Source organism: Heptranchias perlo, unplaced genomic scaffold, assembly GCF_035084215.1.
Source record: "Heptranchias perlo isolate sHepPer1 unplaced genomic scaffold, sHepPer1.hap1 HAP1_SCAFFOLD_44, whole genome shotgun sequence".
In the NCBI taxonomy this organism is placed as follows: Eukaryota; Metazoa; Chordata; class Chondrichthyes; order Hexanchiformes; family Hexanchidae; genus Heptranchias; species Heptranchias perlo.
The window spans coordinates 9,262,883-9,324,389 of record NW_027139453.1 but is presented as its reverse complement, the minus strand read 5'-3'; the positions used below and the strand labels follow the sequence as shown (position 1 = coordinate 9,324,389).

Here is a 61,507-nt window from a genome sequence, read left to right as displayed (position 1 = left end):
GATCAAAAGTCCTGGGACCACTGTTGTTCACAAATTGGCGGTGCTGGGACCACTGTTGCTCACAAATTGGCGGTGCTGGGACCACTGTTGTTCAAAATTTATCGGTGCTGGGACCGTTGTTGTTCACAATATATCGGCGCTCAGACCACTGTTGTTCACAATTTACTTTAATGATTTGGATGCAGGAATCGGAAGTACCATTTCAAAATTTACGGACGACACCTAATTGGGAGCTGTAGTTAATACAAAGGAAAATGCGAAAAATACAGGAACACATCAGTAAACTTGCAGAATCTTCGTATAAATGGCAAATTAATTTCAATATTTAATGTGTGCTACCTTGCCTTGTTTGCCCTCCCAAAATATATTACTTCACACCTCTCCAGATTTAATTGCATTTGCCACTTTTCTATCCACCTGACCTGTCCATTGATATCTTCCTGCAGTCCACAGCTTTCATCCTCACTATCAACCGTACGACCAATTCTTGTATCATCTGCACACTTCTTAATCATGCCCCCTACATTTAAATCTAAATCAATGATCTGTACTACGAAAATCAGCGACCTGGTACAGAGCCCTCTGGAACCCCACTCCGAACAGCCTTCCAGTCACAAAAACACCCGTCGACTATTACGCTTTGCTTCCTGTCACTCAATCAATTTTGGATCAGCTTGCGAATTTCCCTTGGATCCAATGGGTTTTTACATTTTTGACCAATCTGCCATGTGGGACTTTGTCAAAAGCCTCGCTAAAATCCATGTTGACTACTTCAAAGGCGCGACCTTCCTCGACCTTCCTTGTTACCTCCTCTGAAAAAATCAATTCAAACGACCTTCCCTTAACAAATCCATGCTGACTGTCCTTGATTAATCCGTGCCTTTCCAAAGGGCGATTAATACTTTCCCTCAGAATTGTGCTCAATAATTTACCCACCAACGAGGTTAGTCTGACTAGCCTATATTTACTCCATCTATCCCATTTTCCCTTTTAAACAACGGTACGACGTTGGCAGACCTCAAGTCCTCCGGCTTCACACCTGTCGCCAGGGAGGACTGGAAAATGATGGTCAAAGCCTCCGTTATTTCCTTCCTTGCGTCTGTTAACAGCCTGGCATATGTTTCATCCGGGCCTGGAGATTCAGGTGGAGTGATTTGGGGACTTCCATTTCCTCTTTGCAAAGATTTGCACCGCTGGTCAAGATCACAAGTCTAGGTCCAATTTAAGACTACTTCCAGGTTCAAACCTCAAATCGTGAATTATACCCCTACCCCAACGAGCCCAGAAACAAGAATCCTTAAATTAGCATGTTACAGTCACATTCTATGAGAGGTCTGTCTGTAAAATCAAAGGGCGTTTTTGACCAGTCATTCTGATATCCGTTTCCTCCTGAAACCTGAACAAAGACAAATTCCACAGTGTTATTTTGTCGCTTAATTCCACAAATTAGGTGAAAATAGTAAGTTACACAAGGTACTGCTGGGAGTTAAACCTACGATTTTTTGTTCACTATGTGGATGCTTCAACCAACTAATTCACAGCGCCAATTGATGGAACTCCTGCCCCACCTCCTCTCACTAATATCAATCAGGGACACGTTACAGTCTGTTAGCGGTTCAGAGCGTTTTATCTTTGTCTATTTCGCTTGTCCGTTTACCCGTGCATCCCGATGCTGACTGCATTTCTCGCTGTGTTTCTCCTTGTGTATCCATCAGTGTGTTGATACACGGTTGATTATGTCTGCTTGTGTTTGTTACATTAAATAAATTAGGGTTTCAGACAATTTTCCCTTTGACAATGGAGAACTATTGAGCGGAACTTCACAGCGAAGTGTTGTTTATTGTGGTGCTGAAAATAAACAATCGTGAGCGGTCCAAAAAGGGAAAAGGAGAAAAACCTGTGAGGGAAAATAAGGACAACAATCAAGCTTTTTACACATATATTAAGAGAAAGAAGGGTGACTAAGTGTAATGTGGGCCCCTTAAAGACAGAAGGGGATGATAATGTAATTGAAAATTAGGAAATGGTAGAGTGGCTAAATATTTACTTTGCTTCGGTCTTCACAGAAATGGATGAAGCTAACAGACCAGAGACACGAGGAAAACTGAAAATAAATCATGGTGATTCAGTGTAATTAGAATAATGGCAATGGAGAAAATAATTAGATCAAAGATGGACAAACCTCCAGGACCTGATCGTTACGATCCCAGGAACTAAGAGGAATAGGTGAGGAAATTGTGCATGCTTTAGTCATCATCGTTCAAAACTATCTTGATTCAGGAATTGTTCCTTTGATTGAAACATTGTCAATCTCATTCCATTAGTTAGGATGGGTGGGAGAGATAAATTTGGAAATTAAAGACCCATGAGTCTGAAGTCTGATGTGGGGAAGTTACCAGTATCCGTTGTTAGGGAAATAATGACTGAACACTTGGATAAATATGAAGTCGTCAGCGAGAGCCAGCATGGATTTGTAAAGGGTAAGTCAAGTCTAACAAAACTAGTTGAACTTTTTGAAGGTGTAACTAACGTGGTAGATAATGGAGTTTCTTTGGGTGTTAGATAATATTGACTTCCAGATGTATTCGATAAGGTACCACATAAGAAGCTGTGAACAACAATGAGAGTGCGTAGAATTTAAGGCAACCTAATGAAATGGGTAGGGAGTTGGTTAGAAGGTGGGAGACAGAGATCCAGGATAATAAGGTATGTACTCAAATTGGCCGGATGTGATCAGTGCTGGGGCATCAGCTTTTGACCATATGTGTAAATGACGTAGATGAAGGAATAGGAAGCCGCATCGCCACTCGTGTCGCTAACATCAACTTAGATAGCACAGTGAAAACTGTCGATGGGCGTTTAAGGTTGTGGTGCAATCGGTCAGCCTGCGGTAATTATATGGGTTTTAGAAATGCCCAGGTTATGAATTCGAGTCGCGCCAACGAGAGACATACCTTTCAGTCCCAACATTTTGACCGGAGTTCAAGGTACAACTGGTATGTTCCGTAACGCATCTGCTTTTTAGTGTCCACATGTGGGCACTTGGGTTCCTCTGGCCCACCTTCTTGGAATAGCGGGTGCGAGTTTACATGTTTATAAGGGAAGAGGGGGCTATTAGCGACAGCTGATATGGCAAAGGGGCCTATACGAGGTCCTTAAATCCAAAGAACCAAACACATAATCCTTTTCGTTCAGTAGATATTCGTCGGTTGGAAGTTTCGTGTGGGGAAAATTTGAAATGGAAATGTGCTGTCTGGTTTCACTGTGTAACGGGTGAAATTATTCAGCTTCCAGATGTTAATACGCTGAAAGGTCGAGAGGCCTTTTCCAGCTCCCGTGTGGGTAAAGTATTATTTTAATTGCTGCTAACGAATGACAAGACATTTGGCACAAACAAAAAGAATTGTAAATTCACGAGTTCGCTGTCCACGTTTCTTACATCATGTTCAACAGAAACAAGGAATCCCCTCAACACGTTACTGAAAATTTTTCAAAAGGGATCTTCATCATGGTTCGACGTCAACGAGGGATAATTCCGAGCACAGGAATCTGCATAATGGAAACGCTTTTAATCGCGACTCCAGGTAGCTCAATCGGGAGAACATCGGAATTTTAAAACCGATAATGATCTGAAGGTTCAAAGTCTGTTTTAGGTAAATTTTGAAACTGCTGGCAAGTTCTGTCCTTGCAGCGGAGCAACAACTGCGGGACAGACGATGCCTGCGATGTGCTGTCAAAGCTTCGGTGGTATCCTGTTTCCCAGGGATGGACTGAAATGCGCTTTCTTCGGCGGCATTCGCTTCTTTCCGCCAGCAACGTGTGATTGGAGAGAGCGGGGCCCGACAGGCGGCCTGAATGTTATTGCTGTCGTGGCCTCACTCAATCCGGGAGCTGGGGAACATCGAAATCGAAAAACTAATGGATGTAGTGCTGTTCAGAACTGTAGGTATTAACCGGGGCAGCGCTGCAGGATTCTTTAATGAACTCTCACAAATCAACTGAGAACAGTCGCAATGTGCAGCTTTGAGCGGGGCTTTCTGCACCGTTAGGGCAGGAAACGGGAGTGAGGAAGAGACATGTTGGTATCTCTGTAATGCTTGAGATTGTGTAGAACTGTGCAGAGATTCTATGAGGTGTTGTATTTTATTCATAATTAACTACAGAGTGAATTCTTGCTAGATTTATATTTATTAAATGTTAGTGGATAACGTTTTCAAAATGTTTCCTCTCGGTTTCGAACCAGGGTCATTTGGTGTGTTAGGCGAACGTGGTAATTAATACACGACGAATTGTCAACTGTGTAAATGCACATCGGCTTAACTCAGGAGATAGGCGCTGTCTACAAATGCTCTCAGTGCGAGAGCCGGGTCAGATTCCCGTTCAGGGAATTAACTTTTACAAAATAGTTTATTGTATTAATTTCGCAAAACTCATTACACTCTGTAAAATGATGAATACTCGTTCTAATCGCCATTAATCAACCGGCAATATTCTGTTTCAGACTGAAGGAAATCCAAACATTTTTTTATTCATTCATGGGATGTCGGCGTCGGTGGAAAAGCCAGCACTTATTGCCCAATCCTAACTGCCCTTGAGAAAATGGTGGTTATCCGCCATCTTGAACCTGCTGCAGTCCGTGTGGTGAAGGTTCTCCCACGGTGCTGCAATGTAGGGAGTTCCAGGATTTTGACCTAGCGACGATGAAGGAACGGCGATATATTTCCAAGTAACGATGGTGTGTGACTTGGAGGGGGGCGTGCAGTTTGCGGTGTTCATATGTGCCTTCTGCCCTTGTCCTTCCAGGTGGTAGAGTTCGCGGGTTTGGGAGGTGCATCTTGTGGATGGTACACACTGCAGCCACGGTGCGCTGGTGGTGGAGGGAGTGAATGTTTAAGGTGGTGGATGATGTGCCAATCAAGTGGGCTGCTTTTTCCTGTGTCGAGCCCCTTGAGTTTTGTTGGAGCTGCACTCATCCAGGCTAGTGGAAAGTATTCCATCACACTCCTGAATTGTAGATGTTAGAAAGGTTTTGGGGAATCACGAGTCTCCAGTGCAATCACATCTTTCCTGTAATGTGATGACCACAACTGCACGCAGTGCTCAAGTTGTGGCCTAACTAATGTTATATACAGTTCTAGCATAACCTCACTGCTATTACAGTCTATGCCTCGGCTAATTAATGAAAGTGTCCTTTATGCCTTTTAACCACCTTATCAACCTGTCCATTTATCGTCAGGGATCTGTGGACATGCACTCCAAGTCCCTGTGTTCATCTACACCTCTCACTATCCTCCCAAGCAAGGTAGTTTCAGAGCAACTAATTCTGAAACGTCTTACTTGATAATACAGGTCGGACAGCCAAAACCATTTGGTAAAGGGAGACTAATATTGGTGACTGGAAATAATTAGTGTACAAGTTGATATTGCTGTACACCAGAATAGAAAACGAGATGGGATGGACAGAAGCGGTCTGAAAGATGGTTGATCGGCTATGGGAGGCAGCGGACATTTATACTGACTGCACAACGGTAGCGACAGTGGTTTGTTGTTCTCGGGGAATGATCATCACTTCGGGGATTTTATTGATTAATGATACGAACGGTCCCGGGTTCGAATCCACGACGACCCTGACAACCACGAGGCTTTTTGTGAAAAGTCACCAATTGGCTTCTGATACCTTTTCAGTCTTGCTGTTGGTCGAATTGAATGACATCTAGAGCATTTTTAAGATCCAGAGGAGAGAGTGCGGAACTTTCCAAGGCGAAGCACATGTGAAGTAAATAAATGTCTCAAGCTGATGAGGAGATTGAATCTCGATGTGAATTTTCCATCAGGCGGCTTCATTGATATTAGATGACAGGATAGAAAGCTACATATCCAAGGTAGCCGATAACACCAAGATGGGCAGCACTGTAAGCAGTGCAGATGGAAGAACAATATTACAGAGAGACACGAATAGAATAAATGAATCGGTAAAACTGTAACAAATAGATTTCAATTTCGTCCAGTGTGAGTTCATCCACTTTGGACCTGAAGAGGATATTTCAGAATACTTTCTAAATGAAGAAATGCTCGAAACTGTAGAGGTCAAATGGACTTAGGGGTCCAGCTACATAGTCAATAGAATGTCATGGACAGGTGCTGAAAATAATCAAAAAGGTTAATGTAATGCTGGCCTTTATATTGAGAGGAATAGAATACTAGAGAATAGACATTATGCTACAGCTGATGAAAGCTCTGGTTAGACCACACCTGTGTTCAGTTCCAGGTACCGCACCTGAGGGAGGATATATTGGCTGTGGAGGGAGTGCAGTGTAGATTTACTAAAATGATACCTGGACTCCAAGGGTTAAATTCGGACGAGAGATTACAGAAACTAGGGTTGTTTACCCTGGAATTTGGTAGGTTAAGGTCTGATTTTATCGAAGTTTTCAAGATATTAAGGGGAATTGTTGGGTAGATAGAGATAAACTATTTCTGCTCGTTGGGTGCCTGGGACGAGGGGACGTCGCATTCACATTGGAGTCAGCAATTTCAGGAGTGAAGTTGGGAAACACTTCCTCAAGCAAAGGGAGGTAGATGTTTGGAACTCTCTTTCGCAAACAGCAGTTGATGCGAGCTTAATTGTTGATTTTAAACCTGAGATTGATAGGTTTTTGTGAACCAAAGGAATTAAGGTATATGATGCTCAGGCGGTTATATGGAGGTCGGTCACAGATCAGCCATAATCTCATTGAAATGCGGAAGTCTCAAGGGGATAAATGGCCGACTCCAATTCCCAAGTTGCTCATTGGTGCAGAATGCAAAACGATCCTGCATTGGCCGGGAATCGAACCCGAGTCTCTCGCGTGGGAGGCGAGAATTCGACCACTGAACCACCAATGCTGTCACATTTGCTGTTGCAAATGTCCACTTACGTCTCATCGCTCTCACAGTGAATGAAAGCAGCAATTTGAGTAAAGTTTACTTCTGGTCGAGTCCATATTGTGGCGATACAGGGAAAGACGACAATGTCGTTTCAGCGCAGTTCATTCTGCAAAGTGTTACTTGATATTACAAGTCGTACATTCCACACGAATTTGATAAAGAAAGACTAATATTGTTGATATGAAATAATTGGTGTAGAGCCTGATATTGCTCTACATCGTACATGGTACAAGAAAGCGAGATTGGATGGACATAGCGTTCCGAAAGGATGGCGGATCGGGTATATGGGAGTGGAATTTTACTCTGGCTGAACGTCTCCGTTGCCTTTGGGTCTGATTCTCGTTCAGGGAGTTTCACTGGTTCAAACCGGATGAGCCCCGTTGTGTCCCCATTTTTAATCAAAAATCACCAATTGGTTTCTCACATCTTTTCAGCGGTGCAGAAGGCAGGTTTGACTTAACTCCAGCAGAGTATGTTTGAGCACCAGAGGACAGAATGCAGAGGGATTGTCCACGTAACACACGTAGACGAAATGAAGATAATCTTTCAAGAAGTTTTACAGATTGAAGCCGGCACGTGAATTTATCCCAATTCAGGCGATCTCATGTGTGCAGAATGAAAAGGTAAAGGATGCTGCATTGGCCTCGAAACAAAGCCCTGGTTTCCCACCGGCAGACGAGGGTTCCACCACTGAACCGCTAATGCACACACAGCTGCAGGTTTCACGTGTAGCGTTGGATATGTGTCTTGAATATGCAGTCTGCAAAGCTCCTGTGCAGCCTGCTTTTACAGCCGCGCGGTACCTGTGGGTTAACGAGCGAATGAGGCAAGGCATGGACTTTGAAATTCACTGGGAGTTCGAAATCAACTCACACTCATAGTGCGAAATGCTGAAATAAATGAGAACTGTAATTACCAGGAAGTGCTTCTCTCAGAGATAAAGAGATAATCCAGCCAAATGTTTACCTATAAGTTTTCACGATATGTGATTTATTTAAGCTGCACCTTAAATTCAGCTTAATCAGCGAATGTGGGGATTTATACTATTATTTTCTTTGCGTGTTTCTCTCTATCTCTGTCTGCATTTCTTCTCCCTCTGTGTTTTCCCCTGATGGACTTATCAGGCTTCCTTGAACGGCCAGGTCTGGATGGGACATGGCTGTCGGGTCTTCAGTCAAATGTTGTATTTCGACGGGATGATCTTTGCGATTTCCCGTCTCCGTTTTCGGAAAATATAAACCCAGATGGGATTTTCCCTCCTCGGACCCGTCACCTGCGGGTAATGGGAATGAACCTGATCTATCACTCGGTCTTAATATCTGTATTCGCATTGCTTAAGAATAAGATAACGGGGTTATAGCTATTTTCAGGTCACATTTTAGAAATGAATACACAACAGATTTATTCGAAAACCAGAAGCACGTGGGGTTAAAGGGCCGGTTATAATACGGGCACGTAATTGGCGAAGGGATAGGAGGCAGAGAGTGGTGGTGAACGGATGTTTTTCTGACTGGAGGGAAACACGCAGTGGGATCCCCCAGGGGTCGGTACTAGGACTATTGCTTTTCTTGTTCTATATAAATGACTTGGATGTGGGAATTGGGAGTACAGTTTCGAAGTTTGAGGATATTACAAAACTTGAAAAAGTAGTAAACAGTGAGGAAGATAGTAGCAGACTTCAGGAGGACATGGTCAGAATGGTGAAATGGGCAGTCACTTGACAGATTTAATACAGATCAGTGTGAAGTGATGCACTTTTGGAAGAAGAACACGGAGAGGCAGTATAATCTAAATGGAACAATTTATATGCGTGGGGGGGGGGCGGTAGTGCAAGAGCAGTGGAACCTGGGGGTGCATATCCACAAAACACGGCAAGTTGATAAGGCGGTTTAGAAACATAAGGGATACTTTGCTTTGTAAATAGGGGCATTGAATACAAAAAAAGGAAGTCATACTTATCCTTGCAAATCAATGGTTAGGCCTCATCTGGAGTACATGTGGGGTTCTGGGCACCACACTTTAGGATGAAAAGGCATTGAAGGGGATTCAGAGCAGGTTGACCTGGATGATACCAGGGAAGAGGGACTTCAGTGATGTGGAGAGATTGGAGAAGCTGGGATTATTCTCCTTACAGCAGAGAAGGTTAAGGGGAGAACTAATAGAGATATTCAAAATAATGACTGGCTTTGAAAGTACAAGTAGGGAGAAACTGTTTCCTCTGGCAAGTGGGTCGGTAACCAGAGGTCATAGATTTAAAATAATTGGGAAAAGAACTGGACCAGAATTGAGGAGAATTTTTTCACACTGAGGGTTGGATAAGATCCGGAACGCAATTCCTGGAAGGGTGGTGGAAGCAGATTCCATAGAATCATTAAAAAGGCAATTCGACATGTACCTGAAGAGGACTAATTGGCAGGGAAAAATCTGAGTGTGGGTCTAATTGGACAGGTCCTCGAAAGATCCAGCACAGGTACCACGGCGGAATGGACTCCTTCTGTGCTGTAAGCTTCTATGATTCTATGATTACCTTCTGAATCATTACAATTGATGCGATTCAGTGTTGAGGAACCAAGAAAATTATAACCATGATATTCGGCTTCTCCATTCCCTTCTGAATATCGCAGATTATTATGTCCAGGCGGGGGTGGGACTGAATGGGGGATAGAGTGCGGAGATTGGAATGGAAGCCCAGCGGAATGAACTTGGTCTCATCAGTTTTTGTTATTTGTCCTATCAGTTGCCCGAAGCAGGCGGTGAACCTTCATCTCGAGAGAGGATCGTCATTACAGTTCAGAACGAATAAGGTATCAAGAAAATCGGGTGAAACGCACACGCAATGGTCCGGGACTTACAGCACATCCCTTTTAAATAGACACAGACACGAAATGATCCGGGATATAAATCACAATTATCTTCGATTAGTTTCTCTTTCGTTGACCATAAGATAAACTCTTCTTATCAGGACACAGCTGTCCGTTTGATATGTCGCGATATCACAATCTCAACTCCTTCGTGGAAGGAAATGTTGCCGATTGCAGCAAACAACGCAAAAAGCTCCGTCTGCCGTTTCGAGAAGCATGGGACTGACAGCCACACCTTCTGGATGGAGTGAATGAGAGAAACAAGACTTCAACACAAAAATCGACGACGATCGCATTCAAACCTCCGCGTGTAGAGCACAATAGATTAACAATCCATTGACTTAACCTCTGGGCCACCGCGTCACATGAGCAAAAATTGGAAAGCACTTTTATTGAAAATGAAAATACTGGCTATGTTGCCAATCTGAAATAATAACAGTGGATGATGGAAATCGTCAGAAGGTCAGACAGAATCTTTAGATACAGTAAGAGAGTTAATGTTTCAGGTCGATGATCTTTCGTCTGAGCTGAGTCAGAATAAAAGCGCTTTTCTTTTCTTTTTTTGAATGCAAAGCACTGGACTCTGAGGACAAGAAAGTCTGACCATACAATATGACCTGCCCATGCACCCAAATCGAGAATGTTGAAAATATCCAGCCAAATATTCGGTGGAAGAACAGATTTTGTCAATGCATGCAGCGTGCTGGAAGGACCAAAGACTGATGGTGAGCGTGGGGAATTGCCAGGATACCAAGCATTAGGATTCACTCGATATTTTGGCAGAGAGTCCGTTGATGAATTTCAGATGGAACAGCAACATGTTGAAATCCAGTCGGTGTGTGAAAGGCAGCGAGTGCTGATGAAAGGGGCTGGGAGTTCAGCAGTGTGGGACCGTGTGTGGAACCACAGCAGTTAAATCCGATTCCCAATTAGTGAACCCATCCAAAAGGACTGTTTGTTTGGTTGAGGGTTTTTTTTATTCGTTCCTGGGATGTGACCGTCGCTGGCGAGGCCAGCATTTTTTGCCTATCCCTAATTGCCCTTGAGAAGGTGGTGGTGAGCCGCCTTCTTGAACCGCTGCAGTCCGTGTGGTGAAGGTTCTCCCACAGTGCTGTTCGGTAGTGAGTTCCAGGACTTTGACCCAGCTACGATGAAGGAACGGCCATATATTTCCAAGTCGGGATGGTGTGTGACTTGGAGGGAAATGTGCAGGTGCTATTGTTCCCTTGTGCCTTCTGTCCTTGTCCTGCCAGCTGGTAGAGATCGTGGTTTTGGGAGGTGCTGTCGAAGAAGCCTTGGCGAGTTGCTGCATTGCATCCTATGGATGGTACACACTGCAGCCATAGTGCGCCGGTGGTGGAGGGAGTGAATGGTTACGGTGTTGGATGGTGTGCAAATCAAGCGGGCTGCTTTGTTCTGGATGGTGTCGAGCTTCTTGAGTGTTTTCTGAGCTGCACACATCCAGGCAAGTGGAGAGTATTCCATCACACTCCTCACTATTGCCTTGTAGATGGTGCAAAGACTCTGGGGAGTCAGGGGGTGAGTCACTCGCCGCAGAATATCCGGCGTCTAACCTGCTCTTGTAGCCACAGTATTTATGTGGCTGGTCCAGTTAAGTTTCTGGTCAATTTAACCCCAAGGATGTTGATGGTTGGGGATTCGGCGATGGTAATGCCGTTGAATGTCAAGGGAACATGGTTAGACTCTCTCTTTTTGGAGACAGTCATTGCCTGGCACTTGCCTGGCGCGAATATTCCTTGCCACTTATCAGCCCAAGCCTGGATGTTGTCCAGGTCTTGCTGCATGCGGGCACGGACTGCTTCTTCATCTGAGGGGTTGCAAATAGAACTGAACACCGTGCAATCATTAGCGAACATCCCCATTTATGGCCTTATGATGGTAGGAAGGTCATTGATGAAGCAGCTGAAGATGATTGGGTCCAGGACACTGCCCTGTACTGCACATTACTTTTTAAAATATCACAGCTAAGCAGAGCACTTGAGCAGTCGCAGCTGTGACTTTGACTTTTCTCCCTCTCCTCTGGATCTCCCCGGCAACTGCCACGAACCACAATCTTCTTTCACACTTCTCCACGAGAAAGTTCCGTGCCTCAGTTTTCAACTGAAATAAAGTCCATCTCTTAAGTCACGGACAGCCCAGAGAGAGTTTCTGAGTCTCAGGTCCCACTTTGCCTAAATCCTCCTTGAAGTATCATGAAAAAATGTCCTTCAGTTAATAATAATATAATTAAACGTTCTTATCTTTTGGGGTTTTGTTCAGATTCCACGGCTTTTAAAGATCATTGCGGATATTTGTCGAAACGCCTATTGATTGGTGGCTTCTCTTTGAGAAAGATCCCGAAGCGATTATTGAGAGACTGAAAATCAAGCTGTTTGACAAAAGCACTGATACTTCGGTACTGATATAAGCAATATGGGCTCTGGGAGTGCTGAGGTTATGAGTTCGAATTTCACCTTCAACAATCAAACATTTCAATCCGGACATTTTGACCGGAGTTCAAAGTACAACTGGTATGTTCCATGACATATCTACTTCTTAGTGTTCCCATGTGGGCAGTAGGGTGCCTCTGGCCTTCCGTCTTGCTTGAGCAGATGCGAGTTTCGTTGTTTTCGAGGGAGAGGGGGATCTCAGCGTCAGCTGTCACGGCAAAGGGACCGGGATGATATCTGTAACTCGAAGGAACCAAACATACGATTATTCTTTTTGTTAAGCGGATATTCATCGTTTGCAATTTTCGTGTGGGGAAAATTTGGAATGGAAATATGCTGCCTGGTGTCACTGTGTAACGGGTGAAATTATTCAGCTTCCAGATGTTCATACGGTGAAAGGTCGAGAGGCCTTTTCCAGCTCCCGTGTGGGACAAGTTTAGCTTTTGGGTCACTGGGTAACGTGTTATTTTAATTCGTGCCAACGAATGACAAGACATTTGGCAAAAACAAGAAGAATTTTGAACTCACGAGTTCGTTGTCCATGTTTCTTAGATCATGTTCAATAAAATCAAGGATACCCCTCAACACGTGACGGATAATTTTACAACAGGGACCCTCACCCCCGTTCGACGTCTTCGAGGGATAATTCAGTGTCCTCTTTTGAATATTTAAGATGGTAACTTAACGACGAGCGAGCCTGTGCAGCTCATTCGTTAAAGCATCAAACTTTTAAAGCGGGTAGTGATATCAGAGGCCAGTGTTCAAGCTATCAATTTTGAAACAGCTGGTAAGTTCTGCCTTTGTTGCGGAGCAACAGCTCCGGGACAGACGATGCCTGTGATGTGTTGTCAAAGCTTCGGTGGTGTCTTGATTCCCAGGGATGGGCAGTAATGCGTTGTCTATAGCGGGAATTGCAGCTTCCCTCCAGCAACGTGTGATTGGAGAGAGCGGGGCCGAAAGAGGGACTAAATGTTGTTTCTGTCGTGGCCTCAAACAATCCGGGAGCTGGGGAACATCGAACATCGAAAAACTGAAGTTTGTTGCCGCGGCCGCAATGCTGTCTATAACTGTGGTTATTAACCGAAGCTGCACTGCAGGATCCTTTAATGTTCTCTCACAAATCAACGGAAATTATTGGCAATGTGCAGCTTTGAGACTGGCTTTCTGCACCATTAGTGCAGGCAAAGTGAGTGAGCATGAAACACTGTCTGTATATGTGTAGTGTTTGAGTTTGTATTGAACTATACAGAGAATGGAAAATATATCGGTTCTGTGAGGTGTGGTATTTTATTCACATTTAATCACAGACTGAATTTTTGCTTTTTTTCAAACTTATTGATTTTTAGTGGGTAACGTTTTCAAAATGCTGCTGTCTGGTTTCCAACCGGGGACTTTTTGGGTATGAGGCGAATGTGATAACCACGACACGACAGGAACTCTGCAGCACAAGTTCCAATAGGATACACTCAGAAGATAGCTGCCGACTGCAAAAACTCTCAGTGTGGGAGACGGGTCCGTTTCCCGTTTATGTAATTAACTTCTACAAAATAGTTTACTGTATTAATTTCGCAATACTCATTAAACTCTGAAAAAAGACGAATAGTTGTTCAAATCGCCATTAATCAACTAATAATTTCTGTTTCAGGCTGACGGAAATCCTAACTTTTTTTTTATTCATTCACCAGGCAGAATATAGAAAGTTCAGAGGGGAACTGAAAGGGGAAATAAGAGGGGCAAAGAGAGGGTATGAGAAAAGACTGGCGGCCAACATAAAAGGCAAACCAAAAGTCTTCCACAGGCATGTAAACATTAAACGGGTAGTCAGAACACGACTCTGATTCGGGACGAAAAAGGAGATCGACTCATGGAGGCAGAGCGGGTGGCCCAAAAATGTTTCTGCATGATTTTGAAACGGTGACTTTTCGCGTGTGAAGCAAACGTGATAACCACGACACGACCGAAACTCAGCTGCCCACGTTGTTGTAGGAAACCCTCAGAAGATAGCTGCCGTCTGCAAATGCTCTCCGTGTGCGAGACGGTTTCCTTTCCCGTTCAGGGAATTAACTTCAACAAAATAGTTTACTGCATTATTTTCGCAATACTCATTAAACTCTGAAAAAAGACGAATAATTGTTCAAAGCGCCATTAATCAACTAATAACTTTCTATTTCAAGCTGACGGAAAGCCTAACTTTTTAAAAATTCAATCAACAGGCAGAATTTGAGAAAGTTCAGAGGGGAACTGAAAGTGGAAATAAGAGGGGCAAAGAGAGGGTATGAGAATAGACTGGAGGCTAACATATAAGGCAATCCAAAAGTCTTCCACAGGCACGGAATCATCAAACGGGTCGTAAGAACCCGACTCTGATTCGGGACCAATAAGGAGATCATTCATGGAGGGAGAGGGGCTGGTCACTAATGTTGCTGCATGGCTTTAAATCGCGGACATTTCGAATGTGAAGCGAACGTGACAACCACTACACGACAGAAACTCTGCTGCACATGCTGTTATAGGAAACCCTCAGAAGATAGCTGCCGTCTGCAAATGCTCTCCGTGTGCGAGACGGTTTCCTTTCCCGTTCAGGGAATTAACTTCAACAAAATAGTTTACTGTATTAATTTCGCAATAGTCATTAAACTCTGAAAAAAGACGAATAGTTGTTCAGATCGCCTTGAATCAAATAATAACTTTCTGTTACAGGCTGACGGAAATCCTAACTTTTTTTTTTATTCAATCACCAGGCAGAACACAGAAAGTTCAGAGGGGAACTGAAAGTGGAAATGATAGGGGCAAAGAGAGGGTATGAGAATAGCCTGGCGGCCATTATATAAGGCAATCCAAAAGATTTCCACAGGCATGTAAACATTAAACGGGCAGTAAGAACCAAACTGCAAAGGAGATCGATTCATGGAGGCAGAGGGGGTGGCCCAAAAATATTTCTGCCCGATTTCGAGACGGAAACCTTTCGCGTGTGAAGTGAACGTGATAACCACCACAGAAACTCTGCTGCTCATGTCGTTAATCGAACCCCTCAGAAGGTAGCTGCCGTCTGCCAATGCTCTCAGTGTGGGAGACGTGTCCCTTTCATGGAGGCAGCCCAAAAATCTTTCTGTTCGGTTTTGAACCGGGGACTTTTCGTTTGGTCGGAGAACGTGATAACCACGACACTACAGAAACACTGCTACTCTCGTGGTAAAAGGAAACCCTCAGAAGATAGCTGCCGTCTGCAAATGCTCTCAGTGTGGGAGACAGGTCCCTTTCCCTTTCAGGGAATTAACTTCTACAAAATAGTTTGCTGTATTCATTTCGCAATACTCATGAACCTCAGAAAAATGACGAACAGTTGTTCAAATCTCCATCAATCAACACATAACTATCTGTTTCAGGCTGACGGAAATCCTAACTTTTATTTAGTCATTCACCAGGCCGCATATAGAAAGTTCAGAGCGGAACTGAAAGGGGAAATAAGAGGGGCAAAGAGAGGGTATGAGAAAAGACTGGCGGCCAACTTAAAAGGCAATCCAAAAGTCTTCCCCAGGGATGTAAACATTATACGGGCAGCAAGAACCCGACTCTGATTCCGAAGCAAAAAGGAGATCGATTCATGGAGGCAGAGGGGGTGGCCCAAAAAAGTTTCTGCCCGGTTTCGAAACGGGGACCTTTCGCGTGTGAGGCGAACGTGATAACCACAACACGACAGAAACTCTGCTGATCCCGTTTTATTGGAAATCCTCAGAAGATAGCTGCCGTCTACAAATGCTCTCAGTGTGGGAGACGGGTCACTTTCCCTTTCAGGGAATTAACTTCGACAAAATAGTTTGCTGTATTCATTTCGCAATACTCATGAACCTCTGAAAAATGACGAATAATTGTTCAAAGCGCCATTAATCAACTCATAAATATATGTTTCAATCTGATGGAAATCCTAACTTTTTTATCATTGACTCACCATGCAGAACACAGAAAGTTCAGAGGGGAACCGAAAATGGAAGTAAGAGAGGGAAAGAGAGGGTATGAGAATAGACTGGCGGCCATCATATAAGGCAATCCAAAAGTCTTCCACCGGTATGAAAACATTAAACGGGTTGGAAGAACCCGACACTGATTCGGGACCACAAAGGACATCGATTCATGGAGACAGAGGGGGTGGCCCAAAAATGTTTCTCCCCGGTTTTGAACCGGGGACTTTTCGCGTGTTAAGCGAACGTGATAACCATTACACTACAGAAACTGTGCTGCTTGCAGTTTTATAGGAAACCCTCAGAAGATAGCTGCCGTCTACAACTGCTCTCAGTGTGGAAAACTGGTCCCTTTCCCGTTCAGGGAATTAACTTCCACAAAATAGTTTGCTGGATTAATTTCGCAATACTCATGAACCTCTGAAAAAAGACGAATAATTGTTCAAAGCGCCATGAATCAACTAATAACTTTCGGTTTCAAGCTGATGGAAATCCGAACTTTTTTGTTATTGAATCACCAGGCAGAATACAGAAAGTTCAGAGGGGAACTGAAAATGGAAATACGAGGGGCAAAGAGAGGGTATGAGAATAGACTGGCGGCCATCATATCAGGCAATCCAAAAGACTTCCACCGGTCTGTGAACATGAAACGGGTGGGAAGAACCCGACTCTGATTCGCGGCCACAAAGGAGATCGATTCATGGAGGCAGAGGGAGTGGCCCAAAAATGTTTCTGCCCGGTTTCGAACCGGGGACCTTTCGCGTGTTAAGCGAACGTGATAACCACTACACTACAGAAACTCCGCTGCTTACTGCTTTATAGGAAACCTTCAGAAGATAGCTGCCGTCTAGAAATGCTCTCAGTGTGGGAAACAGGACCCTTTCCCGTTCAGGGAATTAACTTCGACAAAATAGTTTGCTGTATTCATTTCGCAATACTCATGAACCTCTGAAAAAAGACGAATAATTGTTCAAAGCGCCATGAATCAACGAACAACTTTCTGTTTCAAGCTGATGGAAATCCTAACTTTTTTGTTATTGAATCACCAGGCAGAATACAGAAAGTTCAGAGGGGAATTGAAAATGGAAATAAGAGGGGCAAAGAGAGGGTATGAGAATAGACTGGCGGCCATCATATCAGGCAATCCAAAAGTCTTCCACCGGTCTGTGAACATGAAACGGGTGGGAAGAACCCGACCCTGATTCGGGACCACAAAGGAGATCGATTCATGGTGGCAGAGGGGGTGGCCCAAAAATGTTTCTGCCCGGTTTCGAACCGGAGACCTCTCGCGTGTTAAGCGAACGTGATAAACACTACACTACAGAAACTCTGCTGCTTGCTGTTTTTTAGGAAACCATCAGAAGATAGCTGCCGTCTACAACTGCTCTCAGTGTGGGGAACAGGTCCCTTTCCCGTTCAGGGAATTAACCTCCACAAAATAGTTTGCTGTATTCATTTCGCAATACTCATGAACCTCTGAAAAAAGACGAATGATTGTTCAAAGCGCCATGAATCAACGAATAACTTTCTGTTTCCAGCTAATGGAAATCCTAACTTTTTTGTTATTGAATCACCAGGCAGAATACAGAGAGTTCAGAGGGGAACTGAAAATGGAAATAAGAGGGACAAAGAGAGCGTATGAGAATAGACTGGCGGCCATCATATAAGTCAATCCAAAAGTCTTCCACCGGGATGTAAACATGAAACGGGTTGGAAGAACCCGACTCTGATTCGCGGCCACAAAGGAGATCGATTCATGGAGGCAGAGGGTGTGGCCCAAAAATGTTGATGGTCGGGTTCGCAGCGGGGACCTTTCGCGTGTTAAACAAACGTGATAACAACAACACTACAGAAACTCTGCTGTTGGTCATTTTATAGGAAACCCTCAGAAGATAGCTGCCGTCTGCAAATGCTCTCAGTGTGGGAGAAAGGGCCCTTTCCCTTTCAGGGAAATAACTTCTCCAAAATAGTTTGCTGTATTCATTTCGCAATACTCATCAACCTCTGAAAAAAGACGAATAATTGTTCAAAGCGCCATGAATCAACTAATAACTTTCTTTTTCAAGCTGATGGAAATCCTAACTTTTTTTTTGTTGAATCACCAGGCAGAATACAGAAAGTTCAGAGGGGAACTGAAAATGGAAATAAGAGGGGCAAAGAGAGGGTATGAGAATAGACTGGCGGCCATCATATAAGGCAATCCAAAAGTCTTCCACCGGTCTGTGAACATGAAACGGGTGGTGAGAAACCGACTCTGATTCGCGGCCACAAAGGAGATCGATTCATGGAGGCAGAGTGAGTGGCCCAAAAATGTTTCCGCCCGGTTTCGAACCGGGGACCTTTCGCGTGTTAAGCGAACGTGATAACGACTACACTACCGAAACTCCGCTGCTTACTGATTTATAGGAAACCTTCAGAAGATAGCTGCCGTCTAGAAATGCTCTCAGTGTGGGAAACAGGACCCTTTCCCGTTCAGGGAATTAACTTCGACAAAATAGTTTGCTGTATTCATTTCGCAATACTCATGAACATCTGAAAAAAGACGAATAATTGTTCAAAGCGCCATGAATCAACGAATAACTTTCTGTTTCCAGCTGATGGAAATCCTAACTTTTTTGTTATTGAATCACCAGGCAGAATACAGAGAGTTCAGAGGGGAACTGAAAATGGAAATAAGAGGGGCAATGAGAGCGTATGAGAATAGACTGGCGGCAATCATATAAGTCAATCCAAAAGTCTTCCACCGGGATGTAAACATGAAACGGGTTGGAAGAACCCGACTCTGATTCGCGGCCACAAAGGAGATCGATTCATGGAGGCAGAGGGTGTGGCCCAAAAATGTTGATGGTCGGGTTCGCAGCGGGGACCTTTCGCGTGTTAAACAAACGTGATAACAACAACACTACAGAAACTCTGCTGTTGGTCATTTTATAGGAAACCCTCAGAAGATAGCTGCCGTCTGCAAATGCTCTCAGTGTGGGAGAAAGGGCCCTTTCCCTTTCAGGGAATTAACTTCTACAAAATAGTTTGCTGTATTCATTTCGCAATACTCATGAACCTCTGAAAAAAGACGAATAATTGTTCAAAGCGCCATGAATCAACTAATAACTTTCTTTTTCAAGCTGATGGAAATCCTAACTTTTTTTTTGTTGAATCACCAGGCAGATTACAGAACGTTCAGAGGGGAACTGAAAATGGAAATAAGAGGGGCAAAGAGAGGGTATGAGAATAGACTGGCGGCCATCATATAAGGCAATCCAAAAGTCTTCCACCGGTCTGTGAACATGAAACGGGTGGTGAGAAACCGACTCTGATTCGCGGCCACAAAGGAGATCGATTCATGGAGGCAGAGGGAGTGGCCCAAAAATGTTTCTGCCCGGTTTCGAACCGGGGACCTTTCGCGTGTTAAGCGAACGTGATAACCACTACACTACAGAAACTCCGCTGCTTACTGATTTATAGGAAACCTTCAGAAGATAGCTGCCGTCTAGAAATGCTCTCAGTGTGGGAAACAGGACCCTTTCCCGTTCAGGGAATTAACTTCGACAAAATAGTTTGCTGTATTCATTTCGCAATACTCATGAACATCTGAAAAAAGACGAATAATTGTTCAAAGCGCCATGAATCAACGAACAACTTTCTGTTTCAAGCTGATGGAAATCCTAACTTTTTTGTTATTGAATCACCAGGCAGAATACAGAAAGTTCAGAGGGGAATTGAAAATGGAAATAAGAGGGGCAAAGAGAGGGTATGAGAATAGACTGGCGGCCATCATATCAGGCAATCCAAAAGTCTTCCACCGGTCTGTGAACATGAAACGGGTGGGAAGAACCCGACCCTGATTCGGGACCACAAAGGAGATCGATTCATGGTGGCAGAGGGGGTGGCCCAAAAATGTTTCTGCCCGGTTTCGAACCGGAGACCTCTCGCGTGTTAAGCGAACGTGATAAACACTACACTACAGAAACTCTGCTGCTTGCTGTTTTTTAGGAAACCCTCAGAAGATAGCTGCCGTCTACAACTGCTCTCAGTGTAGGGAACAGGTCCCTTTCCCGTTCAGGGAATTAACTTCCACAAAATAGTTTGCTGTATTCATTTCGCAATACTCATGAACCTCTGAAAAAAGACGAATGATTGTTCAAAGCGCCATGAATCAACGAATAACTTTCTGTTTCCAGCTGATGGAAATCCTAACTTTTTTGTTATTGAATCACCAGGCAGAATACAGAGAGTTCAGAGGGGAACTGAAAATGGAAATAAGAGGGGCAAAGAGAGCGTATGAGAATAGACTGGCGGCCATCATATAAGTCAATCCAAAAGTCTTCCACCGGGATGTAAACATGAAACGGGTTGGAAGAACCCGACTCTGATTCGCGGCCACAAAGGAGATCGATTCATGGAGGCAGAGGGTGTGGCCCAAAAATGTTGATGGTCGGGTTCGCAGCGGGGACCTTTCGCGTGTTAAACAAACGTGATAACAACAACACTACAGAAACTCTGCTGTTGGTCATTTTATAGGAAACCCTCAGAAGATAGCTGCCGTCTGCAAATGCTCTCAGTGTGGGAGAAAGGGCCCTTTCCCTTTCAGGGAATTAACTTCTCCAAAATAGTTTGCTGTATTCATTTCGCAATACTCATGAACCTCTGAAAAAAGACGAATAATTGTTCAAAGCGCCATGAATCAACTAATAACTTTCTTTTTCAAGCTGATGGAAATCCTAACTTTTTTTTTGTTGAATCACCGGGCAGAATACAGAAAGTTCAGAGGGGAACTGAAAATGGAAATAAGAGGGGCAAAGAGAGGGTATGAGAATAGACTGGCGGCCATCATATAAGGCAATCCAAAAGTCTTCCACCGGTCTGTGAACATGAAACGTGTGGTGAGAAACCGACTCTGATTCGCGGCCACAAAGGAGATCGATTCATGGAGGCAGAGGGAGTGGCCCAAAAATGTTTGTGCCCGGTTGCGAACCGGGGACCTTTCGCGTGTTTAGCGAACGTGATAACCACTACACTAAAGAAACTCCGCTGCTTACTGATTTATAGGAAACCTTCAGAAGATAGCTGCCGTCTAGAAATGCTCTCAGTGTGGGAAACAGGACCCTTTCCCGTTCAGGGAATTAACTTCGACAAAATAGTTTGCTGTATTCATTTCGCAATACTCATGAACATCTGAAAAAAGACGAATAATTGTTCAAAGCGCCATGAATCAACGAAAAACTTTCTGTTTCAAGCTGATGGAAATCCTAACTTTTTTGTTATTGAATCACCAGGCAGAATACAGAAAGTTCAGAGGGGAATTGAAAATGGAAATAAGAGGGGCAAAGTGAGGGTATGAGAATTGACTGGCGGCCATCATACAAGGCAATCGAAAAGTCTTCTACCGGTCTGTGAACATGAAACGGGTGGTGAGAAACCGACTCTGATTCGCGGCCACAAAGGAGATCGATTCATGGAGGCAGAGGGGGTGGCCAAAAAATGTTGCTGGTTGTGTTCGCAGCGGGGACCTTCCGCGCGTTAAACGAACGTGATAACCACAACACTACAGAAACTCTGTTGTTGGTTGTTTTATAGGAAACCCTCAGAAGAAAGCTGCCGTCTGCAAATGCTCTCAGTGTGGGAGACATGACCCTTTCCCTTTCAGGTAATTAACTTCTCCAAAATAGTTTGCTGTATTCATTTCGCAATACTCATGAACCTCTGAAAAAAGACGAATAATTGTTCAAAGCGCTATGAATCAACTAATAACTTTCTGTTTCAAGCTGATGAAAATCCTAACTTTTTTTTTGTTGAATCACCAGGCAGAATACAGAAAGTTCAGAGGGGAACTGAAAATGGAAATAAGAGGGGCAAAGAGAGGGTATGAGAATAGACAGGCGGCCATCATATAAGGCAATCCAAAAGTCTTCCACCGGTATGTAAAACATTAAACGAGTTGTGAGAACCCGAACCTGAATCGGGGCCACAAAGGAGATCGATTCATGGAGACAGAGGGGGTGGCCCAAAAATGTTTCTGCCCGGTTTCGAACCGGGGACCTTTCGCGTGTTAAGCGAACGTGATAACCACTACACTACAGAAATTCTGCTGCTTGCAGTTTTATAGGAAACCCTCAGAAGATAGCTGACGTCTACAACTGCTCTCAGTGTGGGAAACAGGGCCCTTTCCCTTTCAGGGAATTAACTTCTCCAAAATAGTTTGCTGTATTCATTTCGCAATACTCATGAACCTCTGAAAAAAGACAAATAATTGTTCAAAGCGCCATGAATCAACTAATAACTTTCTGTTTCAAGCTGATGAAAATCCTAACTTTTTTTTTATTGAATCACCAGGCAGAACACAGAAAGTTCAGAGGGGAACTGAAAATGGAAATAAGAGGGGCAATGAGAGGGTATGAGAATAGACTGGTGGCCATCATATAAGGCAATCCAAAGGTCTTGCACAGGCATGAAAACATTTAACGGGTTGGAAGAACCCGAGCCTGATTCGGGACCACAAAGGAGATCGATTCATGGAGACAGAGGGGGTGGCGCAAAAAAGTTTCTGCCCGGTTTCGAACCGGGGACCTTTCGCGTGTTAAGCGAACGTGATAACCACTACACTACAGAAACTCCGCTGCTAACCGATTTATAGGAAACCCTCAGAAGATAGCTGCCGTCTGCAAATGCTCTCAGTGTGGGAGACAGGACCCTTTCCCTTTCAGGTAATTAACTTCTCCAAAATAGTTTGCTGTATTCATTTCGCAATACTCATGAACCTCTGAAAAAAGACGAATAATTGTTCAAAGCGCTATGAATCAACTAATAACTTTCTGTTTCAAGCTGATGAAAATCCGAACTTTTTTTTTGTTGAATCACCAGGCAGAATACAGAAAGTTCAGAGGGGAACTGAAAATGGAAATAAGAGGGGCAAAGAGAGGGTATGAGAATAGACTGGCGGCCATCATATAAGGCAATCCAAAAGTCTTCCACCGGTGTGTAAAACATTAAACGAGTTGTGAGAACCCGAACCTGAATCGGGGCCACAAAGGAGATCGATTCATGGAGACAGAGGGGGTGGCCCAAAAATGTTTCTGCCCGGTTTCGAACCGGGGACCTTTCGCGTGTTAAGCGAACGTGATAACCACTACACTACTAGAAATTCTGCTGCTTGCAGTTTTATAGGAAACCCTCAGAAGATAGCTGACGTCTACAACTGCTCTCAGTGTGGGAAACAGGGCCCTTTCCCTTTCAGGGAATTAACTTCTCCAAAATAGTTTGCTGTATTCATTTCGCAATACTCATGAACCTCTGAAAAAAGACAAATAATTGTTCAAAGCGCCATGAATCAACTAATAACTTTCTGTTTCAAGCTGATGAAAATCCTAACTTTTTTTTTATTGAATCACCAGGCAGAACACAGAAAGTTCAGAGGGGAACTGAAAATGGAAATAAGAGGGGCAATGAGAGGGTATGAGAATAGACTGGTGGCCATCATATAAGGCAATCCAAAGGTCTTGCACAGGCATGAAAACATTAAACGGGTTGGAAGAACCCGAGCCTGATTCGGGACCACAAAGGAGATCGATTCATGGAGACAGAGGGGGTGGCGCAAAAAAGTTTCTGCCCGATTTCGAACCGGGGACCTTTCGCGTGTTAAGCGAACGTGATAACCACTACACTACAGAAACTCCGCTGCTAACCGATTTATAGGAAACCCTCAGAAGATAGCTGCCGTCTGCAAATGCTCTCAGTGTGGGAGACAGGACCCTTTCCCTTTCAGGTAATTAACTTCTCCAAAATAGTTTGCTGTATTCATTTCGCAATACTCATGAACCTCTGAAAAAAGACGAATAATTGTTCAAAGCGCTATGAATCAACTAATAACTTTCTGTTTCAAGCTGATGAAAATCCGAACTTTTTTTTTGTTGAATCACCAGGCAGAATACAGAAAGTTCAGAGGGGAACTGAAAATGGAAATAAGAGGGGCAAAGAGAGGGTATGAGAATAGACTGGCGGCCATCATATAAGGCAATCCAAAAGTCTTCCACCGGTATGTAAAACATTAAACGAGTTGTGAGAACCCGAACCTGAATCGGGGCCACAAAGGAGATCGATTCATGGAGACAGAGGGGGTGGCCCAAAAATGTTTCTGCCCGGTTTCGAACCGTGGACCTTTCGCGTGTTAAGCGAACGTGATAACCACTACACTACAGAAATTCTGCTGCTTGCAGTTTTATAGGAAACCCTCAGAAGATAGCTGACGTCTACAACTGCTCTCAGTGTGGGAAACAGGGCCCTTTCCCTTTCAGGTAATTAACTTCTCCAAAATAGTTTGCTGTATTCATTTCGCAATACTCATGAACCTCTGAAAAAAGACGAATAATTGTTCAAAGCGCTATGAATCAACTAATAACTTTCTGTTTCAAGCTGATGAAAATCCTAACTTTTTTTTTGTTGAATCACCAGGCAGAATACAGAAAGTTCAGAGGGGAACTGAAAATGGAAATAAGAGGGGCAAAGAGAGGGTATGAGAATAGACTGGCGGCCATCATATAAGGCAATCCAAAAGTCTTCCACCGGTTTGTAAAACATTAAACGAGTTGTGAGAACCCGAACCTGAATCGGGGCCACAAAGGAGATCGATTCATGGAGACAGAGGGGGTGGCCCAAAAATGTTTCTGCCCGGTTTCGAACCGTGGACCTTTCGCGTGTTAAGCGAACGTGATAACCACTACACTACAGAAATTCTGCTGCTTGCAGTTTTATAGGAAACCCTCAGAAGATAGCTGACGTCTACAACTGCTCTCAGTGTGGGAAACAGGGCCCTTTCCCTTTCAGGGAATTAACTTCTACAAAATAGTTTGCTGTATTCATTTCGCAATACTCATGAACCTCTGAAAAAAGACAAATAATTGTTCAAAGCGCCATGAATCAACTAATAACTTTCTGTTTCCAGCTGATGGAAATCCTAACTTTTTTGTTATTGAATCACCAGGCAGAACACAGAAAGTTCAGAGGGGAACTGAAAATGGAAATAAGAGGGGCAATGAGAGGGTATGAGAATAGACTGGTGGCCATCATATAAGGCAATCCAAAGGTCTTGCACAGGCATGAAAACATTAAACGGGTTGTAAGAACCCGACCCTGATTCGGGACCACAAAGGAGATCGATTCATGGAGACAGAGGGGGTGGCCCAAAAATGTTTCAGCCCGGTTTCGAACCGGGGACCTTTCGCGTGTTAAGCGAACGTGATAACCACTACACTACAGAAATTCTGCTGCTTGCAGTTTTATAGGAAACCCTCAGAAGATAGCTGACGTCTACAACTGCTCTCAGTGTGGGAAACAGGGCCCTTTCCCTTTCAGGGAATTAACTTCGACAAAATAGTTTGCTGTATTCATTTCGCAATACTCATGAACATCTGAAAAAAGACGAATAATTGTTCAAAGCGCCATGAATCAACGAACAACTTTCTGTTTCAAGCTGATGGAAATCCTAACTTTTTTGTTATTGAATCACCAGGCAGAATACAGAAAGTTCAGAGGGGAATTGAAAATGGAAATAAGAGGGGCAAAGAGAGGGTATGAGAATAGACTGGCGGCCATCATATCAGGCAATCCAAAAGTCTTCCACCGGTCTGTGAACATGAAACGGGTGGGAAGAACCCGACCCTGATTCGGGACCACAAAGGAGATCGATTCATGGTGGCAGAGGGGGTGGCCCAAAAATGTTTCTGCCCGGTTTCGAACCGGAGACCTCTCGCGTGTTAAGCGAACGTGATAAACACTACACTACAGAAACTCTGCTGCTTGCTGTTTTTTAGGAAACCCTCAGAAGATAGCTGCCGTCTACAACTGCTCTCAGTGTAGGGAACAGGTCCCTTTCCCGTTCAGGGAATTAACTTCCACAAAATAGTTTGCTGTATTCATTTCGCAATACTCATGAACCTCTGAAAAAAGACGAATGATTGTTCAAAGCGCCATGAATCAACGAATAACTTTCTGTTTCCAGCTGATGGAAATCCTAACTTTTTTGTTATTGAATCACCAGGCAGAATACAGAGAGTTCAGAGGGGAACTGAAAATGGAAATAAGAGGGGCAAAGAGAGCGTATGAGAATAGACTGGCGGCCATCATATAAGTCAATCCAAAAGTCTTCCACCGGGATGTAAACATGAAACGGGTTGGAAGAACCCGACTCTGATTCGCGGCCACAAAGGAGATCGATTCATGGAGGCAGAGGGTGTGGCCCAAAAATGTTGATGGTCGGGTTCGCAGCGGGGACCTTTCGCGTGTTAAACAAACGTGATAACAACAACACTACAGAAACTCTGCTGTTGGTCATTTTATAGGAAACCCTCAGAAGATAGCTGCCGTCTGCAAATGCTCTCAGTGTGGGAGAAAGGGCCCTTTCCCTTTCAGGGAATTAACTTCTCCAAAATAGTTTGCTGTATTCATTTCGCAATACTCATGAACCTCTGAAAAAAGACGAATAATTGTTCAAAGCGCCATGAATCAACTAATAACTTTCTTTTTCAAGCTGATGGAAATCCTAACTTTTTTTTTGTTGAATCACCAGGCAGAATACAGAAAGTTCAGAGGGGAACTGAAAATGGAAATACGAGGGGCAAAGAGAGGGTATGAGAATAGACTGGCGGCCATCATATAAGGCAATCCAAAAGTCTTCCACCGGTCTGTGAACATGAAACGTGTGGTGAGAAACCGACTCTGATTCGCGGCCACAAAGGAGATCGATTCATGGAGGCAGAGGGAGTGGCCCAAAAATGTTTGTGCCCGGTTGCGAACCGGGGACCTTTCGCGTGTTTAGCGAACGTGATAACCACTACACTACAGGAACTCCGCTGCTTACTGATTTATAGGAAACCTTCAGAAGATAGCTGCCGTCTAGAAATGCTCTCAGTGTGGGAAACAGGACCCTTTCCCGTTCAGGGAATTAAGTTCGACAAAATAGTTTGCTGTATTCATTTCGCAATACTCATGAACATCTGAAAAAAGACGAATAATTGTTCAAAGCGCCATGAATCAACGAACAACTTTCTGTTTCAAGCTGATGGAAATCCTAACTTTTTTGTTATTGAATCACCAGGCAGAATACAGAAAGTTCAGAGGGGAATTGAAAATGGAAATAAGAGGGGCAAAGTGAGGGTATGAGAATTGACTGGCGGCCATCATACAAGGCAATCGAAAAGTCTTCTACCGGTCTGTGAACATGAAACGGGTGGTGAGAAACCGACTCTGATTCGCGGCCACAAAGGAGATCGATTCATGGAGGCAGAGGGGGTGGCCAAAAAATGTTGCTGGTTGTGTTCGCAGCGGGGACCTTCCGCGCGTTAAACGAACGTGATAACCACAACACTACAGAAACTCTGTTGTTGGTTGTTTTATAGGAAACCCTCAGAAGAAAGCTGCCGTCTGCAAATGCTCTCAGTGTGGGAGACATGACCCTTTCCCTTTCAGGTAATTAACTTCTCCAAAATAGTTTGCTGTATTCATTTCGCAATACTCATGAACCTCTGAAAAAAGACGAATAATTGTTCAAAGCGCTATGAATCAACTAATAACTTTCTGTTTCAAGCTGATGAAAATCCTAACTTTTTTTTTGTTGAATCACCAGGCAGAATACAGAAAGTTCAGAGGGGAACTGAAAATGGAAATAAGAGGGGCAAAGAGAGGGAATGAGAATAGACTGGCGGCCATCATATAAGGCAATCCAAAAGTCTTCCACCGGTATGTAAAACATTAAACGAGTTGTGAGAACCCGAACCTGAATCGGGGCCACAAAGGAGATCGATTCATGGAGACAGAGGGGGTGGCCCAAAAATGTTTCTGCCCGGTTTCGAACCGGGGACCTTTCGCGTGTTAAGCGAACGTGATAACCACTACACTACAGAAATTCTGCTGCTTGCAGTTTTATAGGAAACCCTCAGAAGATAGCTGACGTCTACAACTGCTCTCAGTGTGGGAAACAGGGCCCTTTCCCTTTCAGGGAATTAACTTCTCCAAAATAGTTTGCTGTATTCATTTCGCAATACTCATGAACCTCTGAAAAAAGACAAATAATTGTTCAAAGCGCCATGAATCAACTAATAACTTTCTGTTTCAAGCTGATGGAAATCCTAACTTTTTTGTTATTGAATCACCAGGCAGAACACAGAAAGTTCAGAGGGGAACTGAAAATGGAAATAAGAGGGGCAATGAGAGGGTATGAGAATAGACTGTTGGCCATCATATAAGGCAATCCAAAGGTCTTGTACAGGCATGAAAACATTAAACGGGTTGTCAGTCCCCGAGCCTGATTCGGGACCACAAAGGAGATCGATTCATGGAGACAGAGGGGGTGGCCCAAAAATGTTTCAGCCCGGTTTCGAACCGGGGACCTTTCGCGTGTTAAGCGAACGTGATAACCACTACACTACAGAAACTCTGCTGCTTGCAGTTTTATAGGAAACCCTCAGAAGATAGCTGCCGTCTACAACTGCTCTCAGTGTGGGAAACAGGGTCCTTTCCCTTTCAGGGAATTAACTTCTACAAAATAGTTTGCTGTATTCATTTCGCAATACTCATGAACCTCTGAAAAAAGACAAATAATTGTTCAAAGCGCCATGAATCAACTAATAACTTTCTGTTTCAAGCTGATGGAAATCCTAACTTTTTTGTTATTGAATCACCAGGCAGAACACAGAAAGTTCAGAGGGGAACTGAAAATGGAAATAAGAGGGGCAATGAGAGGGTATGAGAATAGACTGGTGGCCATCATATAAGGCAATCCAAAGGTCTTGCACAGGCATGAAAACATTAAACGGGTTGGAAGAACCCGAGCCTGATTCGGGACCACAAAGGAGATCGATTCATGGAGACAGAGGGGGTGGCGCAAAAAAGTTTCTGCCCTGTTTCGAACCGGGGACCTTTCGCGTGTTAAGCGAACGTGATAACCACTACACTACAGAAACTCCGCTGCTAACCCATTTATAGGAAACCCTCAGAAGATAGCTGCCGTCTGCAAATGCTCTCAGTGTGGGAGACAGGACCCTTTCCCTTTCAGGTAATTAACTTCTCCAAAATAGTTTGCTGTATTCATTTCGCAATACTCATGAACCTCTGAAAAAAGACGAATAATTGTTCAAAGCGCTATGAATCAACTAATAACTTTCTGTTTCAAGCTGATGAAAATCCTAACTTTTTTTTTGTTGAATCACCAGGCAGAATACAGAAAGTTCAGAGGGGAACTGAAAATGGAAATAAGAGGGGCAAAGAGAGGGTATGAGAATAGACTGGCGGCCATCATATAAGGCAATCCAAAAGTCTTCCACCGGTATGTAAAACATTAAACGGGTTGTAAGAACCCGAGCCTGATTCGGGACCACAAAGGAGATCGATTCATGGAGACAGAGGGGGTGGCCCAAAAATGTTTCAGCCCGGTTTCGAACCGGGGACCTTTCGCGTGTTAAGCGAACGTGATAACCACTACACTACAGAAATTCTGCTGCTTGCAGTTTTATAGGAAACCCTCAGAAGATAGCTGCCGTCTACAACTGCTCTCAGTGTGGGAAACAGGGCCCTTTCCCTTTCAGGGAATTAACTTCTACAAAATAGTTTGCTGTATTCATTTCGCAATACTCATGAACCTCTGAAAAAAGACAAATAATTGTTCAAAGCGCCATGAATCAACTAATAACTTTCTGTTTCAAGCTGATGGAAATCCTAACTTTTTTGTTATTGAATCACCAGGCAGAACACAGAAAGTTCAGAGGGGAACTGAAAATGGAAATAAGAGGGGCAATGAGAGGGTATGAGAATAGACTGGTGGCCATCATATAAGGCAATCCAAAGGTCTTGCACAGGCATGAAAACATTAAACGGGTTGTAAGAACCCGAGCCTGATTCGGGACCACAAAGGAGATCGATTCATGAAGACAGAGGGGGTGGCCCAAAAAAGTTTCTGCCCGGTTTCGAACCGGGGACCTTTCGCGTGTTAAGCGAACGTGATAACCACTACACTACAGAAACTCCGCTGCTAACCGATTTATAGGAAACCCTCAGAAGATAGCTGCCGTCTACAAATGCTCTCAGTGTGGGAAACAGGAACCTTTCCCGTTCAGGGAATTAACTTTACAAAATAGTTTGCTGTATTCATTTTGCAATTCTCATGAACCTCTGAAAAAAGACGAATAATTGTTAAAAGCGCCATGAACCAACTAATAACTTTCTGTTACAAGCTGATGGGAAACCTAACTTTTTTTTAACTGAATCACCAGGCAGAATACAGAAAGTTCAGAGTGGAACTGAAAATGGAAATAAGAGGGGCAAAGAGAGGGTATGATAATGGACTGGCGGCCATCATATCAGGCAATCCAAAAGTCTTCCACCGGTCTGTGAATATTAAACGAGTTGCAAGAACCCGAACCTGATTCGGGAACACAAAGGAGATCGATTCATGGAGACAGAGTGTGTGGCCCAAAAATGTTTCTGCCCGGTTTCGAACCGGGGACCTTTCGCGTGTTAAGCGAACGTGACAACCACTACACTACAGAAACTATGCTGCTTGCAGTTTTATAGGAAACCCTCAGATGATAGCTGCCGTCTACAACTGCTCTCAGTGTGTGAAACAGGTCCCTTTCCCGTTCAGGGAATTAACTTCTACAAAATAGTTTGCTGTATTCATTTCGCAATACTCATGAACCTCTGAAAAAAGACGAATAATTGTTCAAAGCGCCATGAATCAACTAATAACTTTCTGTTTCAAGCTGATGGAAATCCTAACTTCTTTGTTATTGAATCACCAGGCAGAATACAGAAAGTTCAGAGGGGAACTGAAAATGGAAATAAGAGGGGCAAAGAGAGGGTATGAGAATAGACTGGCGACCATCATATCAGGCAATCCAAAAGTCTTCCACCGGTCTGTTAACAGGAAACGGGTGGTGAGAACCCGAACCTGATTCGGGAACACAAAGGAGATCGATTCATGGAGACAGAGGGGGTGGCCCAAAAATGTTGCTGGCTGGGTTCGCAGCGGGGACCTTTCGCATATTAGGCGAACGTGATAACCACTACACTACAGAAACTCTGCTGTTTGCCGTTTTATTGGAAACCCTCAGAAGGTAGCTGCCGTCTGCAAATGCTCTCAGTGTGTGAGACAGGGCCCTTTCCCTTTCAGGGAATTAACTTCTCCAAAATAGTTTGCTGTATTCATTTCGCAATACTCATGAACCTCTGAAAAATGACGAATAGTTGTTCAAATCGCCATTAATCAAGTCATAAATATCTGTTTCAATCTGATGGAAATCCTAACTTTTTTTTAATTGAATCACCAGGCAGAACACAGAATGTTCAGAGGGGAACTGAAAATGGAAATAAGAGGGGCAAAGAGATGGTATGAGAATAGACTGGCGGCCATTATATAAGGCAATCCAAAAGTCTTCAACAGGCATTAAAACATTAAACGGGTTGCAAGAACCCGACCCTGATTCGGGACCACAAAGGAGATTGATTCATGTCGACAGACCAAAAATGTTTCTGTTCGATTTTGAAATGGGGACTTTTCGCTTGGTCGGAGAACGTGATAACCACTGCACGACAGAAACTCTGCTGTTTCTATCGTTATAGAAATCCCTCAGAGGATAGCTGCCGTCTGCAAATGCTCTCAGTGTGGGAGACGGGTCACTTTCCCGTTCAGGGAATTAATTTCTACAAAATAGTTTACTGTATTAATTTCGCAATACTCATTAAACTCTGAAAAAAGACGAATAGTTGTTCAAATCGCCATGAATCAACGAATAATTATCTGTTTCAGGCTGACGTAAATCCTAACTTTTTTTTTTCATTCACCAGGCAGAATATAGAAAGTTCAGAGGGGAACTGAAGGGGAAATAAGAGGGGCAAAGAGAGGGTCTGAGAATAGACTGGCGGCCAACATAAAAGGCAATCCAAAAGTCTTCCACAGCCATGTTAACATTAAACGGGTCGGAAGAACCCGACTCTGATTCGGGACCACAAAGGAGATCGATTCATGGAGGGACAGGGGTCCGCCAAAAATGTTCAACCTGTTTTCGAAACGGTGATCTTTCGCGTGTTCAGTCAACGTGATAACCACTACACGACAGATGCTCTGCCGCGCATGCTATTATAGGAAACCCTCAGAAGTTTGCTGCCGTCTGCAAATGCTCTCAGCGTGGGAGACGGGTTCGTTTCCCGTTCAGGGAATTAACTTCCCCAAAATAGTTTACTGTATTAATTTCGCATTATTCATTGAACTCTGAAAAATGACGAATAGTTGTTCCAATCGCCATGAATCAACTCCTAACTATCTGTTTCAGGCTGACTGAAATCCTAACTTCTTTTTGTTCATTCACCATGCAGAATATCGAAAGTTCAGAGGGGAACTGAAAGTGGAAATAAGAGGGGCAAAGTGAGGGTATGAGAATTGACTGGCGGCCAACATAAAAGGCAATCCAAAAGTCTTCCCAGGCATGTAAACATTAAATGGGTGGGAAGAACCCTACCCTGATTCGGGACCACAAAGGAGATCGATTCATGGAGGCAGAGGGGGTGGCCCAAAAATGTTTCTGCCCGGTTTTGAACCGGGGACTTTTCGCGTGTTAGGCGAATGTGATAACCACTACACTACACAACACAAACTCTGCTGCTGGTGGGTTTATTGGAAACCCTCAGAAGATAGCTGCCGTCTGCAAATGCTCTCAGTGTGGGAGACGGGTCACTTTCCCGTTCAGGGAATTAATTTCGACAAAATAGTTTACTGTATTAATTTTGCAATACTCATTAAACTCTGAAAAATGAAGAATAGTTGTTCAAATCGCCATTAATCAACTTATAACTATCTGTTTCAGGCTGACGGAAATCCGAACTTTTTTTTGTTCATTCACCAGGCAGAATATATAAAGTTCAGAGGGGAACTGAAAGTGGAAATAAGAGGGGCAAAGAGAGGGTATGAGTATTGACTGGCGGCCAACATAAAAGGCAATCCAAAAGTCTTCCACAGGCATGTAAACATTAAATGGGTGGGAAGAACCCGACTCTGATTCGGGACCACAAAGGAGATCGATTCATGGAGGCAGACCAAAAATGTTTCTGCCTTGTTTTGAACCGAGGACATTTTGCTTGTTAGAAGAACGTGATGACCACGACACGACAGAAACCCTGCTGCTTCCGGTGTTATCGGATACCCTCAGAAGATAGCTGCCGTCTGCAAATGCTCTCAGTGTCGGAGACGGGTCCCTTTCCCGTTCAGGGAATTAACTTCTCCAAAATCGTTTACTGTATTAATTTCGCATTACTCATTAAACTCTGAAAAATGACGAATTGTTGTTCAAATCGCCATTAATCAACTCATAACTATCTGTTTCAGGCTGACGGAAATCATAACTTTTTCTTTATTCATTCACCAGGCAGAATATAGAAAGTTCAGAGCCGAACTGAAAGTGGAAATAAGAGGGGCAAAGAGAATACTTTGCGTATCTCTTTACCAAGGGTGAAGATGTTGCCAGAATCTCATTTCGGAAGATGTAGTTGAGATACTGAATGGGTTAAACATTGATAAAGAGCGGGTACTTGAAAGGCGAGATGCACTTTAAGTGGATAAGTCACCCGATCAGGATGGGATGCATCCTGGGTTGCTGAGGGAAGTAAGAGGGGAAATTGTGGAGGTACTGGCCATAATTATCCAAACATCCAAAGATACGGGGGTGGTGCAGAGGGCTGGAGAATTGCAAATGTTACACCCTTCTTCAAAAAATAGTGCAAGGGTGAACCCAGCAAAAAGAGGCCATTCAGGTAATCTCAGTGGTGGGGAAACGTTTGGAAACTATAATCCGGGACAGAATTAACAGTCACTTGGTCGAGTGTGGATTGATTAGGCCAATCGTGTTTAACTGACCTGGTGGTGTATTTTGATGAGTTAACATAGCGGGTAGATGAAAGCAATGCAGTTGATGCAGTGGATATGGACTTTCAAAAGGCGTTTGATAAAGTGCCGCACTGTTGGCCCATGGATTAAAGGGGGCAGTCGAAACATGGATACAGAATTAGCTAAGGGACAGGAAACAGACAGGAGTGGAGAGCGGTTGTTTTGTGGAATGGAGGGAGATGTACAGTGGTGTTCCCCAGGGTCAATGCTGGGACCACTGCTTTTCTTGATATTTATTAATGATTCGGACTTGGGAGCACAGGGCACAACTTCAAAATTTGCAGATGACACAAAATTTGGAAGGGTAGCAAACAGTGAGGAGGAGAGTAATATTCTGCAAGAGGTTATAGACAGGCTGGTGGCATGGCGGACAAGTGGCAGATTAAATTTTACGCATAAAAATGCGTACTGATACATTTCGGAAGGAAGAACGAGTAGAGGCCATATAAACTAGAGGGCACAACTCTAAAAGGGGTACAGGAACAGATAGATTTGGGGGTTTATCTGCACAACCCATTGAAGGTGGCAGACCAGGTTGAGAAATACATTAAAAAAGCATACGGATCCTGGGCTTTATAAATAGAGGCATAGGGTCCAAAAGTATGGAAGACATTATGAAACTTAATAAAACACTGGTTCGGCCACAACCGGAGTATTGTGTCCAGTTCTGGGCACCGCACTTCAGTAAAGATGTGAACGCCTTTGAGAGGGTGTGGGAGAGATTTACTAAAATTATTAAAGGGATGACCTACTTTAGTTACGTAGATAGACTGGAGAAGCTGTGATTGTTCTCCTTGGAACAGAGACGGTTGCGAGGAGAATTAATAGAGGTATTCAAGGTCGTGATGGGTCTGGACAGAATGAATGGGGAGAAACTTTTCCCATTGGCTGAAGTTTCATGAACCAGAGGATATCGATTTCACGTGATTGTCAAAAGAGCCAATGGTGACATGAGGAAAAACCTTTGTAAACAGCGAATGGTTCGAAACTGGAATGCACTGGCCGAGGGGGTGGTGGAGGCAGATTCAATCTTGGCCTTCAAAAGGGAACTGGATAATTACGAAAAAGGAAAAGAATTGCCGGGCTACGGCGATAGTTTGGGGACGTGGGACCAGCTGGATTGCTGTTGCATTGAGCCGAAAGGTCTCCTTCCGTGATGCAACCTTTCTCCGAAATCTATGATTTCATGGGGTGTGGTCGTCGCTGTCAATGCCATCATTTATTGTCCGTCCTTAATTGCCCTTGAGAAGGTGGTGGTGAGCCAACATCCTGAACCGCTGAAGTCCGTGTGCTGAGGGTTCTCCAACAGTGCTGTTTGATAGGGAGTTCCAGGATTGCGACCAAGTGATGATGAAGGAACGGCGATATATTTCCAAGTGAGGATGGTGTGTGACTTGGAGGGGAATGTGCAGGTTGTGTTGTTCCCATGTGCCTGCTGCTCTTGTCCTTCTACATGGTAGAGGTCGCGGGTTTGGGTGGTGCTGTCGAAGAAGCCTTGGCGAATAGCACTGCTACATTGCATCTTGCAGAAGGTACTCACTGCAGCCACGGTGCGCTGGTCGTGGAGGGAGTGAATGTTTAAGGTAGTGAATGGAGTGTCATTCAAACGGGCTGCTTTGTCCTGAATGGTGTCGAGCTTCTTGAGTGTTGTTGGACCAATTCTCATACAGGTAAGTGGACAGTATTCCACCACACTCCTGACTTTGCCTTGTAGATGGTGCAAAGGCTTTTGCGTGTCAGGAGGTGAGTCACTCGCCGCAGAATTCACAGCCTCTGACCTGCTCTTGTGGCCACAATATTTATACGGCTGGTCCAGTTAAGTTTCTGTTCAATGGTGACTCCCAGGATTTTGATGGTGGGGGATTCGGCGATGGTGAAGTCGTTGAATGTCAAGGGGAGGTGGTTAGACTCTCTCTTGTTGGAGATGGTCATTGTCTACCACTTGCCTGGTGCGAATGTTGCTTGCTACTTATCAGCCCAAGCCTTGATATTGTCCAGGTCTGGCTGCATGCGGGCTCGGACTGCTTCATTATTTGAGGGTTGCGAATGGAACTGAACACTGTGCAATCATCAGCGAACATCCCCATTTCTCACCTTATGATGGAGGGAATGTCATTGATGAAGCAGCTGAAGATGGTTGAACCTTGGACACTGCCTTGTGGAACTACTGCAGCAATATCCTGGGGCTGAGAAGATTCACTTCGAACAACCACTACCATCTTCCTTTGTGCTAGGTATGACTCTAGCCAGTGGATAGATTTCCCCTGATTCTCATTGACTTCAATTTTACTAGGGCTCCTTGGTGCCACAGTCGGTCAAATGCTGCCTTGATATCAAAGGCAGTCACTCTCATCTCACCTCTGGAATTCAGCTCTTTTGTCCATGTTTGAACCAAGGCTGTAATGAGGTCTGGAGCCGAGTTGTGCTGGCGGAACCCAAACTGAGCATCGGTGAGCAGGTTATTGGTAAGTAAGTGCCTCTTGATAGCACTGTCGTCTACACTTTCCATCGCTTTGCTGATAATTGAGAGTGGAATGATGGAGCCTATTTGGCCTGATTGGATTTGTCCTGCTTTTTGTGAACAGGACATAACTGGGCAATTTTCCACATTGTTGGGTAGATGCCAGTGTTGGAGCTGTACTGGAACAGCTTGGCTAGAGGCGCGGCGAGTTCTGGAGCACAAATCTTCAGCACGACAGCCTGAATGTTGCTTTTGCTGTATCCAGTGCATTCAGCCGTTTCTTCATATGACCTCGAGTGAATCGAATTGGCTGAAAACCTGCTTCCGTGATGGTGGGGATATCGGGAGGAGGCCGATATGGATCATTCACTCAGCACTTCTGGCTGAAGATGGTTTCAAACGCTTCAGGCTTGTCTTTTGCACTCACGTTCTGGACTCCGCCATCATTGAGGAGGGGGATGTTTACAGAGCCTCCTCCTCCCGTCAGTTGTTTAATTGTCCACCACCATTCACGACTGGATATGACAGGACTGCAGAGCTTTGATCTGTTCCGTTGGTTGTGGAATCGCTTAGCTCTGTCGATAGCATGTTGATTCTGCTGTTTAGCATACATGTAGTCCTGTTTTGTAGCTTCACCAGATTGGCACCTCATTTTTAGGTACGCCTGGTGCTGTTCCTTGCATGCTCTTCTACACTCCTCATTGAACCAGGGTTGATCCCCTGGCTTGTTGGTAATGGTCGAGTGAGGAATATGCCGGACCATGAAGTTACAGATTGTGACGAATACAATTCTGCTGCTGCTGATGGCCCACAGCGCCTCATGGTTGCCCAGTTTTGAGCTGCGTGATCTTTTCTGAATCTGTCCCGTTTAGCACGGTGGTAGTGCCACAAAACACGTTGGATAGTATCCTCATTGTGAAGACCGGAATTCGTCTCCACGATGACTGTGCGGTGGTCACTCCTACCAATGCTGTCATGGACAGATGCATCTGCGACAAGAAGATTGGTGACAGACGAGGTCAAGTAGGTTTTTCCCTCCTTTTGGTTCACTCACCACCTGTGGCATGCCGGGTCTGACAGCTATGGCCTTCGGGACTCAGCCAGCTCGTTCAGTAGTGGTGCTACCGAGCCACTCTTGGTGATAGACATTGAACTCCCCCACCATATTACATTCTGTGCCCTTTCCACCCTCAGTGCTTCCCAACATGGAAGAGGACTGATTCATCAGCTGAGGGAGGACGTTCGGTGGTAATCAGCAGGCGGTTTCCCTGCACATTTTTTACCTGATGTCCGGCGTCAATGTTGAGGGCTCCCTCCTAATTGTTGATCACTGTACCGCCACCTCCGGTCGATTTGTCCTGCCGATGGGACAGAGCATACCCAGAGATGGATGATGGAAGAGTTTGGGACCTTGGCTGAAAGGTCCGATTCTGTGAGTATGGCTATGTCAGGCTGTTGCTTGAGTCGTCTGTGGGACAGCTCTCCCAATTTTGGCACATGTCCCCAGATGTTAGTGAGGAGGACTTTGGAGGGTGAACAATGACTTGGTTTGCCTTTGTCGTATCCGGTGCCGAGTGCTCCATCCTGCTTTATTCTTATTATGATTTTTTTTGTCGAGATTGTGCAACTGAGTCGCTTGCTGGGCCATTTCAGAGGGCAATTGAGAATCAAGCACATTGCTGTGGGTCTGGAGTCACATATCGGCCAAACGGGGTAAGGGCGGCAGGTTTCGTTCCTTAAAGGACATTACTGAACCAGATGGGTTTTTGCGACAATCCAGAAGTTTCATGGTCGTCTTTACTGATTACAGTTTTTTAAATTCCTGATTTTATTTAATTGAACTTAAATTTCCCACTTGCCGTAGCGAGATTTCAACGCATATTTTTGGATAAATTAGTGCCGGTTGCTTGTATTACTGATTTAGTAACATAAACACTATGCTACCGTGCAAAGCTAGTTAAGTTTATGGTCAATAGTAACCCCCAGGATGTTGATGATGGGGGATTCGGCGATGGTGTTGTCGTTAAATATTAAGAGGAGGTGGTTCGACTCTCTCTTGTTGGACTTGATCATTGCCTGGCTGTTGAATATTACTTGCCACTTATCAGCCCAAGTCTGAATGTTGTCCAGGTCTTGCTGCATGCAGGCACGGACTGCTTCATTATCTGAGGGGTTGCGAATGGAACTGAAAACGGTGTAATCATCAGTAAACGTCCTCACTCTTGACCTTAGGATGGAGAGGAGGTCATTGATGAAGCAGCTGAAGATGGTTGAGCCTCGGACAGTGCCCTGAGGATCTCTTGCAGCAATGTCCTGGGACTGAGATGATTGGCCTCCAACAATCACTACCATCTTCCTTTGTGCAGGCTAAGACTCCAGTCACTGGAGAGTTATCCCCTGATTCCCATTGACTTCAACTATCCTAAGGTTCCATGATGCTACACTCGGTCAAGGCTGTCTTGATGTCAAGGGCAGTCACTCTCACCTCACCTCTGGAATTCAGCTATTTTGCCCATGTTTGGACCGAAGGCTTTACTGAGCCATGGAGTCGAGTGGTCCAGGCGGAACCCAAACTGAACATCGGTGAGCAGGTCCTTGATGAGTAAGTGCCGCTTGATAGCACTACCGACGACTCCTTGCATCACTTTGCTGATGATTGAGAATAGACTGATGGAGCGGTAATTGACTGGATTGGATTTTTCCTGCTTTTTCTGAAGAGGACATGCCTGAGCAATTATCAACTTTGTCGGTTTTCCACCTTGGTGACCAAGTGACAGTCTAAACTTTAAAAAGTTTTGTGTGTTTTGCTTGAGTTGAATTGTCATCCGTTCCCATTTTACAGACGTGATTTTCGAACTTGGTTAAAAATGTTCCGTGTTTATGATTCAATGAATCTGGTGCAGTTAAATTCCCCACCTCAGAAACAAAGAAGGGCGACGACTGCTCCACTTTATCATACAACCCCAACTAGTGCCGCCTCAATTAAAGTACATCAACTATTGCCCCCCACTAATGTACAACTACAAATGTGTACATACAAAGTGTGTGTGCATTTGCTTGACTGTGACATTAGGCAACAGCAGCCGCATATCACTCCGTGTCAATGGAAAGTTTGTGAACGACGAAAATCGAAACCCACCCGGACAATCCTGGAATATCAATGTCCGGGATCAATCCACTCGGCCATGCTCTATGCCTCCATGCAGTGTTGTCCACGAGAAATTGCTGACGAGCCGCAGGCGTGTCTATGGTGACATCGTTTTAGGCGCATGAACGAATTTTAGTAGACAACATCTTATACACAAACAATATACAATACTTCACGTTTGTATATTTCATAGCAAACATCTACCACCATTCAGTAACCAAGGAATTAAAGCCCCCTCAACGATCAAAACACCCCTGCACTCTGCTTTTCACCATTTTATCAACAACACACAAAAAGTTTAAAGTCCACATGCATACGTCATGCGAATATGAGCATTGAGATCACAGGCCCAAAGACTGTGTCCATTGCTCATTCTTATTTAATAATCGCAATTTCAATTAGCCACATTTGGATTCCCATTTCGCCAGATGAGACGAGTGGCTAAGGTATTGGAACAACTGGTCAATGTCACAATGGATTGATTCCACGGGCCGTGTTCTGCTGACCCCCAACACTACACATTCTTACAACCAATAAAAAGAAACCTGCCGTGGACGGATGTCGGGTTGGTTTTCTGGAAGCAGCAAATCAACTGCGTGGAAAAATCACCTCCAGCATAAGGAACAAAATATAAATCCGACATGTGAAGGACTGAAAGTGACAATTCGAAACCACACCACGAGGGGAAATTGCGATCTGAATACAGCGCTGGCCCTGATTTACTGACCCTGATTTTCTCAATGAGGCCTCATGACAGCTTCACTCACTTTGGTTCTCGGTAAATCCTGCTGGAAGGCCAAGTGATCAGGACAGAAACTCCCCGGAGCTTCCTCTGCCTGTGGTTGGTGTATGTGAAGGCTTAGTCAGGCCGTGGTACCCAGTTTCCCAGGGAACGGCAGTGATGCTCGGTCTGAGACTGTATTCGCTGTTTTCCGTTGGCAGCCGGTGATTGGAGAGAGCAGGGCCGGACAGGCGGCCTGAATGGCGCTGCTGTCACGGTCTCACGCACTCCGGGAGCTGGGGAACAGCGAATAACTGATGGGATTGTTGCTGCGTCTGAAATGCGGCTTAGAACTGCTGTTGTTAACGGAGGCAGCGCTGCAGGATCCTTTAATGATCCCTCACAAATCAACTGAAACCTGTCGGATTGTGAATACCATTTTACTTTTCCAAAGTAAACGGAGTGACATTAATTGCGGAAAAATGGGAAACAGTTTGCATCTCGCTCACTGCAGAAATATCCACGTCACAGCGAGACAACTCTGCGACAAACAGTGAGTCTTCTCTTCGGACCTGGTCTGTCAAGAAGAATTCTGAATACCATTAAGCCAATCTCGGTTTCTTTATTTATTGTTCCTGTGCCTGCTCTCCGACCGCAGGCAAAATGTTAGAATATCCGCCGTGCTCAGCTGGTAGCAGCACTTTAGAAACCCGGCAATGCGAGAAAATGAATGTTAAGGTAACAGTTACCCACTGTGAGTGGAATTGAACCACCAACCATTATTAATTAACAGGAACCAATTGCGCTATAGAAACACGACGTCTTGCGCACTGAACCATTAATTGAGCGAGCGAATGCTTCAGCTTGCAGCGACCAATGTAACAGCTGTCTTACCATCAGTTTACTTTTCCAAAATAAAGTGTGTGCGGCGTGCACGAGTGAAAATCGGTGCTGTCTTATTTCTGAACTTCAAACTCCCCTTGCCCCTAAATGCCTGTATGTTGGAAGACTCAGTCCCCCAGTTATGGACAGCATTGATTTTTCGAGTTGTGATTCGCCATCCTCTATTTCAGTAACGTTCTGGTTTGCTGAAAATGAGATGAGTTGAAATGAGCAGGTCCAACGAGCCGGTCTGTGACACCACACGGTGTCGACAAAGTTGTCTCTTGCACTTACAGTGAAACGGACCGCAGTTTTCTCTTTTTAACCAGTGGTTATGATGTTCAGAAAAATATGTGACCAAGAAAGACTGGATTTCAGCGGGTGACTCCGGGCCAGAATAAAGTTCAGTCAAAACTTGTGATTGCCGAGTGGGTGGATGGTGGCTTTGCAACTCCTGTGTGACTGCACATCGCGCTGTTCAGATCAGCTTGGATCGATATTCCCTTCAACTCATCACTGATAGAACAGTCCGACTTTTAGTTTCTTTTCCCCGGCGCTTGGTGATATTATAAAAATTGGATAAGACCCGTGCTTAGCCCAACCTCGTCACTTACACGCTGACAGATACAAAGCGGCCATTATCTGCTTCAGTGAGATGAAAGTCGAGAGCAGTTTCACGATCGAATGTAATTGCGAATAAAGCTCATTCAAAGCAAGTTCAGGTCATTGAGGTGCCTTTAAAGTTCTGATTGTTTGAACTGAACTTCTTCCCAAAGCGTTTGAGATTCACGTGGGGCGATTTGGGGAATTCTTTTCATTTTATGCAAAAGTTTCAACTGCAGTTCAAGGTTAAAAGCCCTGGGACCACTATTGTTCACAATTTATCCGTGCTGGGACCACTGTTATTCACAATTTATCGATACTGGGACCACTGTTGTTGACAATTTATAGCTGCTGGGACCACAGTTGTTCACAATTTATCGGTGCTGGGACCGTTTTTGTTCAGAGTTTATCGGTGCTGGGGCCGTGTTTGTTCACAATTTACCTGGACTGTGACCATTGTTGTTCACAATTTATCGGTGCTGGGACCACCGTTGTTCAAAATTTACATTAATGATTTGGACACGGAAATCGGAAGTAAAATTTCAAAATTTACGGACGATATCTAAACGCAAAATGCGAAAAATACAGGAAGACATTAGTAAACTTACAGAATGGGCGTGTAAATGGCAGATTAATTTCAATATAGATAAGTGAGAGGGGGTGCATTTTGGTAGGAAGAATAAGTTGGCCACGTACTGCTGGATAATAAGAGTCTAAATGGAGGAGAGGAGCAAAGGGTACAGATAGACACATCATTAAAAGTCACGACACAGGTTAATAAGGCTATGAGAAAGCAAACTAACACTGGGGTTCATTTCTAGAGGGATAGAATTGAAAACCAGAGAAGTTATATTGAACTAGTAGAGAACCTAGTTTAGACAACATTTGGATTACTGGGCACAGTTCTGGTCTCCATCATTTAAGAAGGTTATAGGGACATTGGGGAAGGTGCAATAAGATTCACAAGGATGATACCAGAACTGAGTGGATATACTTATCAGGAAAGGTTGAGTAGGCTAAGGCTCTTTACTCTAGAAAAGAGAAGGCCGAGGTGTGATCTGATAGGATTTATGAAGATAATGAAAGGGTTTGATGGGGCAGACGTAGATAAAATCTTTCCACTTGCCTTGTGGTGGTGCCCAAAACTATTGGTCATAAGTATAAGATAGTCATGAATAAATCCAATGGGGAATTCAGGATAAACATCTTTACCCAGGGTGTGGTCGGAATGTGGAGCATGCTAGCACAAAGAGTAGTTGAGGCATATAACATAGATACATTTAAAGAGAAACTGGTTAAGCACACGCAGGAGAAAGGAATAGAAGGATATGCTGATCGGGTTCGATGTGGAAGGGTGAGAGGAGGCTCGTGTGGTGCATAAACGCCAGCATTGACAAGTTGGTCCGAATGGCCTGTTTCGGTGCTGTAGACTCCATGTAAAAGTCGAGGGCAAAAGGACACATCTTCCTGAAAGAGGGGAATTCGGGAGACAGACTTTAGAGCAAGGATCTGTATAATTAGAATGGGCAAATGAAACATTCATTCTGCAACATCCAGAATCCGATCAGCTCTGAAAGCAACTGTTAACACCGCGTGATTTGAACACGCAGCTTTCCTGTGACACAATAAGTAATGTCGATGGAAGCAGGAAGTTGAGAAGTGACGTTGTTAGATTACGAGAGTGGGCCAAACTACGGCAAATAGAGTTCAATGTGGGAAAGTGCGAGGTCATCCACTTTGGTCCTAAGAAAGATCGATCAGAGTGTTTTCTAAATGGCGAGAAGCTAGGAATTGTGGAGGAGTAGACAAATTTAAGGGTCCATGTACATAAACCACTGCCAACGAGCGGACAGCTACAAAACATAATTCAGATCAATAACGGAGTATTAGAAAGGATCGTTAGCTCACTTGGTTAGTCCTAATCGCGGGTTTGATCCCCGTACGGGCCATCAGAAGCTCACTGGATTTGTTTCCGTTTTTTGCAACTCTTAAAATCCAACATTTACAAGCAAATCCAAACTCCGAGTCAAGGGAATTTTTCTGGTTAACATCGATTGCATCTTTGCCCCTGGGGCGGAAAAAAAATATCTTTCTTTTTATTTGTCTTCCTCTGGTTTGCAGATAAACGTTTAACTCGCGGCCTGTTCCCATTAATGGTCAGAAGCAGTAACAGACAGACTGGGCGGTTCTGACCGCCCCGAGATCTGTAATAGGCAACAGTTTAGGACAAATACATCAAATCAAATGGTCACCTGGAACCGGGGGAGACAAAACCAGGAGAAAAAGGCACAGGGGAATAGAGAAATAAAAGCTAAAGGAATATGATCGAACTTTTTCCCAAACTTGATTACTTTCTATTCCATCCCCAATCCTCCAGTGGCGGATATAAGATTTCACTGTAAATAAACGCAAGAATCGACCCAAATCTGGTTCTGGAGAATTGAGGAGGGCCAATTTCAGTGGGCTGAGAACGCATCTGACCAGGGTAAATTGGAATCAATGATTGACATTGAAAACTGTAATTGAACAATGGGCGGCCTTTGAAGAAGTGATGGTTCAGGTACAGTCTCGGTCCATTCCCACGAGGGAGAAAAGTAGGGCAAATAAAGCCAGAGCTCTCTGGATGACGAAAGAGACAGTTAGGTGAAACAGAAAAAAGAGACGTCGGACAGATGTCAGGTTGATAATACAAGTACGAACCGGGCTGAATGTAGAGAGTTCAGAGGGGAAGTGAAAAGGGAGAAAAGGGGCATGGAGAGAGCATCAGTGTAGACTGGTGGCTAACATAAAAGGGAATCCAAAAGTCTTCTGTTGGCACATGAACAGGAAACGGGTAGGAAGAGGAGGGGTGGGACCGATTAGGGACCCAAAAGGAGGGCTATGCATGGAGGCAAAGGGCATGGCTGTGGTACTAAATGAGTACGTTGCATTTGTCTTTACCAAGGAAGAAGATGCTGCCAAGTTACAGTGAAAGAAGTAGTTGAGATACGAGATGGGATATAAATTAATAAAGAGGAGCTATTAGGAAGGCCAGCTGTATTTAAAGTAGATCAGTCACCTGGTCCGGATGGGATGCATCCTTTTTTGCTGAGGGAATTAGGGGTGGAAATAGTGGAGGTATTGGCCATAATCTTCCAATCATCCTTAGTTACGGGGGCGGTGCCAGAGGACTGGAGAATTGCAAATATTACACCCTTGTTCAAAAAGGCGTGTATGGATAAACCCAGGAACTACAAGCCAGTCAGTTTAACCTCGGTGAAGGGAAACCTTTAGAAACGATAATCCGAGACAAAGTTAATCGCCAATGGACAAGTGTGGATTAATTAAGCAAAAGCAGCACGGATTTGTTGAAGGCAAATCGTGTTTAACTAACTTGATTGAGTTTTTTGTTGAGGTAAGAGAGATTCGATGAGGGCAATTTTGTTGACATGGTATATATGGACTACTAAAAGGCGTTTGATAAAGTGTTGCATAATAGACTTGTCATCAAAGTTGATGCCCACGGAATAAAAGGGGCAGTGGCAGTACGAAATTGGCTAAGTGACAGGAAACAGAGTGCAGTGGTGAACGGTTGTTTATCAGACTGGAGGGAGGAGTACAGTTGTGTTCCTCACGGGTCGGTACGAGGACCACTGCTTTTCTTGATATATATTAAGGAATTGGACTTTGTTGTACAGGGCACAATTTCAAAATTTGCAGATGACACAAAGCTTGGAAGTGTAATGAACAGTGAAGAGGATAGGGATAGGACAAAGACAGGCTGGTGGAATGGGCGAACACATGGCAGATCAAATTTAACGCGGAGAAAAGCGAAGCGATACATTTTAGTAGGAAAAACGAGAAGAGGCGAATTAAACTAAAGGGCTTAATTCTAAATGAGCGGCAGGAACCGAGAAATCTGGGTTTATTTGTGAACAAATCTTTAAAGGTGGCATGGCAGTTTGAGAAAACGGTTTAAAAAAGCATATGGGATCCTGTGCTTTACAAATTGAGGCAAAGAGAACAAAAACAAGGAAGTTACGATGAGCTTTTGTAAAACACTGGTTCGGCCACAACTGCAGTAATGTGTCCAGTTCTAGGCACCGCACTTTGGGACGCGTGTGAAGGCCTTAGGGAGGTTGCAGAAAAGATTTATTAGAATTGTTCCAGGGATGAAGGACTTCAGTTACGTGGATAGACTGGAGAAGCTGGGGTTGTTGTCCTTCGAGCAGAGAATGTTGAGATGTATTCAAAATCATGAAGGGTCCAGACAGAGTAGATAGAGAGAAACTGCTCCCATAGGCGGAAGTGTCAAGAACCAGAGGACAAAGATTTATGGTGATTGCAAAAGAATGAAAGTCGACATGAGGAAAAACGCTTTTACACAGCGAGTGGTTAAGATCTGGATTCCACAGCCTGAGTGAGTGATGGAGGCAGATTCAATCGTGGATTTCAAAGGGAATTGGATAAGCACTTGAAGGGGAAAAAATGCAGGGCTACGGGTAAACTGCGGGGGAGTGTGACGAGCTGGATTGCTCTTGCTGAGTTCGGGCATGGACTCGATGGTCCGAATGGCCTCCTTCCGTGCTGTAACAATTCTAGGATTCAAAGAAGCAGAAACTAAATAACTCAAACTGCCGAAACCCGAGATCTTTCGACCTTTAGTCAAACGCCCTCCCAAGTGAGCTATTTCCACCCCAATGTTAATTGATCTTTGTGTCCTTATGTTGGAAGAACATATAACCCCAGGGAGAATTGCCCCTCCCGGTCATTCCTCACTTCATGTATAAACATCTCACTCATATATACACACCCAGAGTTCATATTTAAACATCGCACTCATATCTACAGACCCACAGTTCATACATAAACATCGCACTCATATATACACACTCATAGTTCATGTGTACACATCGCACTCATATATACTCACCCACATTCATATATAAACATCACACTCATATATACACACCCACAGTTCATATATAAACATCACGCTCATTTATACACACCCATAGTTCATATATAAACATCGCACTCATATATATACACTCATAGTTCATATATTAACATCGCACTCATAAATACACACCCATAGTTCATATATAAACATCGCACTCATATCTACACTCCCACAGTTTATAAAAGAACAGCGCACTCCTACTCCACACCCACTTTATATCTACCCAAAGTCATGTTTATATTTCTCATCAAAGTCTGAACACTGAAAGTTTAACTGTTTTCCAGCTACTGTCCGTCTTACTTTGTATTTTCAGCATCGGATTTCCTCCAGACTGGCAAAGGGAGCGGAATAAGCGATCCTGCCGGTGAATGCTGCTTTTAACGAACGTCTCGGCGTTCAGGATCTCGCGGGGATTGGACAGCTCTTGTGTCACATGAAGTGTCTGAACGGCCCGGATGCACCTGAAGGTCATCAGCGCGTTGCCTCCACCTCGTGCTGCAATGTTCGTGCGTCTGACATCAACCTGAACGGCGGCTTGTTGGAAAACGTTGTGGTCACAGTTTCTTTTTCTAATTGAACCTAAATCTTTCAAGATGGAATGTTTTCTTTGCTGCTTCACCATAAACAATATCTTATTCCCAAATTTGATTCTTAGTTCCCCAGTGTCAGAGTTAAAATTGCATTAACCCGAAACAGGTAGGAGTCGAACCTACAATCTTCCAATTTGTAATCAGACGCGTTATCCATTGCGCCACTGGCCCGTTCAATGACAGTGAGCATATTTTATTTCAATTTTCATTCAGAATCAACCGACAGGTTGACACAGAGATCAACACAGCGAAATTGATGAGAGAAATCGAAATGAACCAAACGGCCACAAACTCCAATACACAATGGCGAGGATCTGACAGGTATCAGTGAGAGGAGATGGTGATTTTGCAGCTTGATTTGGCTCCGTGGCTTCACTGCTCAAAGTGCCTGTTTCGTCCGGTCCTTTATTGTCTTAAGCCTCCGATGTGATATTTACCCAATTTGTGAGTTAAGCAAAAAAAATAACATTTAACAAAATAATATTTGTATTACTTTCGGAGTCAACAAGGAAATGATTCCAGAACTGCAGTGCGGAAGTGCTCCTTCATTGAACAGATGGACCTCTCTTACAATGTGTCCGAAACACGTTTTGAGGGTACTGCTCCAGAGGGCTGATTTTACAAACGACTTTCGTTACAACCAGCAACCCATCTCCATTAAAAGTTGCGAAGCTATACGCGTTTCAGAGCAGTTTTCGCTGTTCAGCTTTTTAAAAATTAGTCGAAACTCATTTTGAACACATCTTAGTATTAATGAGAATATCAGGCTCAGGTCAATTGGGATGGAAACGTCTCTTACAATAAGTAGAAAGTATAATCGATTACAAAGTGAAAAAGCCAATCCAATCTATCAGTCTCTCTCTGTCACTTTCTCGGTGAGTGAATCTAAACCAGCAGAAGAAGCCAAAACAAAGTACTGAGCAGTTTTCTTTGTTTCCTTTTCCATCGGGCGAGTACAGTTGAAGAGAATGATTTCTGTTTCCTGCTGGACAAATAACTGGAATGAGCAGTGTATCTGGTTCCCATGGTACCCAGTGAAACATGCACGTTTATATCTCACATTTACACTGATACCTTCCTTCATTATTAATTGTAGGAAACTTTTGGTAAGGTTCAATCACACTTCAGAAGTTCCAGAAGCGCAAAGGAAGGCAGACACCTCATGGTGACGTAACCTACAGGTGAGAGAGGTTTGCAGGGTTTCCTGGAGCTGTAAATGTATCAACTCCTTCCAATATATAAACTCCCCTCACCATCAGTAATTCAATTCTAACTGATCTGAGACTTTGGTCATTTATGGTGACTATACTTTGTGGATTTAAACCAGCAGTAAAATCTGTTGTGTGTTATATACGTCGCCGTTCATTCAATATAAAACATTGTCATCCGACTTACCACGTGCAATGCCACACGGGGTATGTTAGGTTACGGACAGTTCTGCCTCCAGCAGTTGTTCTCTCGGTCACACATCCGGCATCACCTCTCGGCCTCACACTTCAGAATCACGCCTGAATATAAACACATTTCTTTTTCAGACTTTTACCTGAAGGTCAACAAGTCACAATTCAAGATTGAGGGAACAAACAAATCAAACATTTAAGAACGTTAACATGTAGGAAATTCACCATAAATGACTGAAAAAAAATGAAGCAAACGGATCAAGATGAACAATTAGCAAAAGGTAACAATTAAAGAAAGGAGAAGTGGAACCAATCAAATCGCTCCAAATAGTTTTTGAAAATTCCTTTTGGTTTTCATCTTCGTTTCACCGTTATGTTGGGGACGAACATCTAGAAATATTTTTCGGAACATAATAAAGACAATTAGAATACAAATTTCACAAAGTAATGATTAATCTTACTTATACGACAGCGTGTTATGTGTTTGTGAAACCTGCAATTGTTTTACCATTCTTTAAGTTTAGAGAGATGCTCTGAATATATGTTCTACATTGAAATGTAAGGGGATTAATAAAATAAAATGAGAAAGTTTGTTTATGAACACGAAGAACATCTTACATATCGCGATATATTTATTTACGCAACTGTCATTTGTGAAATAATCGAATGTATTTATTTCTATATCTGTACGGGTAAGGAAATCCCCACTGGATCATTTCCAGGAAGGTGCCAAATAATAAATTAGTTTGTCAAATCCAAAACACCCGTTGGGATTTGCTGATTGAAAATCTGAATGGAAATCGAGACCATCACAAAGCATTGGAACAAATATACCCGCTGAGGTTTCGGGGTTGTTACTGATTTATTTCTATCACTGAGTAACCTATTTTAATCAGGGTGAAGCTGCAAATCTAATGATAAGAGTCTGGGTTGGAGAAGGAACAAATGAAAGTATCAAATTTAATTACACTAATTCCACAAACACTGCACACCACATCCCTTAAACATTGTTAACTCTTTCTACATAAAACTGGAGAAGGTGCAAATCGAAAGTAACAGAACAAAAAGCACATTAATGCATCAAATTTAATTTTGATATTGTTGCACAAACACTGAACAGACCATCCCTAAAACACTGTCCAGATCTAAAATCAGTCGGCAGGACCCTCAGCCACGGTGAAAATGCTGTGATTTCAATCTGGTTCAAAGCACGCAGCCTTCTAATTTGGAGTCAGACGCGACTGTTCTTGGACCAGGTCCACAACAATCGCTTGGAGCCGGATCCATTGGAGGGCGATCGGTGCAGACTGCCGCCGCGGCTCTTGGAATGTGAGAGGTGGAAGCAGCAACAACCAGACGGCCTCAACCACAGCACATGACCCCCACTATCCCTCACATTCCATAACTGACTCTGTGGCGCAATGGATAGCGTGTTGGACTTCTACTCAGTGGTTAGAGGAGACATTCAAAGGTTGTGGGTTCGAGTCCCACCAGAGTTGGATTTTAGCTCAGGGTTCGAGAGCTGGGAAGTGAAATTTTGCAGCAAAACCGCAACAGCATCATTAATGTCCGCCAAGGACGGGAAACTGCCCCCGACACTTCATCATGCACAAGTGGCTCCAGTCAAACCGGAATTCATAATTCTTAACCCACTCTGAGCTGGATTGGCGAAACACTGTCAAGAAGGAGACTCAACATCGGCTCAGACCGAAAGTCAATCTGCTGGACTTCCGGCTCTGACAGACTGGACGTTCCGCCAGACAGGTTGATAACTGACCACATGCATCCTGCTGCCGTGCAAGCATTGGTGTTTGAGGGGTATAATTCTTGCTTGTGGTAATTCTATTCCTGTAAAACTGGCTCCTTTAGTGTGGGATGGAAAGCATCCTAGCTGAGCAGTCAAAGGCGCCGGTTTAAAGCTCCAGTTCAACCTCACGATTTGTAGATGGTTCACAATCATAGATTGCGTCACCAAAACCACAGGCTCCCTCCGAAAACAAGTAATGCTTAACATCTCATCTGTTATTGCAACAGCGTAGTCCGAAGGAACCACATGGCAATACAAACAAGGAGATGCATTTTGGAACAAACCAATTGTACCTTCAACTCCGGTCGAAATGTTCACATGCAAAAGGATTGTTTGATCTAGTTGAGATTCAAATTCACAACCTCGGTATTTCCTAACCCTGTACTGTCATATAAGGACCGCGCATTGACCGATTGCGCCACGAGAGTCCGGTCACTCTGTCCACCTGCCCCACGCTGCGCGAAAGAATATTAAGGTGAGATGTCCTTACCTGTGGAAACGTGTCCTGTCCCCGTGATGAAACTAATATCTGCACTTCCACTTTCAGCTTCTTTCACATCCTGTGCTCCATCGCACAACAATCCGGTTTTCTGCGAACAGGTCAAAATGCACATTGCCAAAAATTCTATCAGTAGTAGGAATTGAACCCAGCTCTGTCTCAGCGATTGGATTTATTGTCTTAAAGCAGTGATTTCCGTTCGCACAACGCCTTGCCAGACTTTCACGTTTTGTTTAATGCCCAAATAAATAAATTGGAGCTAATTGACCACATTTACGCCGTGTTGGGGTTATTCTCCTTCGAGCAGAGAAGGTTCAGAGGAGATTTGATAGAAGTGTTCAAAGTCATGAAGGGTTTAGATAAAGTTAATAAAGAGAAGCTGTTCCCATTGGCGGAAGCGTCGAGAACCAGAGGACACAGATTTGAGGTGATTGGTAAAAGAACCAATGGCGACATGAGGAAAATCTTTTTTACGCAGCGAATAGTTATGATCTGGAATGCGCTGCCTGAAAAGGTGGTGGAAGCAGATTCAATCGTGGCTTTCAAAAAGGAATTTGATAAATACTTGAAGGGGAAAATGCAGGGCCACCGGGAAAGGGACGGGGAATGGGACTAATGGGATTGCTCTTGCAAAAGGCAGGTAAGGAATTGATAGGTCGAATGATCTCCTTCCGTTGTGTGTTGATTCGATAATAAATATTATTTTACATACAGTGAACAGACCATCCCGAAAAGACTGTCCCGCGATAAAACAGAGTGACAATGAAAGTTTGCCAAAATGCGATGACCCCGATGTAATTCGAACACGCATCCTTCTGAACGGGAGTCAAACGCGATACCGTTGCACTACGAGGTCCACAGCGCGCCCTTAGAGCCGGATCCATAGGAGGGAGATCGGTACCGACCGCCACAGGGACTCGAAGAGGAGGAAGCAGCAGCAGCAACAGCGCAGGAGCCCCGCTCCCCAATACAGCCGTTACCAGCGGAGAGCTGCCAGTCCCGGCCGAATCCCTGTCTGGCAGCCGCCTGCGATTCTTTCTTTACAGAACGGGACCGATCCAGTTTTAGCTCACACACAAGCTCAGGAATCCCACTCCTGACAGATTCACTTATTTAAACCTTGTTTAGATTCAGTGAATTGGGATTTAATTCAATCCTCATCTGCCCTCCGCTCTATCAGATCAGGACTTTATTTAAACCGACAGTTAGAGCTCTGTTTTACAGAGTGCCGACTGTTTACTCATTTATCAGTCCCACCACGAACACTTTTTGCTGCTAACTTCTGCTTAATACAAAGTTCCCAGGAACAATGGAATTTCTCCTGGGTACTGAGTTCAAGTTAAGGAACAATAGAGGTGCGATTACCCTACTTGCCGTATTCTACAGGCCATCAGCTAGTGGGACGGATATAGAGGAGCAAATTTGCAGGGAAATTATAGAGAGGTGCAAACGCAATAAAGTAGTAATAACCGGGGAGTTCAAGTATCCTAATATAGACTGGATAACAATAATATACGGCGCAAAGAAGGGGAAAAATTTGTGAAATGTGTTCAGGATAACTTTCTCGACCAGTACGTTTCTGGCCCACTGAGGAAGGAGGCATTGCTGGACTTGGTTCAAGGGAATGACGTGGGCCAAGTGGAGCAAGTGTCAGTGGGGGAGCATTTAGGGAGCAGCGATCAATTTCACAAGGATTAGAATAGCGATGGAAATGGACTCTGTCCATTCTTAGTAAAAATACTCAATTGGAGGAGGGCCAATTTCAGTGGGATGAGAACAGATCTGGGCCCGGGTAAATTGGAATCAAAGATTTTCAGGCAAAACTATAATTGAACAGTGGGCGGCTTTTAGAAAGATGATTCGAGTATAGAGAAGATACAATCCAACGATGTAGGGCAACTAAAGCCAGAGCTCCCTGGATACGAAGAGGGATAGAGAGTAAGATGAAGCGGGAAAAAGTGGCGTATGACAGGTGTCAGGTTGATAACACAAGTGCCAACCAGACAGAATATAGAAAGTTCACAGGGGAAGTGAAAAAGGAAATAAGAGGGGCAAAGAGAGAGCATAAGAATAGCGGAAAACATAAAAGGGAACCAAAAAGTGTTCTACAGACATGTTAACAGTAAACGGCCAGTATGAGGAGAGGTGTGGCCGATTAGGAACCATAAAGGAGATCTACTCATGGAGGCAGTGGGCATGGCAGAGGTACTGAATTAGTACTTTGCATTGGTCTTTACCAAGGAAGAAGATGCTGCCAGATTCTCGGTAAAGGAATTTATAGTTAAGATACTGGATGGGCTAAAAATGAGAAAGAAGAGGTACTAGAAAGGCTTGCTGTACTTAAAATAGATAAGTCAACTAGTCTGGATGGGATGCACCCTAGGATGCTGAGGGAAGTAAGTGGGGAAATTGCAGAGGTACTGGCCATAATCTTCCAGACATCCTTAGAAATGGGGATGGTGCCAGAGGACTGGAGAATTGCAAATGTTACAACCTTGTTCAAAAAAAGGGTGTAAAGATAAACCCAGCAACTATACGTCAGTCAGTTTAACCTCGGTGATGGGGAAAGTTTTGGAAACGATAATCCGGGACCGAATTACCAGTCACTTGGACGAGTGTGGATTGATTAGGGAATGCCAGCACGGATTTGTTAAAGGCAGATCGTGTTTAACCAACTTGATAGAGTTGTTTGATGAGTTATCAGAGAGGGTAGATGAGGTCAATGCAGTTGACGTGGTGTATATGGACTTTCAAAAAGCGTTTGATAAAGTGCCACGTAGTAGGCTTACGATCAAGATTGCAGCCCATGGAACACATGGGGCAATAGCAACATGGATGCAACACTAGCTAAATGACAGGAAACACAGAGCTGTTGTTTTTTGGACTGGAGGGAGGTGGGCATTGGTGTCCCATAGGGGTCGGTGCTGGGACCACTGCTTTTCTTGATATATGTTAATGACTTGGACTTGGGAGTAAAGGGTACAATATCAAAATTTGCAGATGACACAAAACTTGGAAGGGTCGAGAACAGTGAGTTGGATGGACTTGAAGAGGATATGGACACGCCGGTGGCATGGACGGACACGTGGCAGATGAAGTTTAACACGGAAAAATGCGGGGTGATGCATTTCGGTGGGAAAAACGAGGAGAGGCAATATAAACTAGAGGACATAATTCTAAAAGTATTAGAGGAACAGAGGGATCTGGGGGTATATGTACACAAATCGTTGAAAGTGGCAGGGCAGGTTGAGAAAGCGGCTTAAAACGCAAACGTGGTGCTGGGCTTCATAAAGAGAGGCATAGAGTACAAAAACAAGGAAGTCATGATAAACCTTTATAAAACACTATTTCGGCGAAAAAATTAAGTATTGTGTCCAGTTCTGGGCAGTGCACTTTTGGAAGGATGTGAAGGCCTTGAGAGGATGCAGACGAGATTTACTAGAATGATTCCAGGGAAGAGGGAATTAAATTAAATGCATAGACTGAAGAAGCTGAGATTGTTCTCCTTGGAACTGAGAAGGCTGAGAGGAGATTTGATGGAGATATTCAAAATCATGAAGGGCCTGGACAGAGTAGATCGAGTGAAACTGTTCCCATTGCCTGAAGGGACATGAACCAAAGGGCACAGATTTAAGGTGATTGGCAAAAGAACCAAAGGTGACATGAGTAAAAACTTCTTTACACAGCGAATGGTCGGAATCTTTGATTTTTGTGCTTTGCATGTGATGAAATTTGATCATTTTCCAGTCTGTACCTTAAGAGTGGGATTAAAAGTTCAGTGCTTCTGACAGCAGGAATCTGGTGCAGCCTTTGTTAAATTTATCAAAGCAGGCAATTGTCGCCATTTATCACAAGAACGCCCTAACTGGGTATGCGATCAAGATGAAATTAACGCAACGAGGGACAATTGATACAACACGAAAGGCATCGGGCTATGACAACAATCCCCACCGTTTTGCTTTTCCAACATAAAGCGTGCGCCATTTATTCTCTGAACATAGAAACAGTCTGGACTCGCTCACCACAGAAATCTCCATGTCACAGCGAATTCGCTTTTCGGGACCTTGTCTGTCAAGATGAATTGTAATTTCCGTGAAGTCAATGTTCCATTCCTTTATATGTTTCATGTGCCTGCGATGCGATCACAAGGTTTTTTTTCGTCCACAGGGTAAATGGTGGAATATTAGCCCTGCTCTGCCGGCAATGATCATGGTACATTTTCTTGCAGACAAAACACACATTGAAACCCTGGAACTTTGAGGCGATGAATCCTCAGGAAAAATAAAATAAGGGCTCGAATCAATCTAACCAATAGCACCATCGAGACAAGTGAAGAGTTCACCTGCTAAACCAGTAATTCACTAAGCTGAACCTTGAGGCTGCAGTGACCAATATAACAACTGTCCACTGTCAGATTACTTTTCCAAAATGAATGGTTGAAGCTTGCAGGAGTAAAAATCCAACGAGCCAGTCTTCACTCTTAAACCAGCAACTATGAATTTAAGAGCAACGTGCCAGAGAAATACTCGATTTCAACGCGGTGACACAGGGCCAGAGCAAAGTTCAGTCAATATGATCGCCGAGTGGCGAGAGGGTGGATTTGGAACTCCTGATCGACCGCACTGCGCATTTTCCAGATCTGCTTCGAGCACCAATCCCTTCAATTCATCACTTAAAGGGCCAATTCGATTCTCGGTTTCTTTTCCCTGAACTTGACGAGATCTTCAAAATTGAAAGCGACCTATGTCAAATGGAACCTTGTCACCGACATGCTCACAGATACAAAGCGGCCAAACTCTGCTTCAGTGAGATGAAAGCCCAGAGCGGTTTCAAGGTGGACGGCAATTGCAAAGAAAGCTCGTTCAATGAAAGTGCAGGTCATTGAGGTGCCTTTAAAGTTCAGAATGTTTGAACTGAACTTCATCCGAAAGCGCTTGAGATTCAGGTGGAGTAATTTGGGGACTTATTTTCCCTCTTCACAAAAGTTTGAATCGCACGTCAAAATCAAAATTCGAGGGCTCAATTTGGGCTTCTCCGGGGTATGAACCTCGAATCGAGAATTATACCCTGACCTCATCAAGCCCAGAAATAAATCAAGGGGATTCAGTCCAAGTAAAATCATGGTATTGGAGAAAATAATTAGATTAAAGATAAACAAATCTCCAGGACCTAATGGTGAGCATCCCAGGGGATTAAAATGAATAGGTGAGAAAACTGGACATGCTTCAGTCATGATCGTTCAAACTCTCTTGTTTCAGGAATTGTTCCATGGATTGAATAATTGCCAATGTCGTTCCATTATTTAGGAATGGGAGGAGAGATAACGTAGGAAATTGTAGACCTATTACTCTGACGTATTTTGTGGGGAAGTTACCAGTATCTGTTATTAGGGAAGAGTGACTGAGCACTTGGATAAATGTGAATTGATCAGAGAGAGCCAGCATGGATTTGTAAAGGTTAAGTCAAGTCCAACGAAACTAGTTGAACTTCTTGAAGATGTAATAACGTAGTAGATAATGGAGTGTCTATGGATGTTATATGTATATTGAGTTCCAGAGACATTCGATAACGTACCACAGAAGACACTGTTAACACAAATGAGAGCACATGGAAATTAAAGCAACCCATTGACATGGATGGGGGTTTGGTTCGGAGGCAGCAGACAGAGAGTAGGGATAATGGAACTGTCCTCAAATTGACCGGCTGTGATTAGTGGTGTAAACCAGGGATCTGTACCCGGACATCAGTTTTTTACTATTAGTATAAAAGAGGCAAATGAAGGAATAGAGAGCCACATATCCAAGTTTGTCGACGACACCAAGTTAGGTGGCACAGTGAGTAGTGTGGATGGGAGCAAATGTTTCAAAGCGAAATTGATAGGTTAAGTGAGTTGGTAAAACTATGTCAGATGGAGCTTACATAGAATTACATAGAATGTACATCACAGAAACAGACAATTCGGCCCAACTCGACTAGGTGTTCATGCTGCAGACGAGCCTCCTCCAACGGCGCTTCATCTAACCCTATGAGCAAACCCTTATATTGTGTTCTACTCCATGTGTTTATCTCGCTTCCCTATAAATGCATCCATGCTATTCTCCTTAACTACTCCTTGTGGTAGCGAGTTGTACATTCGAGCGAGCCTCTTTGTAAATATGGTTCTCTTGAATGCCATTTTGGATTGATTTGTGACTATCTTATATTTATGGCCCCAATTTTGGACTCCTCCCCCCAAAATTGAAAAACCTTCTCTAAGTCTGACCTGTCAAACCCTTGCATAATCTTAAAGTCCTATTTCAGGTCACCCTCAGCCTTCTAATTTCTAAGGAAAAGAGCCGAAGACTGTTCAATCTTTCAATATGGGGAAGTGTGAGGTGATCCACTTTGGGCCTAAGCAAGATAGATGAGAATATTTTCTAACTGGTGAGAAGCTAGGAACTGTGAAGGAGGAAAGATTTTTACGGGTCCAAGTGCAGAAATCATGAAAAGTCAGTGGACAGTTACAAAAAATAATTAAAAAGGCGAATTGAACTTTGGCCTTTATCTTAAGGTAGCTGGAATTCACAGGGGGGGAAGTTATGTTACACTTATATAAACTATGCTGAGACCACATTTCGAGTACCGCATTCAGTTCTGGGCACGACACCTCAGGGAGGATATATTGGCCTTGGCGCAGATTCACCAGAATTATACTGGAGCTAAAATGTTTAAATTATGCGGACAAGTTGCATTGAAAAGGTTTGTATTTCCTTGTGTACAGAACATTAATTGTTGATGTATTCGAGTTGTTGAAGGTGATTAATTGAGCCAATGGTGTGTGTGTGTGTGTGAGCTGTGAAACAGCTTGAAATACCAATCCTCTCGACCACTCGGGACCGAGTCTTCCAACGCACAGGGATTTTCACTCGTGCAAGTTTCATCTACATTTTCTGCTCTTCATTTCTCCGACCTGCTTTTTGCGCCTTTCCCTTCAATTCAGCACTTACAGGAAAAACTCGATTCTGCGGTCAATCTTGGGGTCACATGGTGAGATTTCAAATAATTGAAATCGACCCTTATCAACCCCAATATCATCACCTACACGTTTGACGAATGCAAAGCGGCTTCTATCGCGGTTTAGCTGCACAACTCGTTCAAAGATACTGTTGGTAATTGGAGGGTCTTTCAAGTCATGACACGATCATAACAGTTCGCACTGCCGTTTTCCGCAAGACGCTTCAGATTCATGTGGAATAATTTCGGTCTGGCGGTTAAATCCGTTCCCTCTTTACGAATCCGTCTTTGAACCCGGGACTTTTAGTAATAACCGAAACCAAACTGGTTTTTCCTATACTGTACATTACTTTCTAAATATTACAGATCAGCAGAGCACTTGAGCTGTCACAGCTGTGACTTTGACTTTTCTCCCTCTCCTCTAGATCTCCCCGGCAACTGCCACAAACCATAATGTTCTGTCACACTTCTGCATCAGAAAGTTCCGAGCCTCGGTTTTCAAATGAAAAAACGCCCGTCTCTTCAATCAACGACAGCACAGAGAGAGTTTCTTCGTTTCAGCTCCCAATTTCCCCAAATCCTCACAGTAGCATGAAAATAATTGTCCTTAAGTTAATAATAATAATATAATTAAAAGTTCTTATCGTCTGGGGTTTTGTTTCAGACGCCACGGCTTTTAAAGGTCACTGCAGATGTTTAACGAATCGCCTCTTGTTTGGAGGCTTCTGTGTGGGAAAGATGACGAAGCGATAATTGAGAGACCGAGGATGAAGCTGTTTGATGGGAGCACTGGTGACACAGACCGTGCGCGGCTCTCGTGGCGCAATCGGTCAGCGCGCGTCACTTCTACAACAATTAGACGCTCGAGAAATACCGAAGTTGTGAGCTCTAGCGCTATCGAAAGTAGTTAAACATTTTCACCGGAGTTCAAGGTACAACCGGTTCCATATCACATCGACTTCTTCTTGTCCCCATGTGGGCACTGAGGCTCCTCTGGCCTACCGTGTTGCAATAGCAGGTGAGAGTTTATTTGTTTATAAGAGGAGAGTGGACGATTGGCGACAGCTGAAATGATAAAGCGGCCGGCACGAAATCATTAAAACCAAAGAACCAAAAACACAATTCTTCTTTCCGTGAAGCAGGGATTCATCGGTTTGAAGTGTCGCGTATGGAAAATTCGGGAGGTAAATCTGCTGCCTGGTGTCACGGTGTAAAGGGTGAAATTATTCAGCTTTCAATTGTTGATCGGTTGATAGGTCGAGAGGCCTTTTCTGGCTCCAGCGTGGAACAAGTTTAGCTTTTGAGCCACTGGGTAAAGTGTTTTTTTTTAATTGCTGCTATCGAATGACAAGACATTTTGTACAAACAAGAAGAATTGCAAAATCACGAGTTCGCTGTCCATGTTTCTTTCATCATGTTCAACAGAAACAAGGATTCTCCTCAACACGTTGCTGAAAATTGTATAAAACGGATACTCCTCCGAATTCGACATCGACAGGAATAATTGAAAGTCCTACCATGAATCTGTATGATGGAAACTAACCTAACAACAAGCCTGGATAGCTCAGTCGGTAGAGCATCAGACTTTTAAAACCGATAGTGATCTGAGGGTCCAGGGTTCAAATCCCTATTCAGGTGCAAAATTTTAAACCAGCTGGCAAGTTCTGCTTTTCCACCGGACCAATATCAGCGAACGGAACAAGAGTTGGCCAAACAGTCCCTTGTGCCTGCTCGGCCATTTGATGAGGTCATCGCTGATCTTCGACCTCAACTCCACTTTCCTGACCGATCCCCATATCCCTTGAGTTCATTCGTGCCCAAAAATCTATCTATCACAGTTTTGAATCTATTCAATGGCTCAGCATCCACAGCCCTCTGGGTTAGAGAATTCCAATGGTTCACAACCCTCTCAGTGAAGAAATCTCTGAGCTAAATGGCTGGCCCCTTATCTTGAGATTAAAACCATTAGTTCGAGACTCTCCAGCTGGGGGAAACAGCATCCCAGCATCTGCCCTGTCAAGCCCTCTAAGAATTTTATGTGTTTCAATAAGTTCACCTCATTATTGTAAACTGCAGAGAATATCGGCCCATTCTACTCAATCTCTCCTCACAGGACAACCCTCTTATCCCAGGAATCGATCCAGTGAACCTTTGTTGCACCCACTCTATGGCAAGCGTATGGATCCGCAGTTAAGGAGATCAAAACTGTGCACGGTACTCCCGATGAGGTCTCACCAAAGCCCTATATAATTAGAGCAATAATTCCTTATCCTTGTACTCCAACCGCCTTGCAATAAAGACGAACATACCATTTGCTTTCCTAATTGCTTGCTGCACCTGCATGTTAGCTTTCTGTGATCCGTGTACAAGGACAAACAAATCTCTCTGACTATCAACATTTCGTAGTCTCTCACCTTGTAAAATATAGTGTGCTTTTATAATCTTCCTACCAAAGCCAATAACCTCACATTTCCACACTTTATACTTGATTTGCCAACTTCTCGCCCACTCACTTAACCTGTCTGTATCACTTTGCATCCTCTTTGCGTCCTCCTCACAGCTTACTTTCCGACCTAGTTTTGTGTCATCAGCAAACTTGGATACATTACACTCGGTCCACTCATCTAAGTCATTAATATAGATTGTAAATAGCTGAGGCCCAAGCACTGATCTTCACAGCACCCCACTAGTTACAACCTGCCAAAACAAAAATGACCTGTTCATTGCGAGTTTCTGTTTTCTCCATGTCAACAAATCCCCAAACCATGCTAATATATTACCTACAATCCCATGAGCCCTAATCTTGTTTAACAACATTTTGTGTGGCAGCTTATTGAATGCCTTTCGAAAATCCAAATATTCTACATCCAATGTTTCGCCCTTATCTACCCTGCTATCTACACCCTCAAAACCTCTAATAGAGTTGTCAAACACGATTTCCCTTTCATAAAACCGTGTTCCATGTGCCTAATCATATTATGAGTTTCTAAGTGCCCTGTTATCAAGTCCCTATTAATAGATTCTCGCAATTCCCCCACTACTATTGTCAGGCTAAATGTGCTGTAGTTCGCTGTTTTCTCTCTCCCTCCTTTCTTGAATGGCGGGGTTACATTTGGTACCTTCCAATCCATGGGGACCTTTCCAGAATCCTGGGAACTCTGGAAAGTAAATCCAATGCATCCACTTTCTCTGCAGCCACCTCTTTTAAAACCATAGGATGTAGACTATCAGGTCCACTGAATTTGTTAGATTTTAGTCCCATTAATTTCTCCAGTACTTTTTCATTACTAATCTTCATTGCTTTAGGTTCCTTACTCTCATTAGAACCTTGGTTCCCGAATAAT

At 43.9% G+C, this 61,507-nt stretch overlaps 24 non-coding genes across 24 annotated transcripts; 2 read left to right on the top strand and 22 right to left on the bottom strand.

Annotated features, from left to right (window-relative positions):
* Positions 1-6,814: 6,814 nt before the first annotated feature.
* Positions 6,815-6,885, bottom strand: trnag-ccc (transfer RNA glycine (anticodon CCC)). Its single transcript has one exon. It is a non-coding gene; the product is annotated as a tRNA-Gly (tRNA).
* Positions 6,886-16,396: 9,511 nt separating this feature from the next.
* trnav-aac (transfer RNA valine (anticodon AAC)) lies at positions 16,397-16,469 on the bottom strand. Its single transcript has one exon. It is a non-coding gene; the product is annotated as a tRNA-Val (tRNA).
* Positions 16,470-16,924: 455 nt separating this feature from the next.
* trnav-aac (transfer RNA valine (anticodon AAC)) lies at positions 16,925-16,997 on the bottom strand. The gene has a single exon. It is a non-coding gene; the product is annotated as a tRNA-Val (tRNA).
* A 455-nt stretch (positions 16,998-17,452) lies between these two features.
* Positions 17,453-17,525, bottom strand: trnav-aac (transfer RNA valine (anticodon AAC)). Its single transcript has one exon. It is a non-coding gene; the product is annotated as a tRNA-Val (tRNA).
* Positions 17,526-18,508: 983 nt separating this feature from the next.
* On the bottom strand, positions 18,509-18,581 carry trnav-aac (transfer RNA valine (anticodon AAC)). Its single transcript has one exon. It is a non-coding gene; the product is annotated as a tRNA-Val (tRNA).
* A 983-nt stretch (positions 18,582-19,564) lies between these two features.
* trnav-aac (transfer RNA valine (anticodon AAC)) lies at positions 19,565-19,637 on the bottom strand. The gene has a single exon. It is a non-coding gene; the product is annotated as a tRNA-Val (tRNA).
* A 455-nt stretch (positions 19,638-20,092) lies between these two features.
* trnav-aac (transfer RNA valine (anticodon AAC)) lies at positions 20,093-20,165 on the bottom strand. The gene has a single exon. It is a non-coding gene; the product is annotated as a tRNA-Val (tRNA).
* Positions 20,166-22,205: 2,040 nt separating this feature from the next.
* On the bottom strand, positions 22,206-22,278 carry trnav-aac (transfer RNA valine (anticodon AAC)). The gene has a single exon. It is a non-coding gene; the product is annotated as a tRNA-Val (tRNA).
* Positions 22,279-22,733: 455 nt separating this feature from the next.
* On the bottom strand, positions 22,734-22,806 carry trnav-aac (transfer RNA valine (anticodon AAC)). The gene has a single exon. It is a non-coding gene; the product is annotated as a tRNA-Val (tRNA).
* Positions 22,807-23,262: 456 nt separating this feature from the next.
* Positions 23,263-23,336, bottom strand: trnav-aac (transfer RNA valine (anticodon AAC)). The gene has a single exon. It is a non-coding gene; the product is annotated as a tRNA-Val (tRNA).
* A 455-nt stretch (positions 23,337-23,791) lies between these two features.
* Positions 23,792-23,864, bottom strand: trnav-aac (transfer RNA valine (anticodon AAC)). Its single transcript has one exon. It is a non-coding gene; the product is annotated as a tRNA-Val (tRNA).
* A 456-nt stretch (positions 23,865-24,320) lies between these two features.
* Positions 24,321-24,393, bottom strand: trnav-aac (transfer RNA valine (anticodon AAC)). Its single transcript has one exon. It is a non-coding gene; the product is annotated as a tRNA-Val (tRNA).
* A 456-nt stretch (positions 24,394-24,849) lies between these two features.
* trnav-aac (transfer RNA valine (anticodon AAC)) lies at positions 24,850-24,922 on the bottom strand. Its single transcript has one exon. It is a non-coding gene; the product is annotated as a tRNA-Val (tRNA).
* Positions 24,923-25,377: 455 nt separating this feature from the next.
* On the bottom strand, positions 25,378-25,450 carry trnav-aac (transfer RNA valine (anticodon AAC)). The gene has a single exon. It is a non-coding gene; the product is annotated as a tRNA-Val (tRNA).
* Positions 25,451-25,905: 455 nt separating this feature from the next.
* On the bottom strand, positions 25,906-25,978 carry trnav-aac (transfer RNA valine (anticodon AAC)). The gene has a single exon. It is a non-coding gene; the product is annotated as a tRNA-Val (tRNA).
* A 2,040-nt stretch (positions 25,979-28,018) lies between these two features.
* Positions 28,019-28,091, bottom strand: trnav-aac (transfer RNA valine (anticodon AAC)). Its single transcript has one exon. It is a non-coding gene; the product is annotated as a tRNA-Val (tRNA).
* A 455-nt stretch (positions 28,092-28,546) lies between these two features.
* trnav-aac (transfer RNA valine (anticodon AAC)) lies at positions 28,547-28,619 on the bottom strand. Its single transcript has one exon. It is a non-coding gene; the product is annotated as a tRNA-Val (tRNA).
* Positions 28,620-29,074: 455 nt separating this feature from the next.
* On the bottom strand, positions 29,075-29,147 carry trnav-aac (transfer RNA valine (anticodon AAC)). The gene has a single exon. It is a non-coding gene; the product is annotated as a tRNA-Val (tRNA).
* A 456-nt stretch (positions 29,148-29,603) lies between these two features.
* trnav-aac (transfer RNA valine (anticodon AAC)) lies at positions 29,604-29,676 on the bottom strand. The gene has a single exon. It is a non-coding gene; the product is annotated as a tRNA-Val (tRNA).
* A 455-nt stretch (positions 29,677-30,131) lies between these two features.
* On the bottom strand, positions 30,132-30,204 carry trnav-aac (transfer RNA valine (anticodon AAC)). Its single transcript has one exon. It is a non-coding gene; the product is annotated as a tRNA-Val (tRNA).
* Positions 30,205-30,658: 454 nt separating this feature from the next.
* trnav-aac (transfer RNA valine (anticodon AAC)) lies at positions 30,659-30,731 on the bottom strand. Its single transcript has one exon. It is a non-coding gene; the product is annotated as a tRNA-Val (tRNA).
* Positions 30,732-32,754: 2,023 nt separating this feature from the next.
* trnav-aac (transfer RNA valine (anticodon AAC)) lies at positions 32,755-32,823 on the bottom strand. The gene has a single exon. It is a non-coding gene; the product is annotated as a tRNA-Val (tRNA).
* A 17,448-nt stretch (positions 32,824-50,271) lies between these two features.
* On the top strand, positions 50,272-50,363 carry trnar-ucu (transfer RNA arginine (anticodon UCU)). Its single transcript is given in 2 exon segments — positions 50,272-50,308; positions 50,328-50,363. It is a non-coding gene; the product is annotated as a tRNA-Arg (tRNA).
* Positions 50,364-59,716: 9,353 nt separating this feature from the next.
* On the top strand, positions 59,717-59,801 carry trnak-uuu (transfer RNA lysine (anticodon UUU)). The gene is given in 2 exon segments: positions 59,717-59,753; positions 59,766-59,801. It is a non-coding gene; the product is annotated as a tRNA-Lys (tRNA).
* The last annotated feature ends 1,706 nt before the right edge of the window (positions 59,802-61,507 follow it).